This window comes from Arachis hypogaea, chromosome 9, assembly GCF_003086295.3.
Source record: "Arachis hypogaea cultivar Tifrunner chromosome 9, arahy.Tifrunner.gnm2.J5K5, whole genome shotgun sequence".
Classification (NCBI taxonomy): Eukaryota; Viridiplantae; Streptophyta; class Magnoliopsida; order Fabales; family Fabaceae; genus Arachis; species Arachis hypogaea.
The window spans coordinates 62,330,443-62,402,531 of NC_092044.1; the positions used below are offsets into that span (position 1 = coordinate 62,330,443).

The 72,089-nt window shown below is 39.2% G+C and overlaps 1 non-coding gene across 1 annotated transcript; it reads right to left on the reverse strand.

Moving 5' to 3' along the window:
* Window positions 1–20,235: 20,235 nt before the first annotated feature.
* On the reverse strand, window positions 20,236–20,343 carry LOC112713548 (small nucleolar RNA R71). The gene has a single exon (XR_003158519.1). It is a non-coding gene; the product is annotated as a small nucleolar RNA R71 (small nucleolar RNA).
* Between the last annotated feature and the right edge of the window lie 51,746 nt (window positions 20,344–72,089).

Consider the following 72,089-nt stretch of genomic DNA (forward strand, 5'->3'; position numbering starts at 1 on the left):
TTTACATTTCACTTGCTGTTTGATTTACTTCTCTTATGCTGATTATTTTCTACTTTGATCAAGGAAGGAATTGAGATCTAGACTTGTTTTCTAGTCTCTTTGATTTCCTGAGATCTTCATTTTGATTTTGCAATTGAGTTGAATTTAATTTCTATTTGCTTCTTCAAGTAATTCTGCTTTCTGTTTGAGATCGGTTGTAAGTTACTACATCTTTTACTTCTCTGTTTGATTGCCATTTACAATTTCTTGTTTGATTTCTTGAATCCCAGCTCCCAAAATCCTTTTATTCTTCCTGCAATTTAAATTTCTAGTTGCTTGATCTACTGCTTTCATTTAAATTCCCTGCTCCCACTCCCTTTACATTTAATGCAATTTACATTTCTTGTCATTTAAGTTCCTGCAATTTATATTGCTTGCTCTTTAAGATTCTGCCTATTTACATTCTGCAATTTTAATTTCCCTGCAATTTTACATTCTGTAGCATCAATTTCACCAAATCACTCAATGTTAGCTTGACTAAACTAATCACCCACTAAAGTTGCTTGATCCATCAATCCCTGTGGGATCGACCTCACTCTTGTGAGTTATTACTACTTGATGCGACCCGGTACACTTGCCGGTTCTATCTGTGTTTGGAAATTCATTTTTCCACAAAAACACCATCAAGGGATCCGAAGACCCACTCCCCTTGGAGTGTGCCAATTCACAGAAATTTGAATTGGTTTTCACTCTCTCCCATTCCTTCAATTTCCCCTTCTCTTTTTCTGAATGTTTTGAATGTAAAGACTAAGGCCTTTATATAGGCTCTCCTAAATTACAAAATTAAAAGCAAACTACAATTAAATGAAAATTCCTATTTTAGATGCTTCTTGTGGCCTTGATTGGTTGACAATTGTGGGCTTGCTTGCTTGAGCTTTGAAATGGACTTGAGAGAGAAGTGAATCAAGTTGAGGTCCAGGTGCAGCGTTAGTGCTGCCGTTAGCCGCACTAACGCTACAAGTGTGGCGTTAGTGCTAAAGTTATTGTGGCTAACGTTGCACTTGCTACCCAGTTGGTGTTTTTGGGGCTTAAAAGATGCCTCTTTTTTGTGCTTCAATTTCATGTCCACTATTCTATACATCGTTGGAAAGCTCTAAATGTCAGCTTTCTAACGCAACCAGAATCACCTCAATTGGACTTCTATAACTCAAGTTATACTCCTTTGAATTGGACATGGTCGCTGGCATAGTCGTTAGCGTTACTGGAAAAAGTGAGTCACAATAACGCCAGCGATTAGGGGCTAAATATTGCCAGGTTCTGGAGCTTAAACTTAATGTTCACCGCATACTATTATATATTGTTGGAAATCCCTGGATGTCTACTTTCCAACGCTTTTGGAAGCGCAACATTTAGAGCTCTACAGCTCGAGTTACACTTCTTGGAAGGTGAAGAGGTCAGCTGGCCTTACTACAGGTTGATACTATGTTCATCTTTGCACATTCAGAGCATGTTTTCTCCCTCAAATTTAGTGTTCACCATGTAGTGCCAAATATTCTTGGAAAGCTTTGGAATTCTACTTTCCAATGCTTTTGGAATCACCTCATTTGGAGCTTTGTGGCTCAAGTTATTCTTGTTTGAAGAAGGCATGGTCAGGCTACCAGGTGAGACTTTTGCCCATGTTAACCACCACATTAATGTAGTTAACGTGGCCATTAACGTGGGTCTTTTTGCTTCGCAAACGTTAGTAGAGATCACCTTTTCCAATAACATTGGCATCTCCCTTTCCTTCCATGTTAACTACCACGTTAATGTAGTTAACGTGACCATTAACGTGGGTCTTTTTGCTTCGCAAACGTTAGTGGCACTCACGTTTTCCACTAACGTTGGCGATTCCATTTCCTTCCATGTTAGTTCCCATGTTAGTGGCGTTCACTTTTACCACTAACGTTCCATGCTCTCCTTCTTCAAGTTAATGCCACTAACTTTCTCACTAACGTTGGGGCTTCTCTTTTCTTCCACGTTAATGGCGACGTTAGCGGTACTGACGTAGCCACTAACGTGGCTCTTCTCTGCTTCTTTTTACCTGAAATCAATCAAACAAAGTGCATCAAAGTCTTGCTCTTAATCATGGGATCATGTATCATCCAATTTATCATTCAATTCATGCATAATTCTCATGAAATCATTCAAAATTCACAATGTTTGCTTGAATCATGGTATGATTGCATTTTCAACCAAATACTTGCTTATTTCCTAAGAAAATGCATGAAACCAACATAAAGCATACAAAAAATGGCTAGTAAAACTAGCCAAGATGCCCTGGCATCACAACACCAAACTTAAATCTTGCTTGTCCCCAAGCAAGAAAAGAACTATGCACAAAGAATTCTCTTAATTGGAATGTATTGAAGAATTGCTTATGATGCCTTAGTGGGTGAAGTGAATAAGTGACAGTGGGGTGAACCCTAATTTGTATGCTTATGCAAGGATTCCAGTGCTCATTAGTCCTCACATTTTGGAAGTCTTAGCTCTTAGGACTTTAATTCAAATAATATTATGGAAGTCTCTTTATAGATTGTCACCTTGAAGCAGCACTTATTTTCTAGCATTTTTCTTTCTTTTTGGGATTTGGCCTCGACTCTAGGTGTCATGTATCAAAGCGGCTTTTTAAGATAAGCTTTCAATCAATACTCCCAAACCAGTTGGTCTAAGGTATTAGGTGTTGAAGCACCCCTTAGGATTTACTTGCTCAAGCCTCTTTCTTTGATACAAATCTACCACAAGCATTTAACTAGGACAATAACTCTTTGAATTCTTGTTTCTTTCTTTTTCTTCCTAGTAATTGATGCTCAGAGCCTTGGGCTTGTTCTTTGTTTTTCTTTTTCTTTTGTTTTCTTTTGTTATTTCTTCTTGGATCAATAGATTTTTGAGAAATTCCATAAAACTTCTCTAAATTTCATTTCCTGTCTATGAGCTCCCATGCAAGTTTTCACAAACATGCAACCTCAATACACAATCATACAATCAGAACCTCCACTCCTCTTAATCTTTTGCTTGCCCCATGATTTATAAAATTCTTCAACATTTTCCTTTCAAAAGAATGATTTCTTTGTTGCATTCTTAAAGATATTGGGTGCAAGTAAAATTCAAGATGACAATCATGATATCATAGTAACATGTTACAAATCAAATATCAAATTATGCTTATTTACAAGGAGTAATCACACATGCATACAAAGAAAATAGAAGACAATTATGCAATTTAAAGTTCTGGAAATAAGTAAGAGGCGAAAGGAACTTTACCACCTTGTAGTTTATCTTCATTGTTGTTGCCGTTTTCCTCCTATTCTTTCCCTTCCCACACCAAACTTAGAATGCTTGCTTATATTCAAGCAACAATTAAAACAGTGGTGATGGAGTCTATGATGGATCATGAATGTCTTAGAATGAAGTGTGAGTATGGACGTGTTTCAGCAAGCAAGATTAAGGATACAATAAAGGCACAAGAGACACAAACAGAGACATTTTGATTGCATTAATAACTGGTGTGCTTGGTACCTTGCATGAAAAATAAGTGGCAAGACCAAACTTAGTGTGAAACTCTCAATTTAGAATGTTGCAAGTACCCAGTGAAGATTGAAAATGAAATTCTTGTATGGCAACACCAAACTTAGAATGCAATCATATGCCAAATTATTGAAAGTAAACTAAGCAGGGAAAGAAAATGTTACCTACGGTTGGGTTGCCTCCCAACAAGCGCTCTTTTAATGTCATTAGCTTGACATGTTGTTCATGACTTTCTTCCTCTTCTTCCAGTTTGTTAAGAGGAATGACCTCAAGAGGAAAGAGGAGCCAGTTAATGCCCCTTGTTTAGAGTGCCTCTCCCCAGAAAGCTTTCTTTTGTTTTTAGCTTGAGTAAACTTGCTTGTTAGGGTTGGGGTGAGATGGCTTTTGGTTGACCTTTTCTTCTTCATGAATATTGTCCTTCTTTTCTTGGTCACCATCCTCTTTTTAGTGCTCATGTTGATTGCCTTCACCACCTTGATTTTAGGACTTGGGTGTTGTATGATGGTTGGAGCATCCTCTTCATCAAGTGCTTCTTGAATTAGTGGTTTAATAAACTCACCCTCTATGCAACTCTCTGTTTCATTGGAGTGTGGGCTTCCTTGATTGACTTCTTTTCTTTCTTCTACATGATGTTGCATTGAGTCTTTTGGGAGTGAGTTTGCATGTTTCTTTGTCACCACTAGTAACCTCTGTGGGTATGGAGCTTTGGGCTTATATACTCTCATAACCTCCTCCTTCATAATAGAAATCTCACTTGGTATGGGTGCCTCCTTTTTTTGTTCTTCTGATTCCTCCCTTGGGTTTGCCATGGTACCACTGAGAGAATTATGGGTATGGATTTGCTTTGATAGATATCTAACTTGTGCCTCAAGCTTCTTAATGGCAACCCCCCGGTTCTGCATAATGGATTTTACTTCCTCTTTGAAAGTCATCATTTCCTTAGATTCTTCCAAGAGAATTGCCAATAGATTCTCTATCCTTGATAGCTTATCCTCGAGGGGAGGGTGTGCAACTGGGTTGGAAGATGGTGGTTGAGGGTGGCTATTTTGTGAATGGAATTGTTATTTTATGGTTGTATATTCTGAGAGTGGTATGACTCTTGTGGGTAATGATATGGGTTTTGTGGATTGTGAGAAGAATTTTGTGTGTAATGGAATAAATTGTGTGAGTGGTGAGATGAATTATCTGGATGTAGGAAGGAATTTTATGTTGAGGCATATCCAAGTGGTGAGGGGTTTTGATGCGAAAGGCTAGGAGGTGAGGTTGAATAATTAAAGGATGATGGCTCTTGATGAATGGGGTATGAATAAGTGAAATTTCTTTGGTTTTGATCTTCCCATGTACAGCTTGAGTAGTGATCAAAGTCATCAAAATATGAACCATTTTGTCACCGTGGGAAGCACCCCATTTCAAGTTCTTGATACTCCCATCCACCATGAGCATAGTAAAGTGATTCATTCTGTGGTGGTGGAGAGTTTTCCATGAAATTTGATTGACCAAAGGATGATCTATACTCCATTTTTCTACAAAATACTCTGTATCAAACAACAATCACCAAGATAAAAGAGATTTGGAATTCCCCTTGTCACAGATGAGGAAATTCCGAGTGAGGCAATATCACAAACAGTTAGTTAGAAAAAGAGAATAAAGAAATAAAAGAAAACAAAGACAAAAGAAAAGTGTCTAATATAGTAAATCAATCAACCGGTAGTTTGTTAATCACAATTAATCCCCGACAACGGCACCATAAACTTGATGCACGGGAAACTTGTCTCTCAACAAATCTCCCTTCGGCAAGTATACCGAATTGTCGTCAAGTAATAACTCACAAAAGAGTGAGGTCGAATCCCACAGAGATTAACGGATTAAGCAATCAATGGTTAATTGATTATCTTAGTTAGACGAATCATATTGGAGTGATAAGTAACAAGGAAATGTAAATGGCATAAAAGTAAAGAAAGCAATAAAGTGCAGAAAAGTAAAATGGCAAGAAAAGTAAATGTAAGAACTAAAAATAAAATGAACATTGAGATCAAGAGATATTGCAATCCTTCGGATCAAGTTCATTTTTATCTCTTCCTCAATCAATGCATTCATTGATCTCCTTGGCAATCTTAAGTGATTGGATCCCAATTCCTTGGCAATCCAATCTCTCTAAGCTTGAACAATTTCCCAATTCCTTGATTTAATTGCTCATGGGAAGAGATGAAGTTTGGTCACTGATTATACCACACAAATTCATAGATCAAAGTATTGGTAGGATTAAATATCACAATATCCATCCAACCCCCAACCTAATCCAATGTGAGAGAGCATTTCTAGCATGATTTCCTCATTCCTCTTCCAAAGTTCAGAGGAAACCCAAGTATGAGCAATTTCTCTTCCGAGACAATTACCCAATTGGATGAAGATCGAAAGCTCTCTAGTAAAATCAAGAGAAAAGGAAGAAGAAGAAGAATAAAAACTACAATTGATCCATTAAATTACAATAGAGCTCTCTAACCCAATGAAAAGAGTTATTTGATCATTGCTCTACCCAAAATAGAAAAGAAAGAAAGTGCAGAAAAATAAAGATAAAAGTTAAAACTGAAAATGAAATTCAAAGTTCATAAATGAAAATTACAACTAAAATGAAACTACTCCTAAGGAAGAAAAGAAGAGAAAAGGAAGAAGAGTGGTTGAGGGGAGGGGTCCGAAGACTCACTCCCCTTGGAGTGTGCCAATTCACAGAAATTCGAATTGGTCTTCACTCTCTCCCATTCCTTCAATTTTCCCTTCTCCTTTTCTGAATGTTTTGAATGTAAAAACTAAGGCCTTTATATAGGCTCTCCTAAATTACAAAATTAAAAGCAAACTACAATTAAATGAAAATTCCTATTCTAGATGCTTCTTGTGGCCTTGATTGGTTGACAATTGTGGGCTTGCTTGCTTGAGCTTTGAAGTGGACTTGAGAGAGAAGTGAATCAAGTTTAGGTCCAGGTGCAGCGTTAGTGCTGCCGTTAGCCACACTAACACTACAAGTGTGGCGTTAGTGCTAAAGTTATTGTGGCTAACGTTGCACTTGCTACCCAGTTGGTGTTTTTGAGGCTTAAAAGATGCCTCTTTTTTGTGCTTCAATTTCATGTCCACTATAGACTATTATACATATTTGGAAAGCTCTAAATGTCAGATTTCTAACGAAACTAGAATCACCTCAATTGGACTTCTGTAACTCAGGTTATACTCCTTTGAATTGGACATGGTCGCTGGCATAGTCGCTAGAGTTACTGGAAAAAGTGAGTCACAATAACGCTAGCGATTAGGGGCTAAATATTGCCAGGTTCTGGAGCTCAAACTTAATGTTCACCTCATACTATTATATATTGTTGGAAAGCCCTGAATGTCTACTTTCTAACGCTTTTGGAAGCGCATCATTTGGAGCTTTACAGCTCGGGTTACACTTCATGGAAGGTGAAGAGGTCAGCTAGGCTTACTACAGGTTGATACTATGTTCATTTTGCACATTCATGGCAAGTTTTCTTCCTCATATTTAGTGTTCACCATGTAGTGCCATATATTCTTGGAAAGCTCTGGAATCCTACTTTCCAATGCTTTTGGAATCACCTCATTTGGAGCTTTGTGGCTCAATTTATTCTTGTTTGAAGAAGGCATGGTCAGGCTACCAGGTGAGACTTTTGCCCACGTTAACTACCATGTTAATTTAGTTAACGTGGCCATTAATGTGGGTCTTTTTGCTTCGCAAACGTTAGTAGAGATCACCTTTTCCAGTAACATTAGCATCTCCCTTTCCTTCCACGTTAACTACCACGTTAATGTAGTTAACGTGACCATTAACGTGGGTCTTTTTGCTTCACAAACGTTAGTGGCACTCACCTTTTCCACTAACGTTGGCGTTTCCCTTTCCTTCCACATAAGTTCCCACGTTAGTAGTGTTCACTTTTACCACTAACGTTCCATGCTCTCCTTCTTCAAGGTTAATGCCACTAACTTTCTCACTAACGTTGGGGCTTCTCTTTTCTTCCACGTTAATGCCGACGTTAGTGGTACTTACGTAGCCACTAACGTGGCTCTTCTCTGCTTCTTTTTACCTGAAATCAACCAAACAAAGTGCATCAAAGTCTTTCTCTTAATCATGGGATCATGTATCATCCAATTTATCATTCAATTCATGCATAATTCTCATGAAATCATTCAAAATTCACAATGTTTGCTTGAATCATGGTATGATTGCATTTTCAACCAAATACTTGCTTATTTCCTAAGAAAATGCATGAAACCAACATAAAGCATACAAAAAATGGCTAGTAAAACTAGCCAAGATGCCCTGGTATCACAACACCAAACTTAAATCTTGCTTGTCCCCAAGCAAGAAAAGAACTATGCACAAAGAATTCTCTTAATTGGAATGTATTGAAGAATTGCTTATGATGCCTTAGTGGGTGAAGTAAATAAGTGACAGTGGGGTGAACTCTAATTTGTATGCTTATGCAAGGATTCCAGTGCTCATTAGTCCTCACATTTTGGAAGTCTTAGCTCTTAGGACTTTAATTCAAATAATATTATGGAAGTCTCTTTATAGATTGTCACCTTGAAGCAGCACTTATTTTCTAGCATTTTTCTTTCTTTTTGGGATTTGGCCTCGACTCTAGGTGTCATGTATCAAAGCGGCTTTTTAAGATAAGCTTTCAATCAATACTCCCAAACCAGTTGGTCTAAGGTATTAGGTGTTGAAGCACCCCTTAGGATTTACTTGCTCAAGCCTCTTTCTTTGATACAAATCTACCACAAGCATTTAACTAGGACAATAACTCTTTGAATTCTTGTTTCTTTCTTTTTCTTCCTAGTAATTGATGCTCAGAGCCTTGGGCTTGTTCTTTGTTTTTCTTTTTCTTTTGTTTTCTTTTGTTATTGCTTCTTGGATCAATAGATGTTTGAGAAATTCCATAATACTTCTCTAAATTTCATTTCCTGTCTATGAGCTCCCATGCAAGTTTTCACAAAAACATGCAACCTCAATACACAATCATACAATCAGAACCTCCACTCCTCTTAATCTTTTGCTTGCCCCATGATTTATAAAATTCTTCAACATTTTCCTTTCAAAAGAATGATTTCTTTGTTGCATTCTTAAAGATATTGGGTACAAGTAAAATTCATGATGACAATCATGATATCATAGTATCATGTTACAAATCAAATATCAAATTATGCTTATTTACAAGGAGTAATCACACATGCATACAAAGAAAATAGAAGACAATTACGCAATTTAAATTGCTAGAAATAAGTAAGAGGCGAAAGGAACTTTACCACCTTGTAGTTTATCTTCATTGTTGTTGCCCTTTTCCTCCTATTCTTTCCCTTCCCACACCAAACTTAGAATGCTTGCGTATACTCAAGCAACAATTAAAACAGTGGTGATGGGGTCTATGATGGATCATGAATGTCTTAGAATGAAGTGTGAGTATGCATGTGTTTCAGCAAGCAAGATTAAGGATACAAGGCACAAGAGATACTAACAGAGACATTTTGATTGCATTAATAAGTGGTGTGCTTGGTACCTTGCATGAAAAATAAGTGGCAACACCAAACTTAGTGTGACACTCTCAATTTAGAATGTTGCAAGTTCCCAGTGAAGATTGAAAATGAAATTGTTGCATGGCAACACCAAACTTAGAATGCAATCATATGCCAAATTATTGAAAGTAAACTAAGCAAGGAAAGAAAATGTTACCTACGGTTGGGTTGCCTCCCAACAAGCGCTTTTTTAATGTCATTAGCTTGACATGTTGTTCATGACTTTTTCCTCTTCTTCCAGTTTGTTAAGAGGAATGACCTCAAGAGGAAAGAGGAGCCAGTTAATGCCCCTTGTTTAGAGTACCTCTCCCCAGAAAGCTTTCTTTTGTTGTTAGCTTGAGTAAACTTGCTTGTTGGGGTTGGGGTGGGATGGCTTTTGGTTGACCTTTTCTTCTTCATGGATATTGTCCTTCTTTTCTTGGTCACCATCATCTTTTTAGTGCTCATGTTGATTGCCTTCACCACCTTGATTTCAGGACTTGGGTGTTGTATGATGGTTGGAGCATCCTCTTCATCAAGTGCTTCTTGAATTAGTGGTTCAATAAACTCACCCTCTATGCAACTCTCTGTTTCATTGGAGTGTGGGCTCCCTTGATTGACTTCCTCCCTTTCTTCTACATGATGTTGCATTGAGTCTTTTGGGAGTGAGTTTGCATGTTCATTTATCACCACTAGTAACCTCTGTGGCTATGGAGCTTTGGGCTTATATACTCTCATAACCTCCTCCTTCATCATAGAAATCTCACTTGGTATGGGTGCCTCCTTTTCTTGTTCTTCTGATTCCTCCCTTGGGTTTGCCATGGTACCACTGAGAGAATTATGGGTATGGATTTGCTTTGATAGATATCCAACCTGTGCCTCAAGCTTCTTAATGGCAACCCTCTGGTTCGGCATAATGGATTTTACTTCCTCTTTGAAAGTCCTCATGTCCTTAGATTCTTCCAAGAGAATTGCCAATAGGTTCTCTATCCTTGATAGCTTATCCTCGAGGGGAGGGTGTGCAACTGGGTTGGAAGATGGAGGTTGAGGGTGGCTATTTTGTGAATGGAAATTTTATTTTATGGTTGTATATTCTGAGAGTGGTATGACTCTTGTGGGTAATGATATGGATTTTGTGGATTGTGAGAAGAATTTTGTGTGTAATGGAATCAATTGTGTGAGTGGTGAGATGAATTATCTGGATGTAGGAAGGAATTTTGTGTTGAGGCATATCCAAGTGGTGAGGGGTTTTGATGCGAAAGGCTAGGAGGTGACGTTGAATAATTAAAGGATGATGGCTCTTGATGAATGGGGTATGAATAAGTGAAATTTCTTTGTTTTTGATCTTCCCAGGTACAGCTTGAGTAGTGATCAAAGTCATCAAAATATGAACCATTTTGTGACCGTGGGAAGCACCCTATTTCATGTTCTTGATACTCCCATCCACCATGAGCATAGTAAAGTGAATCATTTTGTGGTGGTGGAGAGTTTCCCATGAAATTTGATTGACCAAAAGATGATCTATACTCTATTTTTCTACAAAATACTCTGTATCAAACAACAATCACCAAGATAAAAGAGATTTGGAATTCCCCTTGTCACAGATGAGGAAATTCCGAGTGAGGCAATATCACAAACAGTTAGTTAAAAAAAGAAAATAAAGAAACAAAAGAAAACAAAGACAAAAGAAAAGTGTCTAATCTAGTAAATCAATCAACCGGTAATTTGTTAATCATAATTAATCCCCAGCAACGGCGCCATAAACTTGATGCACGGGAAACTTGTCTCTCAACAAATCTCCCTTCGACAAGCATACCGAATTGTCGTCAAGTAATAACTCACAAAAGAGTGAGGTCGAATCCCATAGAGATTAATGGATTAAGCAATCAATGGTTAATTGATTATCCTAGTTAGACGAATCATATTGGAGTGATATGTAACAAGGAAATGTAAATGGCATAAAAGTAAAGAAAGCAATAAAGTGCAGAAAAGTAAAATGGCAAGAAAAGTAAATGTAAGAACTAAAAATAAAATGAACATTGGGATCAAGAGATATTGCAATCCTCCGGATCAAGTTCATTTTCATCTCTTCCTCAATCAATGCATTCATTGATCTCCTTGGCAATCTTAAGTGATTGGATCCCAATTCCTTGGCAAAACAATCTCTCTAAGCTTGAACAATTTTCCAATTCCTTGATTTAATTGCTCATGGGAAGAGATGAAGTTTGGTCACTGATTATACCACACACATTCATAGATCAAAGTATTGGTAGGATTAAATGTTACAATATCCATCCAACCCCCAACCTAATCCAATGTGAGAGAGCATTTCTAGCGTGATTTCCTCATTCCTCTTCCAAGGTTTAGAGGAAACCCAAGTATGAGAAATTTCTCTTCCGAGACAATTACCCAATTGGATGAAGATCGAAAGCTCTCTAGTAAAATCAAGAGAAAAGAAAGAAGAAGAAGAATAAAAACTACAATTGATCCATTAAATCACAATAGAGCTCTCTAACCCAATGAAAAGAGTTAGTTGATCATTGCTCTACCCAAAATAGAAAAGAAAGAAAGTGCAGAAAAATAAAGATGAAAGTTAAAACTGAAAATGAAATTCAAAGTTCATAAATGAAAATTACAACTAAAACGAAACTACTCCTAAGGAAGAAAAGAAGAGAAAAGGAAGAAGAGTGGTTGAGGGGAGGGGTCCGAAGACCCATTCCCCTTGGAGTGTGCCAATTCACAGAAATTCGAATTGGTCTTCACTCTCTCCCCTTCCTTCAATTTCCCCTTCTCCTTTTCTGAATGTTTTGAATGTAAAGACTAAGGCCTTTATATAGGCTCTCTTAAATTACAAAATTAAAATCAAATTACAATTAAATGAAAATTTCTATTCTAGATGCTTCTTGTGGCCTTGATTGGTTTACAATTGTGGGCTTGCTTGCTTGAGCTTTGAAGTGGACTTGAGAGAGAAGTGAATCAAGTTGAGGTCCAGGTGCAACGTTAGTGCTGCCGTTAGCCACACTAACGCTGCAAGTGTGGCGTTAGTGCTAAAGTTATTGTGGCTAACGTTGCACTTGTTACCCAGTTGGTGTTTTTGGGGCTTAAAAGATGCCTCTTTTTTGTGCTTCAATTTCATGCCCACTATAGACTATTACACATCTTTTGAAAGCTATGAATGTCAGCTTTCTAACGCAACTGAAATCACCTTAATTGGACATCTGTAACTCAAGTTATGCTCCTTTGAGGTGAACATGGTCGCTGGCATAGTTGCTAGCGTTACTGGAAAAAGTGAGTCACAATAATGCTAGCGATCAGGGGCTTAATATTGCTAGGTTTTGGAGCTCAAACTTAATGTGCACCCCATACTATTACATATTGATGGAAAGCCCTTGATGTCTACTTTCCAACACAATTAGAAGCGAATCATTTGGAGCTTTATAGCTCGAGTTACATTTCTTGGAAGGTGAAGAGGTCAGCTGGCCTTACTACAGGTTGATACTATGTTCATCTTTGCACTTTCGGGGCAGGTTTTCTCCCTCAAATTTAGTGTCCATCATGTAGTGCCATATATGCTTGGAAAGCTCTGGAATCCTACCTTCCAATGCTGTTGAAATCACCTCATTTGGAGCTTTGTGTCTCAAGTTATTCTTGTTTGAAGAAGTCATGGTCAGGCTGCTAGGTGAGACTTTTGCCCACATTAACTACCACGTTAATGTAGTTAATGTGGCCATTAACGTGGGTTTTTTTCCTTTGCAAATGTTAGTGGAGATCACCTTTTCCACTAACGTTGGCATCTCATTTTCCTTCCATGTTAACTACCACGTTAATGTATTTAACGTGGCAATTAACGTGGGTCTTTTTGCTTCGTAAACGTTAGTGGCACTCACTTTTTCCACTAACGTTAGACAAAGATGGTGATCTCAATTCCCATATCTTAGCCAAGAGTTCTTTTTCTTTATTTTATTAGTTAATTGTCATTTATTTCTTGTTATTTACTTTTTTTGCCAATTATAAATCAAACCCCCTTATTTCCTTCATATCGAATAATTGATTACTTCATTGCAATTCCTTGTGAGACGACCCCAGGTTTGAATACTTCGGTTAATTTTCATTAGGGTTTGTACTTGTGACAACCAACATATTAAAATTTGATTTGAGGAGCTATTGTCGGTTTGGACTATACTATCAACGAAATTAGTGTGTAAAATTCTGAACCAGTATAAAAATTCACTATCAAATTTTTGGCACTGTTGTCGGGGAATTGCAATGGTGTTATGTTATTGGATATTGTGAATATGTTAATATTGTGAATATCCTACTTTTTGGTTATTTCTTGGTTTTGCTAGTACTTAGGAGTTTACTTTTTCTTTACTTTTTGATATTCTTTGTTTTGATTTCCTCTTTTCCATATGAATTCTCACCCTTGTGGTTTTGGATATGGTCATGACTATGTTGTAGATAATGAAAACTTTAATGATGGCTCACATTATGGGAGGGAAGAATTCTTGAGAAGGGAGCCACATCCATATGAGCAATCTTCATGGCAACCTCCTCCACCAAGCTACCATGATTGCAACCCTTCCTATAATGCATATCATTCTCATGGATATGATGGTTCTTATCATGATTATGCCACTCAACCACCATCATTCCAAACACCATAGTCTCAACATAGTGCTCAACCACCATATTCTCAACCCACTTCCTATTACTACTAAACACCTCCATATGACCCCAACCCATATCCACCATACCAGCAACCTTGTGAACTATATGAACCATATGTAGAACCACCCCAATTCCACCACCAATACCCTCAAGAACCACCACCTCACTATTCTTACTAAGATGAATCACTTCCCATGTATGATAACTTTCAACCACAAAATGAATTTCCCTTTCCACCAGAACCCTCCATGGAAGAATACCCATATCCATTGGTCCAAGGTGAATATGATCCTACTTATGTTGGTCAAGTGGAACAAGAGCCAATGGATCACTTCAAGGAAGCAATGGACCGGCTTCAAGCAATCATCCGTCAAAAGGAGCAAGAGGAAGCCCAAAGGATGAACAAAGCTATCGAGGCTAACCTTGCAAAATTAAAGCCAACTTGGATGCATGGGATTCATACTGTAGACAAAGCATCTCCATGGATGAATGTGGAGAATCAACCGAAGAGCGAAGCATGGAGTGTGTCGTACAACAAATGGAAAGGATGGAGATTGTTGATGAAGAAGAAGTGGTTGAAAGCCTAGGCAAAGCTGAACAAGAAGTGGATTTCAAGCTTGAGAACACTTCGACACCAAGTAATGTTGTTGATGATTTTGTGGAGGTTATTGAACTTTCTTCCATTAAACTCGAAGATGATGTTGAGGAGGATAATGTGCAACCTCTAAGGCATAGTATGAATGATAAAAGATTGGAAGAGGTTGATCAAGAGTTAGATTCAATCATTGATGAGTTCCTATCTACAATTGAATCCTCTCCCATTGGGCTTGATATAGAGATTAAAGAAGAAGATACCTCACCCCTCATACCCTTGGTAAGAAATGAAGAAGAGATTGAATTGGAAGGAAGCTACCAAGAGGAAGTGGTTGAAATTGAAGGAGCTTACAAGGAGGTGGAAGTTGTCAAGAAAGAACACATGGGAGTATAGCTTGCAAGGACATTGGAGATACCTCTCCCCAAGCTATCACCATCCATTCTTTCATTCAAGTGGGTAAATCTTTCATCTCTATGCTTTATTATCTCACTTGAATATGGTTTGCTTGAGACGGATGGGCAACTTAGAGCTCTTCGTGGCTTTAAGAGCAAAAGGGAGATGGTTAGTAGTTGGAAAGATCACTCTAGGTTCATTATGGTTAGATGCTCAAGGTTTAGGAGCAATGGTTGGTGTAGAGCTAGATTGCTTGGGACTAGGAGAATGTTTGGGTGCTAAATTGAGAATTTGGATCGCCTACCACCCGGATGGAATAATGATGATCAACTTGAAGATGGGTGTAGAAACAAGATTTGGGATTCGGGTATATATGAAGATCAATTTTGGGAGCCCTTAGCTTGTGTAGAACTTCACCGAAGCTTGGTGCCATCAATTTTAAGATTTGGAGCTTACTTGAAATCCAAGCATTGGTGGAAGTTCAAGGATGAGCACAAGCATTAACCACCTTGACAAGGAGCCTCCCAATTGTCCAACTTAAGGACAATAAATAAAAGTGCTAGGTGGGAGATACCCCACCATGGTAAACTCTTTCCATTCTTTTGTATATATAATCAATGGATGAATTGACTTGTCATTGTTAAGTAGTTTTCTTCTTTGCATATTCTTGTTTTAGTGTTTTGGTTGTTAGTTTGTTTGATTAGATTTATGCCTTAAGTTGTAGAATAGTTGTTGTTGGATTGTGTTTTGCTTGAAGTGTAAGTTTTGTTTGTTTTGTATTAGAAAATTTTTCAAAAACCAAAAGATTTGTTGTTAAATTTAAATTTTAGTTAGTTTAGAATGATTATAGATTAGGAGAGTGCCCTATTTCTGTTTTCATATTCCAAAAAAAGGCGTGCCACGCGTGAGCGTCGCCGACGCGCACGCGTCATATGGCATTTTGGGTCTCTTGGTACAAAAACCAGAGAATTACGCTGGAGTGGTGCTGGTTTTGTGCGAATAGCACAATTTGGCCACACGCGTATACGTGGGTGACGCTTACGCGTCAACTGTACTTTCTGCGTCCTACGCGTACGCGTGGACGACGCCTCCACGTCGATTCACCCTCCTGCTTTTCGTGCGCACGCGTCACTGAAGCGCGCGCGTCGTGTCATGCCCTGTTTCTCTCCTACTTATTTTCCTTCCTCCTTCCCTTCTCTTATTCTTGTTTCCTTCTTCTTTATTTCTACCTTTCTTCTTCTTCTCTCTTCTTCCTTTCTTACTTTCTTCTTCTTCCTCTCTTCAAAATTCCATTTCTCAATTTTCTTATTTTTTCATTTTCTTTTGTATGTGCATTTGCTTATTTTCATTCATTATATTTTTATTTTTTTTATAACTTGTTCTTACTTTCTTTTCTAAGTTTCTTATTTTAATAATGGTGTTGATTTCTGGTGCACGAAATTGCAATCACACTTTTGCAATTCCGCACAACTAACCAGCAAATGCACTGGGTCATCCAAGTAATACCTTACGTGAGTAAGGTTCGATCCTACGGAGATTGTCGGCTTGAAGCAAGCTATGGTTATCTTGTAACTCTTAGTCAGGATATCAACAATTCTCAAATTTAATTGTGAAAAGTAAAAGAACGTGAAATGAATACTTATTTTGCAGTAATGGAGAACAGGTTGAGGTTTTGGAGATGCTCTATCTTCTGGATCTCTGCTTTCCTACTGTATTCTTCTTCATGCACGCAAGGCTCCTTCAATGGCAAGCTGTATGTAGGGTTTCACTGTTCTCAATGGCTACTGATGAGCGGATAATTTGTACGCTTTTTGGCATTGTTTTTAGTATGTTTTTAGTATGATCTAGTTAGTTTTTAGTATATTTTTATTAGTTTTTAGTTAAAATTCATTTTTCTGGACTTTACTATGAGTTTGTGTGTTTTTCTGTGATTTCAGGTATTTTCTGGCTGAAATTGAGGGACCTGAGCAAAAATTTGATTCAGAGACTAAAAAGGACTGCAGATGCTGTTGGATTCTGACCTCCCTGCACTCGAAGCGGATTTATTGGAGCTACAGAAGCCCAATTGGCGCGTTCTCAACGGCGTTCGAAAGTAGACATCATGGGCTTTCCAGCAATATATGATAGTCTATACTTTGCCCAAGATTTGATGGCCCAAACCGGCGTTCAAAGTCACCCTCAGAATTCCCAGCGTTAAACGCCGGAACTGGCACAAGAATGGGAGTTAAACGCCCAAACTGGCATAAAAGCTGGCGTTTAACTCCAAGAAGAGTCTCTACACGAAAATGCTTCAATGCTCAGCCCAAGCACACACCAAGTGGGCCCGGAAGTGGATTTTTATGTCATTTACTCATCTCTGTACACCCTAGGCTACTAGTTCTCTATATATAGGACCTTTTACTATTGTATTAGAGCTTTTGATCATGTTTTTATGATTGAACCCTCTTTGGGAGGGTGGCCATTTGGCCATGCCTAGACCTTGTTCTTATGTATTTTCAACGGTGGAGTTTCTACACACCATAGATTAAGGTGTGGAGCTCTGTTGTACCTCGAGTATTAATGCAATTACTATTGTTCTTCTATTCAATTCTGCTTGTTCTTGTTCCAAGATATCACTTGTTCTTCAACTTGATGAATGTGATGATCCGTGACACTAATCATCATTCTCACCTATGAACGTGTGCCTGACAACCACCTCCGTTCTACCTTAGATTGGGTGAATATCTCTTGGATTCCTGATACACGATGCATGGTTGATCGCCTGACAACCGAGTGCTCGCCTGACAACCGAGCCAGCCATTCCGTGAGATCAGAGTCTTCGTGGTATAGGCTAGAACTGATGGCGGCATTCAAGAGAATCCGGAAGGTCTAACCTTGTCTGTGGTATTCTGAGTAGGATTCAATGATTGAATGACTGTGACGAGCTTCAAACTCCTGAAGGCGGGGCGTTAGTGACAGACGCAAAAGAATCACTGGATTCTATTCCGGCCTGATTGAGAATCGACAGATGGATAGCCGTGCCGTGACAGGGTGCGTTGAACATTTCCACTGAGAGGATGGGAGGTAGCCACTGACAACGGTGAAACCCTTGCATAAGCTTGCCATGGAAAGGAGTAAGAAGGATTGGATGAAGACAGTAGGAAAGCAGAGAGACGGAAGGGACAAGCATCTTCATACGCTTATCTGAAATTCCTACCAATGAATTACATAAGTATCTCTATCTTTATCTCTATGTTTTATTCGTATATCATCATTCATATCCATTTGAGTCTGCCTGACTAAGATTTACAAGGTGACCATAGCTTGCTTCATACCAACAATCTCTGTGGGATCGACCCTTACTCGCGTAAGGTTTATTACTTGGACGACCCAGTACACTTGCTGGTTAGTTGTGCGAAGTTGTGTTTATGCCATGGTATTGAACACCAAGTTTTTGGATTCATCACCGGGGATTATTTGTGTTGTGAAAAGTATTGATCACAATTTCGTGCACCAAGTTTTTGGCGCCGTTGCCGGGGATTGTTGAGTTTGGACAACTGACGGTTCATCTTGTTGCTTAGATTAGGTATTTTTTTTTCAGAATTCTTAAGAATAAATTCTAGTGTTTCAAGGTGATGTTCTTATCATCACTAAAGCTGATTGATTTTCATCAATTTAGCTCTTGAATGCAATGTCCTGCTGAAGCTTGGCTAGCCATGTCTAATTCCTTTAGACTGAAGCTTTAGACTAACATTGCATGATTCCTGGAATTCTCATTAAGAATTTTGATATCTTTATTTTCTTTTCCACTTAATTTTCGAAAAAGCACAAAAAAAATTTAGAAAATCATAAAATCCAAAAAATTTCTTGTTTGAGTCTAGAGTCTCATTTTAAGTTTGGTGTCAATTGCATGTTTCTGTTTTTCTGGCATTCTCATTAGTGTTAGTAGTATACAAATTGCTAAGTTTGGTGTCTTGCATGCATTATTATTTGATTTTAGTTGCATTTTGATTATTCCTCACTATTAAAAATCCAAAAATATTTTTAATTTGTGTCTTTTCAAGTCAATAATACAGAGAATTGAAGATTCAGAACATACAGCAGAGGAATTATACAGAAAAAGCTGGGCGTTCAAAACGCCCAGTGAAGAAGGACAGACTGGCGTTTAAACGCCAGCCAGGGTGCCTGGTTGGGCGTTTAACGCCCAAAAGGGTAGAGTTTTGGGCGTTAAACGCCAGAATGTGCACCATTCTGGGCGTTTAACGCCAGGATGGCACAAGAGGCAAGATTTTTGTTTTCAATGCAAATTTTTTTTATGTTTTCAAAATCTTTTCAAAATCAAATCTTTTTCAAATCATATCTTTTCAATCAAATCTTTTTCAAATTCAATTTCTTTCTATTTTCAAAGATACTTGCTATCAATTAATGATTTGATTCAACATTTCAAGTATGTTGCCTTTTCTGTTGAGAAAGGTTTAATGTTTGAATCATATCTTTTCTTGATAGCCAAGTCATTAATTTTCAAAATCAAATTTTTTTTAAAAATGTTTTTCAAATCATATCTTCTCAATCACATCTTTTTAAAACCAATCATATCTTCTTAACCACATCTTTTTCAAAATAACTTTCAATCAAATCTTTTTGATTTCTAATTTCAAATTCTTTTTCAAAAATCACTTGATTTCTTTCCCACTTTTATTTTCGAAAATCAATTAGTGTTTTTCAAAATGTTTTCAAAATCTTTTACTTGATTTTCGAAAATTACTTCCCCACTTCTCACATCCTTCTATTTATGGACTAACACTATTCCTTAATGCAAAATTCGAACTCCATCTTCTTTGATAAGTTCGAATTTTCTACTTTTGCCTTCTATTTTTCTTTTCCTCTGACACCTCAAGGAATCTCTATACTGTGACATAGAGGATTCCACATTTTCTTGTTCTCTTCTCTTTCTTATGAGCAGGAGCAAGGACAAAAGCATTCTTGTTGAGGCTGATCCTGAACCTGAAAGGACCTTGAAGCGAAAGCTAAGAGAAGCCAAGGCACAACTCTCTGTAGAGGACCTAACAGAAATCTTCAAAGAAGAAGAACCCATGGCAGCCGAAAACAACAACAATGCTAACAATGCAAGGAAGGTGCTGGGTGACTTTACTGCACCTACTCCCGACTTCTATGGGAGAAGCATCTCTATCCCTGTCATTGGAGCAAACAACTTTGAGCTCAAGCCTCAATTAGTTTCTCTAATGCAACAGAATTGCAAGTTCCATGGACTTCCATTGGAAGATCCTCATCAGTTTTTAGCTGAGTTCTTGCAAATCTGTGACACTGTCAAGACTAATGGGGTTGACCCTGAGGTCTACAGACTTATGCTATTCCCTTTTGCTGTAAGAGACAGAGCTAGAATATGGTTGGACTCACAACCTAAAGAAAGCCTGAACTCTTGGGAAAAGCTAGTCAATGCCTTCTTGGCAAAGTTCTTTCCACCTCAAAAATTGAGTAAGCTTAGAGTGGAAGTCCAAACCTTCAGACAGAAGGAAGGAGAATCCCTCTATGAAGCTTGGGAAAGATACAAACAATTAATCAGAAAGTGTCCCACTGATATGCTTTCTGAATGGAGCATCATTGGAATTTTCTATGATGGTCTCTCTGAACTATCCAAGATGTCTTTGGATAGCTCTGCTGGAGGATCTCTTCATATGAAGAAGGCGCCTACAGAAGCTCAAGAGCTGATTGAAATGGTTGCAAATAACCAATTCATGTACACTTCTGAAAGGAATCCTGTGAACAATGGGACCAATCAGAAGAAAGGAGTTCTTGAGATTGACACTCTGAATGCCATACTGGCTCAGAATAAAATATTGACTCAACAAGTCAATATGATTTCTCAAAGTCTGTCTGGAATGCAAAATACACCAAGCAGTACTAAGGAAGCTTCATCTGAAGAAGAAGCTTATGATCCTGAGAACCCTTCAATAGAAGAGGTGAATTACATGGGAGAACCCTATGGAAACACCTATAATCCTTCATGGAGAAATCATCCAAATCTCTCATGGAAGGATCAACAGAGACCTCAACAAGGTTTCAACAACAATAATGGTGGAAGAAACAGGTTTAGCAATAGCAAGCCTTTTCCATCATCTTCTCAACAACAGACAGAGAGTTCTAAGCAGAATACCTCTGACTTAGCAACCATGGTCTCTGATCTAATCAAAACCACTCAAAGTTTCATGACTGAAACAAGGTCCTCCATTAGAAATTTGGAGGCACAAGTGGGTCAGCTGAGCAAGAAAATTACTGAACTCCCTCCTAGTACTCTTCCAAGCAATACAGAAGAAAATCCAAAAGGAGAGTGCAAAGCCATCAACATGGCCGAATTTGGAGAGGAGGAAGAGGCAGTGAACGCCACTGAGGAAGACCTCAATGGACGTCCACTGGCTTCCAATGAGTTCCCCAATGAGGAACCATGGGAATCTGAGGCTCAAAATAAGACCATAGAGGTTCCATTGGACTTACTTCTACCATTCATGAGCTCTGATGAGTATTCTTCCTCTGAAGAGGATGAGTATGTCACTGAAGAGCAAGTTGCTAAATACCTTGGAGCAATCATGAAGCTAAATGACAAGTTATTTGGGAATGAGACTTGGGAAGATGAACCCCCTTTGCTCACCAAGGAACTGGATGACTTGTCTAGGCAGAAACTGCCTCAAAAGAGACAGGATCCTGGGAAGTTTTCAATACCTTGTACCATAGGCACCATGACCTTCAAGAAGGCCTTGTGTGACTTAGGGTCAAGTGTAAACCTCATGCCTCTCTCTGTAATGGGGAAGTTAGGAATCTTTGAGGTGCAAGCTGCAAAAATCTCACTAGAGATGGCAGACAACTCAAGAAAACAAGCTTATGGACTTGTAGAGGATGTTCTGGTAAAAGTTGAAGACCATTACATCCCTGCTGATTTCATAGTCCTAGAGACTGGGAAGTGCCTGGATGAATCCATCATCCTTGGCAGACCCTTCCTAGCCACAGCAAGGGCTGTGATTGATGTGGACAGAGGAGAGTTGATCATTCAAGTGAATGAAGAATCCTTGGTGTTTAAGGCTCAAGGATATCCCTCTGTCACCATGGAGAGGAAGCATGAAGAGCCTCTCTCAAAACAGAGTCAAACAGAGCCCCCACATTCAAACTCTAAGTTTGGTGTTGGGAGGTTCCAACATTGCTCTGATCATCTCTGAGGCTCCATGAGAGCCCTCTGTCAAGCTACTGACATTAAAGAAGCGCTTGTTGGGAGGCAACCCAATGTTATATTTTACCTATTTTCCTTTGTTATTTTATGTTCTTTTGTAGGTTGATGATCATGAGAAGTCACAAAATCAATTGAAAAAGCAAAAACAGAATGAAAAACAGAAAGAAAGACAGCACACCCACCCTGGAGGAGAGCGTGCTGGCATTTAAACGCTAGTAAGGCTAGCTGTTGGGCGTTTAACGCCCAGTCTGGCACCATTCTGGGCGTTTAACGCCAGAAAGGGGCACCAGACTGGCGTTAAACGCCAGAAAAGGGCAAGCACTTGGCGTTAAACACCAGAAATGGGCACCAGCCCGGCGTTTAACGCCAGAATTGGCTCAAAACGCATTTTTGCATGCCATTTGGTGCAGGGATGACTTTTCCTTGACACCTCAGGATCTGTGGACCCCACAGGATCCCCACCTACCCCACCACTCTCTCTCTTATTCACCCATTCACCAATCACCTCAACACCTCTTCCCCAAAAACCCTTCACCTATCAAATCCCATCTTTCTCTTCACCACTCACATCCATCCTTCATAAAACCCCACCTACCTCACCCTTCAAATTCAAACCACTTTCCCTCCCAAACCCACCCATACATGACCGAACCATGAGCCCCCCCACTCCTATATAAACCCATCTTCACTCCTTCATTTTCACACAACCAAACCACCACTTCTCCCCCTTTTTGACCGAACACAAAGCCATTCCCTTCTTCTTCATTTCTTCTTCTTCTCCTCTCTTCTTTCTTCTTTTGCTCGAGGACGAGCAAACCTTTTAAGTTTGGTGTGGTAAAAGCATTGCTTTTTGTTTTTCCATAACCATTTATGGCATCCAAGGCCGGAGAAACCTCTAGAAAGAGGAAAGGGAAGGCAAAAGCTTCCACCTCCGAGTCATGGGAGATGGAAAGATTCATCTCAAGGGTGCATCAAGACCACTTCTATGAAGTTGTGGCCTTGAAGAAGGTGATCCCCGAGGTCCCTTTTTCACTCAAAAAGAGTGAATATCCGGAGATCCGACATGAGATCCGAAGAAGAGGTTGGGAAGTTCTTACCAACCCCATTCAACAAGTCGGAATCTTAATGGTTCAAGAGTTCTATGCCAATGCATGGATCACCAAGAACCATGACCAAAGTGTGAACCCGGATCCAAAGAATTCGCTTACTATGGTTCGGGGGAAATACTTGGATTTTAGTCCGGAAAATGTAAGGGTGGCATTCAACTTGCCCATGATGCAAGGAGATGAACATCCTTACACTAGAAGGGTCAACTTTAATCAAAGGTTGGACCAAGTCCTCACAGTCATATGTGAAGAGGGCGCCCAATGGAAGAGAGATTCAAGAGGGAAGCCGGTTCAACTGAGAAGGCATGACCTCAAACCCGTGGCTAGAGGATGGTTAGAGTTTATCCAACGCTCAATCATTCCCACTAGCAACCGGTCCGAAGTTACTATAGACCGGGCTATCATGATTCATAGCATCATGATTGGAGAAGAAATAGAAGTTCATGAGGTTATATCCCAAGAACTTTATAAGGTGGCGGACAAGTCCTCTACCTTGGCAAGGTTAGCCCTTCCTCATCTCATTTGTCACCTCTGTTATTCAGTTGGAGTTGACATAGAGGGAGACATCCCCATTGATGAGGACAAGCCCATCACTAAGAAGAGGATGGAGCAAACAAGAGACCACTCTCATCATCAAATCCCTGAGATGCCTCAAGGGATGCACTTTCCTCCACAAAACTATTGGGAGTAACTAAACACCTCCCTAGGAGAATTGAGTTCCAACATGGGACAACTAAGGGTGGAGCACCAAGAACACTCTGTTCTCCTCCATGAAATTAGAGAAGATCAAAGAATCATAAGAGAGGAGCAACAAAGACAAGGAAGAGACATTGAGGAGCTCAAGCACTCCATAAGATCTTCAAGAGGAAGAACAAGCCGCCATCACTAAGGTGGACCCGTTATTTAATTTCCTTGTTCTTTATTTTCCTGTTTTTCGAATTTTAGTGCTTATGTTTGTCTATGTTTGTGTCTTGTGATCATTAGTGTCTTAGTGTCTATGCCTTAAAGTTATGAATGTCCTATGAATCCATCACCTCTCTTAAATAAAAAATGTTCTTAATTGAAAAAGAGAAGAATTGCATGAATTTTGAATTTTAAACAGTTTAATTATCTTGATGTGGTGGCAATACTTTTATTTTCTGAATGTATGTTTAAACAGTGCATATGTCTTTTGAATTTGTGGTTCATGAATATTGGCTCTTGAAAGAATGATGAAAAAGGAGACATGTTACTGAGGATCTGAAAAATCATAAAAATGATTCTTGAAGCAAGAAAAAAGCAGTGAATACAAAAAAAAATTTCGAAAAAAAAAGAGAGAAGGAAAAAACGAAAAAAAAGGGAAAAAAAAGAAAAAGAAAGAAATAAAGTTGTGATCCAAGGCAAAAAGAGTGTGCTTAAGAACCCTGGACACCTCTAGTTGGGGACTCTAGCAAAGCTGAGTCACAATCTGAAAGGGTTCACCCAATTATGTGTCTGTGGCATGTATGTATCCGGTGGTAATACTGGAAGACAGAGTGCTTTGGGCCACGGCCAAGACTCAATAAGTAGTTGTGTTCAAGAATCATCATACTTAACTAGGAGAATCAATGACACTATCTGGATTCTGAGTTCCTAAAGAAGCCAATCATTCTGAATTTCAAAGGATAGAGTGAGATGCCAAAACTGTTCAGAGGCAAAAAGCTAAAAGCCCCGCTCATCTAATTAATACTGATCTTCATAGATATTTTTGGAATTCATTGCATATTCTCTTCTTTTTATCTTGTTTGATTCTCAGTTGCTTGAGGACAAGCAACAATTTAAGTTTGGTGTTGTGATGAGCGGATAATTTGTACGCTTTTTGGCATTGTTTTTAGTATGTTTTTAGTATGATCTAGTTAGTTTTTAGTATATTTTTATTAGTTTTTAGTTAAAATTCACTTTTCTGGACTTTACTATGAGTTTATGTGTTTTTCTGTGATTTCAGGTATTTTCTGGCTGAAATTGAGGGACCTGAGTAAAAATCTGATTCAGAGACTAAAAAGGACTGCAGATACTGTTGGATTCTGACCTCCCTGCACTCGAAGCGGATTTTCTGGAGCTACAGAAGCCCAATTGGCGCGCTCTCAACGGCGTTGGAAAGTAGACATCCTGGGCTTTCCAGCAATATATGATAGTCCATACTTTGCTCAAGATTTGATGGCCCAAACCGGCGTTTAAAGTCACCCTCAGAATTCCCAGCGTTAAACGCCGGAACTGGCACAAGAATGGGAGTTAAACGCCCAAACTGGCATAAAAGCTGGCATTTAACTCCAAGAAGAGTCTCTACACGAAAATGCTTCAATGCTCAGCCCAAGCACACACCATGTGGACCCGGAAGTGGATTTTTATGTCATTTACTCATCTCTGTACACCCTAGGCTACTAGTTCTCTATATATAGGACCTTTTACTATTGTATTAGAGCTTTTGATCATGTTTTTATGATTGAACCCTCTTTGGGAGGCTGGCCATTCGGCCATGCCTAGACCTTGTTCTTATGTATTTTCAACGGTGGAGTTTCTACACACCATAGATTAAGGTGTGGAGCTCTGCTGTACCTCGAGTATTAATGCAATTACTATTGTTCTTCTATTCAATTCCGCTTGTTCTTGTTCCAAGATATCACTTGTTCTTCAACTTGATGAATGTGATGATCCGTGACACTCATCATCATTCTCACCTATGAACGTGTGCCTGACAACCACCTCCGTTCTACCTTAGATTGGGTGAATATCTCTTGGATTCCTGATACATGATGCATGGTTGATCGCCTAACAACCGAGTGCTCGCCTGACAACCGACCCAGCCATTCCGTGAGATCAGAGTCTTCGTGGTATAGGCTAGAACTGATGGCGGCATTCAAGAGAATCCGGAAGGTCTAACCTTGTCTGTGGTATTCTGAGTAGGATTCAATGATTGAATGACTGTGACGAGCTTCAAACTCCTGAAGGCGGGGCGTTAGTGACAGACGCAAAAGAATCACTGGATTCTATTCCGGCCTGATTGAGAATCGACAGATGGATAGCCGTGCCGTGACAGGGTGCGTTGAACATTTCCAATGAGAGGATGGGAGGTAGCCACTGACAACGGTGAAACCCTTGCATAAGCTTGCCATGGAAAGGAGTAAGAAGGATTGGATGAAGACAGTAGGAAAGCAGAGAGACGGAAGGGACAAGCATCTTCATACGCTTATCTGAAATTCCTACCAATGAATTACATAAGTATCTCTATCTTTATCTCTATGTTTTATTCGTATATCATCATTCATATCCATTTGAGTCTGCCTGACTAAGATTTACAAGGTGACCATAGCTTGCTTCATACCAACAATCTCTGTGGGATCGACCCTTACTCGCGTAAGGTTTATTACTTGGACGACCCAGTACACTTGCTGGTTAGTTGTGCGAAGTTGTGTTTATGCCATGGTATTGAACACCAAGTTTTTGGATTCATCACCGGGGATTATTTGTGTTGTGAAAAGTATTGATCACAATTTCGTGCACCAGCTACCTCCCATCCTCTTAGTGAAAATGTTCAACGCGCTCTATCACAGCATGACTATTCATCTGTCAGTTCTCGATCATGTCGGAATAGAATCCAGTGATTCTTTTGCGTCTGTCACTAATGCCCCACAATCGCGAGTTTGAAGCTCGTCACAGTCATTCAATCTACTCAAAATACCACAGACAAGGTTTAGACCTTCCGGATTCTCAAGAATGGCCGCCAATACATTCTAGCTTATACCATGAAGATTCTGGTTAAAGAACCCAAGGGATATCCACTCAATCTAAAGTAGAACGGAGGTGGTTGTCAGGCACACGTTCATGGGTGAGAATGATTATGAGTGTCACGGATCATCACATTCATCAAATTGAGGAACAAGTGATATCTTAGAATGGAAGCAAGCGTGATTGAATGAAAAATAGTAGTAATTGCATTAATCCATCAAGACACAGCAGAGCTCCTCACCCCCAACCATGGGGTTTAGAGACTCATGCCGTACAAGGTACAGTATGAAACGTGTAAAGTGTCATGAGATCAAGATACAATGGCAAAAGGTTATATTTATAGTGATCTAATAACCTAGGGTATACAGAGATGAGTAAATGACGTAAAAATCCACTCTTCTAGGGTCCACTTGGTGTGTGCTTTGGCTGACCATTGAAACTTTCATGTGTAGAGACTTTTCTTGGAGTTAAATGCCAGCTTTTGTGCCAGGGCGTTTAACTCTAACTTTTGTGCCAGTTCCGGCGTTAAATGCCGGGAATTTTGAAGCTGATTTGCAATGCCGGTTTGGGCCATCAAATCTCAGGCAAAGTATAGACTATTATACATTGCTGGAAAGCCCAGGATGTATACTTTCCAACGCAATTGAGAGCGCGCCAATTGGACTTCTGTAGCTTCAGAAAATCCACTTCGAGTGCAGGGAGGTCAGAATCCAACAGCATCTGCAGTCCTTTTTCAGCCTCTGAATCAGATTTTTGCTCAGGTCCCTCAATTTCAGCCAGAAATTACCTGAAATCACAGAAAAACACACAAAATCATAGTAAAGCCCAGAAAAGTGAATTTTAAATAAAAACTAATAAAAATATACTAAAAACTAACTAAAATATACTAATTACATACTAAAAACAGTGCCAAAAAGCGTATAAATTATCCACTCATCAAAACACCAAACTTAAATTGTTGCTTATCCCCAAGCAACTGAAAATCAAATAGGATAAAAAGAAGAGAACATACTATAGATTCTAAAATATCAATGAAACTTAGCTCCAACTAGATGAGCGGGACTAGTAGCTTTTTGCCTCTGAACAGTTTTGGCATCTCACATTATCCTTTGAAGTTTAGAATGATTGGCATCTATAGGAACTCAGAATTCAGATAGTGTTATTGATTCTCCTTGTTAAGTATGATGATTCTTGAACACAGCTACTTTATGAGTCTTGGCTGTGACCCAAAGCACTCTGTCTTCCAGTATTACCACCGGATACAAACATGCCACAGACACAAAACTGGGTGAACCTTTTCAGGTTGTGACTCAGCTTTGCTAGAGTCCCCAATTAGAGGTGTCCAGGATTCTTAAGCACACTCTTTTTGCCTTGGATCACTTTTTATTATTTTTTTTTCACATATACTCTCCTTTTTTTCTTCTCTTTTTTTTGAATTCACTGCTTTTTCTTGCTTTAAGAATCAATTTGATGATTTTTCAGATCCTCAATAACATTTCTCTTTTTCCATCATTCTTTCAAGAGCCAACAAGTTTAACATTATTTAATCAACAAATTCAAAAGACATATGCACTGTTAAAGCATTCATTCAGAAAACAAAAAGTATTGTCACCACATCAAACTAATTCAACTAGTTTCAGAGATGAATTCGAAATCCTGTACTTCTTGTTCTTTTGTGATTAAAGCATTTTTCATTTAAGAGAGGTGATGGATTCATAGGACATTCATAGCTTTAAGACATGAACCTTAAATTTTATTAATCATGAATTAAGAACAAGACTCAAAAATAAATATAAGATAAGACTAATAGTAATAGAAAACAGAAATTTAAATGACTCTAAAATAGATTACTAATGATAGAGGTTATCATAGAGTTAGGACTCAATAACCTTGATTTTGAGAAGTGGATGCTCCCTCAACTTGTGGGGTATTTGACCCTTCAAGGGAGAGCTTCTGGCTCTTCAGCTCTTTTAGCTCACGCCCCTGCTTCTCTTGTTCTTTCAGCAATTTACAGAGCATGCAGTTTTGATTCTACTGTTCTTCCTTAATTTGTTCCATAGCTTCTTGCAGCTTGGCAATAGATGCTTCTAGGCTGGCCCAGTAGTCAATTTCAGGAAGTTCAGGGAGGAATTCCTGCGCCCTCCTTTTGATAGAGTTATCTTGCATTTGTCCTTCCATTGACTTCTTGGTGATTGGATGTTCAACTGGGATGAATTCATCTACTCCCATCCTCACCCCAGCATCTTTACATAGCAAAGAGATTAAGCTTGGGTAAGCCAGTTTGGCTTCAGTGGAGTTCTTGTTTGCAATTGTGTAAATCTCACAAACAATCAGATGATGAATCTCCACTTCTTTTCCCAGCATAATGCAATGAATCATCACTACTCTTTTGACCGTGACCTCAGAACGGTTGCTAGTGGGCAATATAGAATGCCCAATAAAGTCTAGCCAATCTCTTGCAATTGGTTTGAGATCTCCCCTCCTGAGTTGGTTTGGGACACCTTTTGAATTGGTTGTCCACTTAGTTCCAGGGAGGCATATGTCCTCTAGAACTTGATCCAACCCCTTATCTACTCTCACCATTCTCCTATTAAAGGATTCAGGATCATCTTGTAGTTGAGGTAACTTGAAGACCTCTCTTATTTTGTCCAGATGGAAGTAAATAATTCTCCCTCTGATCATGGTTTTGTAGGTATAAAAAGTAGTTCCAGTCATTCTCTGCTTATCTGTCAGCCACAGATTTGAGTAGAATTCCTAAACCATGTTTCTTCCAACCTTTGTCTTAGGGTTGGTTAGAACATCCCAGCCTCTGTTTCGAATTTGCTCTTGGATCTCTGGATATACATCTTCTTTCAGATCAAATCTGACTTCCGAGATCACTGACCTCAGACCCATTATTTTGTGGTAATGGTCTGCATGTTCCTTGTTTAAGAACTTCTCTTGATTCCAAAGATTATTTGGATTATTCTCTTTATTGCCTTTTGAATTGGTTTGTTTTCCCTTAGGAGCCATGATCTTGATGAATCTTGGCTTAGTGACCACGGAAAAGCACACCAAACTTAAAGGTTTGCTTGCCCTCAAGCAAAATAAAGGAAAGAGGAGAGCGAGGAGGAGAGAAAATTCGAATGGTGGGGAGAGGGGGATGGCCGAACGTGTATTTATAAGGGAGGGGGAGAGATTTCGAAAATTTTGAAGGAGATTAGAGAAGATATGGAAAGAATTTGAGAAGATATTTGAGTTTTTGAAGAAGATTTGGAAAGGATTTGAAAGAGATTTGAAGAATGATTTAGAAAATTGTTTAATTTTTGAAATTTGAAGGTGAATGATGAAAGTTTGTAATGTGTTTATGAAGAAAATTATGGATCAAAACAAGAAAGTTTGAAAAAATTTGAAGTGGAAAACAAAATCTCTGTCCCCTACCTTTCTGGCGTTAAACGCCCAGAATGGTATCCATTCTGGCGTTTAACGCCCAATTGTTGGCCATTATGGGTGTTTAACACCCAGCCAGGTACCTTGGCTGGCGTTAAACGCCAGAAACCCCTTCATCACTGGGCATTTTGCTGAATGCCCAGAACGCTGCAATTCTGGCGTTAAACGTCCAGAATGGGCCATTCTGGACGTTTAACGCCCAAAATGGTACCTTTACTGACGTTAAACGCACAGAATGGTATCCATTCTGGCGTTTAATGCCCAGAGTACCCCTTACTGGCATTTTCTTGCCAGCAAGCTCCTTTTCTCTGCTTTTTACACTGAATCCTTCTGTAACTCTGTGAATTCCTTTAATTTGTATGATCAACCTTGGAGAATGTATGTCAATATGCTATTAAGTAAAATAAATAACCTGCTAATGGCTGGGTTGCCTCCCAGCAAGCGCTTCTTTACTGTCTTTAGCTGGACCTTTACTGAGCTTCATTTAAGCCTCAGTTTTGAGCATTCTTGCTCAAAATTGCTTTCAAGATAATGTTTGATCCTCTGTCCATTAACAATGAACTTTTTATCAGAATCAATATCTTGAAGCTCAACATATCCATATGGTGACACTCCTGTAATCACATATGGACCCCTCCACCGGGATTTAAGTTTTCCTGGGAATAGTCTGAGCCTAGAGTTGAAGAGCAGAACTTTTTGTCCTGGCTCAAAGACTCTGGATGACAACTTCTTGTCATGCCACTTCTTTGCCTTTTCCTTATAAATTTTTTCATTTTCAAAGGCACTGAGTCAGAACTCCTCTAGCTCATTTAGCTGGAGCAATCTTTTTTCACCAGCTAACTTAGCATCCATGTTTAGGAATTTGGTTGCCCAGTAGGCTTTATGTTCCAGTTCCACGGGCAGATGACAGGCCTTCCCATACACAAGTTGGTATGGAGAGGTTCCTATAGGAGTCTTGAATGCTGTTCTGTATACCCACAGAGCATCATCCAAGCTCTTTGCCTAATCCTTTCTACAGGCAATTACAGTCCATTCCAGGATTCTTTTTAGCTCTCTATTAGAGACCTCAGCTTGCCCATTTGTCTGTGGATGATACAGAGTTGCTACTTTGTGGCTAATTCCACATCAGACCATAGCAGAGTACAGCTGTTTATTGCAGAAATGAGTGCCCCCGTCATTGATTAGTACTCTGGGAACACCAAACCTGCTGAAGATGTGTTTCTGGAGGAATTTCAGCACGGTCTTAGTATCATTATTGGGAGTGGAAATTGCTTCTACCCATTTAGATACATAGTCTACTGCCACCAAAATATAAGTGTTTGAGTATGATGGTGGAAAGGGACCCATGAAGTCAATACCCCATACATCAAACAACTCAATCTCTAAGAACCCTTGTTGAGGCATGGCGTAACCATGAGGCAAGTTACCAGCTCTTTGGCAACTGTCGTAGTTACGCACAAACTCTCGGGCATCCCTATAGAGAGTAGGGCAGTAGAAGCCACATTGGAGGACCTTAGTGGCTGTTCGCTCACTTTCGAAATGTCCCCCATACTGCAATCCATGACAATGCCATAGGATCCTTTGTGCTTCCTCTCTAGGTACACATCTGCGGATCATTTCATCTGCACATCTCTTAAAGAGATATGGCTCATCCCATAGGTAGTACTTGGCATCTGAAATTAATTTTTTTCTTTGCACCCTGCTGTACTCCTGGGGTATAAAACTCACAGCTTTATAGTTTGCAATGTCTGCAAACCATGGAGCTTCCTGAATGGCAAAGAGTTACTCATCTGGAAAGGTCTCAGAGATCCCAATAGAGGGGAGGGACGCCCCAGCTACTGGTTCTATCCGGGACAGATGATCAGCTACCTGGTTCTCTGTCCCTTTCCTGTCTCTTATTTCTATATCAAACTCTTGTAGAAGCAACACCCACCTTATGAGCCTGGGTTTTGAATCCTGCTTTGTGAGTAAGTATTTAAGAGTAGTATGGTCAGTGTACACAATCACTTTTGACCCTACTAAGTAGGACCTAAACTTGTCAATGGCATAAACCACTGCAAGTAACTCTTTTTCTGTGGTTGTGTAATTCTTCTGTGCATCATTTAGAACACGGCTAGCATAATAAATTACATGCAGAAGCTTAGTGTGCCTCTGTCCTAACACTGCACCAATGGCATGGTCACTGGCATCACACATTAGTTCCAATGGTAATGTCCAATCTGGTGCAGAGATGACTGGTGCTGTGACCAGCTTGGCTTTCAGGGTCTCAAACGCCTGCAGACACTCTGTGTCAAGCACAAATGGCGTGTCAGCAGCTAGCAGGTTGCTTAGAGGTTTTGCAATTTTTGAAAAATCCTTTATGAACCTTTTGTAAAATCCTGCATGTCCTAGAAAGCTTCTGATTGCCTTAACATTGGTAGGTGGTGGTAATTTTTCAATTACTTCTATCTTTGCTTGATCCACCTCTATTCCCTTGCCTGAAATTTTGTGCCCAAGGACAATTCCTTCAGTCACCATAAAGTGACATTTCTCCCAGTTTAAGACCAGGTTAGTCTCTTGGCACCTTTTTAGGACAAGTGCTAGATGATTAAGACAGGAGCTGAATGAGTCTCCATATACTGAGAAGTCATCCATGAAGACTTCCAGGAACTTCTCTACCATATCAGAGAAGATGGATAGCATGCATCTCTGAAATGTTGCAGGTGCATTACACAGACCAAAAGGCATTCTTCTGTAGGCAAACACGCCAGAATGGCATGTGAATGTTGTTTTCTCTTGGTCTTGAGGATCTACTGCAATTTGGTTGTAACCTGAATAGCCATCCAAAAAGCAGTAATAATCATGACCCGCTAGTCTTTCTAGCATTTGGTCTATGAATGTTAAAGGAAAATGATCCTTTCTGGTGGCTGTATTGAGCCTTCTGTAGTCAATACACATACGCTACCCTGTAACTGTTCTTGTGGGAACCATTTCATTCTTTTCATTATGAACCACTGTCATGCCTCCCTTCTTGGGGACAACTTGGACAGGGCTCACCCAGGGGCTATCAGAAATAGGATAAATAATCCTAGCCTCTAGTAACTTAGTGACCTCTTTCTGCACCACCTCCTTCATGGCTGGATTTAGCCGCCTTTGTGGTTGAACCGCTAGCTTGGCATTATCTTCCAATAGGATCTTGTGCATGCATCTTTCTGGGCTAATGCCCTTAAGATCACTTATGGACCACCCAAGAGCTGTCTTATGTGTCCTTAGCACTTGAATTAGTGCTTCCTCTTCCTGTGAATTAAAAGCAGAGCTTATGATCACTGGAAAAGTGTCACCTTCTCCCAGAAATGCATACTTCAGGGATGGTGGTAGTGGCTTGAGCTCGGGTTTAGGAGGCTTATCCTCTTCCAGAGGAATTTTCAGAGGTTCTTTTATTTCCTCTGGTTCCTCCAGGTTAGGCTAAACATCTTTAAAGATATCCTCAAGCTCAGATTTGAGACTCTCAGTTATATTGATCTCTTCCACTAAAGAGTCAATAATGTCAGTGCTCATGATGTCATTTGATGTGTCTGGATGCTGCATAGCTTTGACATGATTCAACTTGAACTCATCCTCATTGACTCTCAGGGTCACTTCCCCTTTTTGTACATCAATGAGAGTTCGTCCAGTTGCTAGGAAGGGTCTTCCTAGGATGAGAGTTGCACTCTTGTGCTCCTCCATTTCCAACACTACAAAGTCAGTTGGAAAGGCAAATGACCCAACCTTGACAATCATGTCCTCAATTAGGCCTAATGGATATTTAATGGTGCCATCAGCAAGTTGGAGACATATCCGGGTTGGTTTGACTTCTTCAGTCAACCCAAGCTTTCTGATAGTGGATGCAGGTATTAGGTTGATACTTGCTCCAAGGTCACATAGGGTTGTCTTGGTACAAGCACCTTCTAATGTGAAAGGTATCATAAAGCTTCCTGGATCTTGAAGCTTCTCTGGTAAGCTTTTCAGAATGACTGCACTGCATTCTTCAGTGAGAAACACTTTTTCAGTTTCTTCCCGATCCTTCTTATGACTTAAGATCTCTTTCATGAACTTAGCATAATAAGGTATTTGCTCAAATGCCTCTACAAATAGAATCTTCATTTCAAGAGTCCTTAGATAGTCTGCAAAGCAGACAAATTGTTTATCCAGTTCCGCTTGACGAACTTTCTGAGGATAAGACATCTTGGCTTTATATTCTTCAACCTTAGTTGCTGCAGGTTTATTCCCTACAGAGGTGGTTGGAGAAGCCTTCTTAGAGGGGTTACTATCAGCACTCTCAGGTGTCTGATTCCTCATTCGCGTTTGAACGCCAGAACTGGGTGCAGGATGGGCGTTTAATGCCAGCTTTCCACCCTTTTCTGGCGTTTGAACGCCAGAACTGGGCAAGGAATGGGCGTTTAACGCCAACTTTTCCCCCCTTTCTGGCGTTTGAACGCCAGGAGTATTCCTCTCTGGGCTCTTACTGTCCTCAGAGAGATTCTGGGCAGTGGTTTGGTTATCCTCTGTCAGTTGTTCCTTTCTTGGCTTTTTGCCACTTTCAGTAGTGTTATTCAATGTCTTCCCACTCCTCAGTTGAACTACTTGGCATTCTTCTGTTATCTATTTAGATAACTGTTGTTTTGTCTGATTCAACTGTGATTCTATGTTTTTGTTAGCAATTTTAGTTTCTTGGAGCATCTCTTTAAATTCTGCTAACTGTTTTGTCATCAGGCATAATTGTTGATTAAGCTCAACAATTTGTTCTTGAGGATTAGGATCAGTAGTTACTCCATAGCTTCTTCTTTTGTAGAGGGCTCATTGCTTGAGTATAGATGTTGATTTCTAGCAACCGTATCTATGATCTCTTGAGCCTCTTCAATCGTCTTCCTCATGTGTATAGATCCACCAGCTGAGTGGTCTAGGGACATCTGAGCTTTTTCTATAAGCCCATAGTAGAAGATGTCTAACTGTACCCACTCTGAAAACATTTCAGAGGGGCATTTTCTTAGCAAACCTCTGTACCTTTCCCAGGCATTATAAAGGGATTCATGATTCTCTTGTTTAAAGCCTTGGATGTCCAGCCTCAGCTGTGTCATCCTTTTTGGAGGGTAAAATTGATTCAGGAATTTGTCTGATAACTGTCTCCATGTTTTTATACTTGTTGTGGGTTGGTTATTCAACCACCTCTTAGCTTGATCTTTTACAGCAAATGGAAACAGTAATAATCTGTAGACATCCTGATCCACCTCTTTATCACGTACTGTGTCAGCAATTTGTAAGAACTGTGCCAGAAACTCAGTAGGTTCTTTATGTGGAAGATCGGAATACTGGCAATTTTGCTGCACCATGATAATGAGTTGAGGATTTAGCTCAAAGCTACTTGCTTTAATGGGAGGTATACAGATGCTACTCTGCTGTAATGGGGTTAGCATATGACCCCAGAGTCCTTCTGGACTGCTCAATTTCACTTAGGTCCATGATGGAGAAAGGGAGATGATATGGATTTCAAATAAATTATATATATATATATATATATATATATATATATATATTAAAAATGACCAAAAATAATAAAATAAAATAAATAGAAAAGAAAATAAAATAAAATTTTGAAAACTAAAAGAAAATAAAATCAAAGCAAATTGAAAACTAAGTTAATTAATTAATTAAAAAGATTTTGGAATTAGCAACTAAAAAGATAAGATTGAAAAAAATTAAAAAGATTTGATTTTTGAAAAGATCAATTTTTGAAATTAGAATTTTGACTTGACTAAAAAAAAGATATGATTTTGAAAATTAGTGCAAAATTTTGAAGATTTAAAGGACAACACAAAGAAGACACCAAACTTAGAAATTTTTAAAGATTAAGAAAGGACTAAGAACATGGAAATTCGAAAAATTAAAAGAAAACAAAAGCATGAAATTGACACCAAACTGAAAATATGAAACTAGACTCAAATAAAAGACTCTAAACCAACAAAAATAAAATATTCCTAATCTAAGCAACAAGTTTGAAGCTCGTCACAGTCATTCAATCCCTAAATCATACTCAGAATACCACAGACAAGGTTTAGACCTTCCGAATTCTCAAGAATGGCCGGCAATACATTCTAGCTTATACCACGAAGATTCTGGTTAAAGAACCCAAGAGATATCCACTCAATCTAAAGTAGAACGGAGGTGGTTGTCAGGCACACGTTCATGGCTGAAAATGATGATGAGTGTCACGGATCATCACATTAATCAAATTGAGGAACAAGTGATATCTTAGAACGGAAGCAAGCGTGATTGAAAGAAAAACAGTAGTAATTGCATTAATCCATCAAGACACAGCAGAGCTCCTCACCCCCAACCATGGGGTTTAGAGACTCATGCTGTAGAAGGTACAGTATGAAACGTGTAAAGTGTCATGAGATCAGATACAATGGCAAAAGGTTCTATTTATAGTGAACTAATAACCTAGGGTATACAGAGATGAGTAAATGACGTAAAAATCCACTTCCGGGGTCCACTTGGTGTGTGCTTGGGCTGAGCATTGAAGCTTTCATGTGTAGAGACTTTTCTTGGAGTTAAACGCCAGCTTTTGTGCCAGTTTGGGCGTTTAACTCCAACTTTTGTGCCAGTTCCGGCGTTAAACGCCGGGAATTCTGAAGCTGATTTGCAACGCCAGTTTGGGCCAACAAATCTCGGGCAAAGTATGGACTATTATACATTGCTTGAAAGCCCAAGATGTATACTTTCCAACGCAATTAAGAGCGCACCAATTGGGCTTTTGTAGCTCCAGAAAATCCACTTTGAGTGCAGGGAGGTCAGAATCCAACAGCATCTGCAGTCCTTTTTCAGCCTCTGAATCAGATTTTTGCTCAGGTCCCTCAATTTCAGCCAGAAATTACCTGAAATCGCAGAGAAACACACAAACTCATAGTAAAGCCCAGAAAAGTGAATTTTAAGTAAAAAATAATAAAAACATATTAAAAACTAACTAAAATATACTAAATACATACTAAAAACAGTAGCAAAAAGCGTATAAATTATCCGCTCATCAATTTCTCTTAGTTAATTGTTGAGAACTTCTTGGATTTTCTTGGTGCTTCTTAACTTGTTTGATATTGTTGGGTGATGAAACTTTTAAATCAATGCTTAATCTTTTATGACTCTTGTGCTCTTTGTGCATTGACATGAACTCCTATTGTCTTCCATGACCCACTTTTTCTTGTTCGAACTTGATGCTTTTGAGTGCTCCTCATGCTTTTACATTACTCTTGCATCAAGTATGAGTTGATATGCCTTATCTTGCTTTCTCACTTATAAGTTGTAGCTACCATGTAGTTGAGAACCTTACTCTTATTTGCCATTAGCCCCTGCCTATGTTCTATTTGCATTGATATCTTTGTTGTAGGCTTAATTATCTTTGTTTTTCTCTCCGCTTAGGCTGGCCACCAAGAAAGGAAATGGAAATGTGTCTAAATGGGGCAACAAAAAAGTTTATCCACACAATCTTTTGGAGAAACTCATCAGTTGTAGCAACCCATCCACCTTGCTCTTCTTTGCATGCACCGAGGACGATGCAATCTTCAAGTGTGGGGAGGTTTGGTCGGTGACCGACCTCCATGGGTAATCTCTTCCTTTTTCAACACCAATGTTAGCTAGTTATTGCATTGCATGTTAGGTTGCATGTTAGTTAGAATTCGTACATATTTTTTAACACTTCTTTTTTTTGTTAGGACTACTTGGTTAGGGTGATGACTTCTTTTTCCAAGAAACTGTTTTTAGGGCACCCTACCAATTTGAAAAAAAAATTGTTGAACTTGCTTGAAGAATTTATATTGCAACATGGCCTGATCTAAGAACACATAAGCATTTGAGTTTCGAGCCTAATTGTGTGGTTACATCTTATAACCACTTATTTCCATTGTTATGTGCATTGTTCTTCTTCTATGATTGTAATCTTTGATTTGTTTGATTCTATATGTCCATTATTCAATGTATACATGCACTTATATGATTGAGGCCATTGTTTCGTTTAGTTTACTTACCCAAATAGCCAACCTTTCATCAACCATTGTTAGCCAATTTTGAGCCTATTTAATCTCTTTTGTTCTTAATTTTAGCACATCACTACCCCTAAGTAAAAAAAATAAATGTTGATGCCAGGGCATCTAAGCCAGTTTCACTGACCTTTTCTTTACTGTTTTAGGGTAGTTTCATGCATTTTCTTAGTAAATAAGCAAGTTTTGGATGAAAATACACTTACACCTTGATTCAAGCAATTATTATGAATTTTACATGATTTCATGAGGATTAGGCAGGAATTGAATGATATAATTGATGATGCATAATCTCATGATTTGGAACAAAGCTTTGATGCACTTTAATTGCTTGAATTCAGGACAAAGGAAGCTAGAAGGAGCCACGTTAGCATCCACGTTAATCTAATTAACGTGACAATGATAAATCACTATTTTATGGTTTATATTGTATTTAATTGTGTGGTTTTATCATAATCCTTACCCACTTATTCATTAATTTAGTATGCATTTATATTTCCTTCCTGAAATTATTACATGATTGAAAACTGCTTCATAGAGACTTTTAATTATGCATTTTAATTCTCCTTTATTCCATTCGATGCCGTAATCTGTGTGTTGAGTGTTTCAGGCTTTATAGGGCATGAATGAGTTGGAGATTGGAAAGGAAGCTAGCAAAAATGGAAGGAACACGAGAAATTAAGGAGATAACCAGCGAGAAGTGACGCAGCCGCATGGCTCACGCGTTCGCGCGAAAGAGGAGAAATTGCAGTGACGCGGCCGCATGGCTCACGCGACCGCGCGGATTGGAAAAGCACAAGTGACGCGGAAGCGTGGACGACGCGACTGCGTGGAATGGAAAAACGCGAATGACGCGTCCGCATGGATGACGCGATCACGTGACGAGCGCGATCTGCATAATCTGCATAATTCGCTGGGGGCAATTCTGGGCCCTATTTTGACCCAGTTTTCGGCCCAGAACAGTAGACTAGAGCCAGAGAACATGCAGAAACCGGGGAGAATAATTCATTCTATACAGTTTTAGTTTGGAGATCTAGTTTTTACTCCTCCTCTAGGTTTTTCCTCTACACATTGATAGTTCTTAGGATTTTATTTTTCTACCACATTTTGCATTGGGATACTGAGAAGAGTTATTACCTCATCAAGACTTCGTCATTCCAGTTCATTTTCTTTACTTGGATTTACTCTTCCATATCCTTTGCTTTGTTGATTTTACCATTGGAATATTATTAGGATTATTTAATACAAGGATTACTTTTATTTTTAATTGATTATTCTGATTTTTATTTACAATGTCTTTCTTTAATTCCTTTTCATATGTTATGAATTTTACATTCACAATGAGCGAGTAGTTCCCTAACTTGATGGGGAGTTGATTGAAAGGAACCCTTGAGTTGGAAGGCTTAAAGGAAAGATTATAATTGGGTTTATTGTTGGCTTGTCCTCTATTCACTAATACCAATCCCTTTTTATTAAGTGGATTGCAACTTGTGAACGGACATAGCATTCTAATTTGTTTGACTTTTCCTTACCTGGTAAGAGATAACTAAAAGGATAACCTTTAATTATCAATTAATCTAGAGAGTTTCCCAACGTTAATGGGGCTTCCAACTAATCAACTCCCAGTCAAGGCTTTTATTTACATTATTCAAATTCTCCAATTTAATTCCCTGTTTGCTCAACTCAAACCTTTTTGAAAACATCTGATTAATAAAATAGCACACTTTTCTACAACTCATTGGGAGATGACCTGGGATTCATACTCCTAATATTTTAAATTTAAATTTCTGTGACACCTTTCTAAATTGATAAGTGGATTTCTGGTGATTTAAGAACTATGCATGCAACGTATATATATTTTAATAATTTTTAATTCACCAATTTTTGCCGCATCAATTTTTGGCGCCGTTGTCGGGGAGTTGCAATAGAGTGCTAAAGTTATTAATTAGAATTTATTTATTTGCATTTTATTTTATTTTTGTCACTATGAACTGTACATTTCTTTCGTTAAATGACGCGTTCACTTCCTGATCCAAGCTTGCCAGTATTTGACCTTGAGATTGAAAGAACTCTTTCACATATAAGGCAAGCTCGGCGTAGGCGACTCCTCTTTGAGGACGAACCTGAACCGTTATCTAAGGAAGAAACAAGCCCCCTCTCTACTAATCCAGTTCATTTACGTGCAGGTGACATGGCAGCGCCCAGAAGAGCCACTATCCAGGAGGAAGGAGCCCCTGATTTTACGCTCCAACCATTCCAGGCGCACCACCCAGCAGTAGCTGTAGATTTTGAAATAAAGTCTTCACTACTCAACTTGATGCCCAAATTTCATGGCTTAACTGCTCAAGAGCCTATCAAGCATCTTAGGGATTTCCAGACCGCTTGTTCTACCGTTAAGCGTGATGACACTGATGAAATCTCTATTCTATTAAAAGCCTTCTTATTTTCTCTGGAGGGAAAGGCACGAGAGTGGTACTACACTCAACCCAGAGCAATTGTTTCCAACTGGGATGCACTTAGGAGAGAGTTTCTGGATAAATTCTTTCCAGCTGAAGTTGCCGATAAACTGAGGAAAGACATGTCTATGATCGTTCAAGATGAATCTAAGACCCTCTTTGAATACTTGGAATGCTTCAATACTCTTCGAGACGCATGTCCCCATCATATGATTGACAAGATAGTTTTGCTCGGTTACTTTACACAGGGTTTGAAATCTCAAGATAGGACCACATTGGAAGGTGCTTGCAATGGTTCTATGAAAAAATACAAGACTACGGACGAAGCATGGCAATTGATCAGAGACTTAGCTGACTCTACTAGGAATCATAGGCAGAGACAAAGTCAGTCAAAAGCTGTTGCAGAGGTATCCACTAGTAAAGAGAATGCTTCTATAACTCAGAGCTTATGTGAAATAACTAACTTGCTGAAGCAGATGCAACTGAATCAACAATAACCTCAGCAAGTTCAGCCTTCTCCACCACAGCACATCCAGCAGTTAGTTCCACAAAGAGTGTGTGGAATCTGTGCAGATTACAATCACTATACCGATGAGTGCCCGCAACTCCAACCAGAAGACAACACTGTAGCAGCCACTCATAACTTTCATGACTGCCCCAATCAAGGATACAATCAAGGTGGCAACTATAACCAAGGATGGCAGGATAACTCTAACCAAGGCTGGAGAGACAATTCTAACCAGGGTTGGAGGGACAATTCTAACAGAGGAGGCAGAGATAACAGTGGAAATCAGAGGTGGAATAACAATAACAACTTCAGACAACAGAATCAGAATCAGGCCTACAGAGCACCTCATCTCAGACAGCCTCAAAATCCTCAGCAAACCTCTCAGATCACTTACCCCTCTTCATCTCCTAATGATGAATTACTGCAAGCCATTGATCGGAGGCAACAAGCCATGAAAAACAACTTTACTTTTACTATGAGTGTTTTGACTTCTACTTTACAAACCCTTGTCTCACAGATTGGATCAATGAACAACTCCAACAACCAATCCTCAAGCTCTGGTGGACTCCCCTCTCAACCATTACCCAACCTAAAGGGTGGTATTAATGCTATCACCCTAAGGTCTGGAACCACATTGCAGGAGAGGAATCAAGAGGAGCCAAGCCCACCAAAACACACCTCAGCTGAAGAGGTAGTAGAAATAGAAAATGTTGAAGAGGAAGAGGACATACAGGACATAGCTGAAGAAGAAGAAGCTCAACTACAGGAGAAAACACCAAAAGGCGCAGACACTACAGAGGACGCTGCTCCCATTCCATTTCCACAACTTGCAAGGAAGCCCAGGAAGCAGTTGGAACCTGATCCCAAAATGGTAGAAATCTTCAAAAAGGTTGAGGTAACTATTCCCTTTTTTGATGTTATTCAACAGGTACCTAAATATGCAAAGTTTCTAAAAGATTTATGTATACATAAAGACAAAATTAATGAATTAGAAACTATCCCTTTAGGTAGTTCCATCTGCTTTAATGGGAGGATTACCTAAAAAGTGTAGTGACCTAGGTCCCTGTATAGTTAGTTGTACTATTGGTGGTGCAGTAATTTATGATTGCATGTGTGATTTGGGAGCATGTGTTAGTATAATGCCTTTATCTGTATATGATGTTTTAAGGCTCCCTCCCTTACAAAGGTCGGCAGCTCGTTTTGTGTTGGCAGATAAAAGCATTATTACAGTAGCTGGAGTTGCTGAAGATGTTTTGGTGAACATTAAAGGGCTCACTTTTCCAACTGATTTCTATATCTTGGAGATGCCCAATAATGACTCAGATAAGCCATCATCAATCCTACTTGGAAGACCATTCCTGAAGACATCAAAATTCAAATTAGATGCTTTTTCAGGGACATATTCTTTTGAAATAGATGGCCGAATGGTAATCTTCAATTTGAATAGAGTCACAAACAACCCTTCAAAAGATCATTCTATCTTCTAGTGTGATATCATAGATGAAACTGTAGCTGAAATTTACCAGGAAGAGTTGGAAGAACAGTACACAGGACAAGGTCCAAGTGTGGGGACTCTATTAACTGACAATAAGGGCACTTCAGCATTTTCACAAGCTCCAGACACCCTAGAGTCTGCCCATGACCAGAAGATAGAGTTGAAACCTCTCCCTCTATATCTCAAATATGCTTATCTTGAAGATGGGCAGAAGTTTCCAGTTATTATTGCACAGGACCTCACTCCTGAACAGGAAGAGCAGTTACTTAGTGTGCTGAGGAAGCACAAGAAAGCAATTGGGTGGAGTTTGGCAGACATAGTAGGCATCAACCCTCAAGTATGTGAGCACAGAATATTTTTAGAGGAAGGAGCAAGACCTGTCCGCCAACCCCAAAGAAGACTGAATCCCACTATTTTGGAAGTTGTCAAAAAGGAAGTGACCAGACTATTGGAAGCAGGTATCATTTATCCCATTTCAGACAGTGAATGGGTTAGCCCAGTACAAGTGGTGCCCAAGAAGTCTGGAGTCACTACAGTAAAGAATGACCATGGAGAGCTCATAGCAACCAGAGTACAGAACGCTTGGAGAGTCTGCATTGATTACAGGCGTCTCAACCAAGCCACCCGTAAGGATCACTACCCACTTCCATTCATTGACCAAATGCTGGATCGCCTGTCAGGTAAATCACATTATTGCTTTCTAGATGGTTACACAGGTTACTTCCAGATTCATATAGCTCCTGAGGATCAGGAAAAAACTACTTTTACATGTCCTTTTGGGACTTATGCTTACAAGAGAATGCCATTTGGCTTGTGCAATGCACTAGCTACTTTCCAGAGGTGCATGATGAGTCTTTTCTCTAATCTTATTGAGGACTGTATGGAGGTTTTTATGGATGATTTTAGCGTTTATGGTGATTCTTTTAGCCTTTGCTTAGATGGATTATCTAGAGTATTAGATAGATGTGTCAATACAAACCTTGTCTTAAATTTTGAAAAATGTCATTTTATGGTTAAACAAGGAATTGTACTAGGACATGTTGTATCTAATACTGGCATTTTTGTAGACCCAGCAAAGGTGAATGTTATTTCTAGTTTACCTTATCCCTCCTCTGTGAGGGAAGTCCGTTCGTTCCTTGGCCATACAGGTTTTTACAGGAGATTTATTAAGGACTTTAGTAAGGTAGCACTTCCCTTATCCAGATTACTGCAGAAGGATATTGAGTTCGAGTTCAGTGAGGATTGCAAATAAGCGTTTGATAAGCTGAAGACCAACCTGACTCAAGCTCCAATTGTGAGAGGACCAGACTGGAGCCAGCCGTTTGAAATCATGTGCGATGCTTCCAACCATGCAGTAGGAGCAACGCTGGCTCAGCGTGAAGATAAGGATCCTTTTGTTATTGCTTATGCGTCTAAGACTTTAGACGCTGCCCAGTCCAATTATACTACTACTAAAAAAGAGCTTCTTGCTATTGTTTTTGCTTTGGATAAATTCTGAGCTTATTTACTTGATACTAGAGTAGTAGTGTATTTGGATCATGCAGCTTTAAAGTATCTATTAGCTAAAAAGGAGTCCAAACCAAGGCTCATACGTTGGATACTGCTATTACAAGAATTTGATTTAGAAATAAAGGATAGGAGTGGTAACCAGAATCTAGTGGCAGACCACTTGAGTCGCCTTGAGCACATTAAAGATGATTCTACTCCTATAGATGATAATTTTCCATTTGATAACCTACAAGCAGTATCTGAGGTAGCACCTTGGTACACACCTGTAGCTAATTATCTAGTTAGCCGCACATTTTCTCCACACTTTTCTAAGCATCAAAGAGACAAGCTGAAAAGCGAGTCTAAATATTATATATGGGATGACCCATATTTATGGAGATGTGGCGCTGATCAGGTAATTAGACGTTGTGTACCTCAATCAGAATTCCAGTCCATTTTAGAGGTCTGTCACTCATCTGAGAGTGGAGGACATTTTAGCCCTCAAAGAACAGCTAGAAAGATCTTAGACTGTGGATTCTGGTGGCCTACTCTTTTTAGAGACGCTGCTGAGCTTTGTAAATCTTGTCTCCCATGCCAAAAATTTGGTAATATATCCAGGAGGGATGAGATGCCTCAACAAATTATGCTTTTCTGTGAAATTTTTGATGTTTGGGGCATTGACTTCATGGGTCCGTTTCCAAATTCTAATGGTTATTTTCATATATTGTTAGCTATGGATTACGTTTCCAAATGGGTGGAAGCAATTCCTACCCGCACTGATGATGCTAACACCGTTGTTTCCTTTGTGAGAAACTGTATTACTTGCCGCTTTGGATCACCACGAGCAATCGTGAGTGATCAAGGCACCCATTTTTGTAACAGGAGACTAATAGGATTAATGAAGAAGCATGGGATTATTCATAAGGTTGCAACAGCATACCATCCTCAGACCAATGGGCAAGCCAAGGTGTAAAACAGAGAGATAAAGCCTATATTGCAAAAGATAGTCAAACCTCATAGAAAAGACTGGAGCACCAGGCTACAAGATGCACTATGGGCGTACAGGACAGCTTATAAAACACCCATTGGGATGAGTCCTTTCCGCTTAGTTTATGGAAAAGCTTGTCATCTCCCAGTTGAAGTAGAGCACAGAGCCTTTTGGGCAGTCAAGGAGTGCAACATGGGATTTGAAGAAGCCGGAGCTGAAAGGAAGTTGCAACTGCAAGAACTGAAGAGCCTTCGCCTAGAAGCTTTGAGAACTCAAGAATATACAAGGAGAAGATGAAGGTTGTACATGATTAGCACATCAAGAGAAAAGAGTTCCAACCTGAGGATTTAGTCCTCCTTTATAAATCTCAACTGAGGCTCATGCCAGGCAAGTTGAGATCAAGATGGGAAGGTCCATACAGAGTAGAGAAGGCCAAACCATACGGAGTTTATCACCTAAGCCATCCTTCACACTCTGAACTTATCAAAGTTAATGGACAACGTCTGAAGCTGTACCATGGCAAGAAGATGCAGAAAAATAAAGAGCTTGAGATCTTCCTGGTGCATGAAATTGTGATCATCAATGGCGCCATCAACATGGTATGCTCAATTGCAATCTCAACTCTTTATCACAACTTCGCACAACTAACCAGCAAGTGCACTGGGTCGTCCAAGTAATAAACCTTACGCGAGTAAGGGTCGATCCCACGAAGATTGTTGGTATGAAGAAAGCTATTGTCATCTTGTAAATCTCAGTCAGGAAGATTCAAATGGTTATGGATGATTTATGAATAAAGCATAAAATAAAGATAGAGATACTTATGTAATTCATTGGTGAGAATTTCAGATAAGTGTATGGAGATGCTCTGTCCCTTTCGTCTTTCTGCTTTCCTACTGTCTTTATCCAATCCTTCTTACTCCATTCCATGGAAAGCTATATGTTGGGCATCACCATTGTCAGTGGCTACAATCCCGTCCTCTCAGTGAAAATGTTCAACGCGCTCTGTCACAGCACGGCTAATCATCTGTCGGTTCTCAATCAGGTTGGAATATAATCTAGTGATTCTTTTGCGTCTATCACTAACGCCCAGCCTTCAGGAGTTTGAAGCTCATCACAGTCATTCAATCCTTGAATCCTACTCAGAATAGCACAAACAAGGTTTAGACCTTCCGGATTCTCTTGAATGCCGCCATCAATTCTAGCTTATACCACGAAGATTCTGATTAAGGAATCCAAGAGATAAACATTCAAGCCTTGTTTGCTTGTAGAACGGAAGTGGTTGTCAGGCACGCGTTCATAAGTGAGAATGATGATGAGCATCACATAATTATCACATTCATCATGTTCTTTGGTGCGAATGAATATCTTAGAACAAGAATGAGCTGAATTGAATAGAAGAACAATAGTAATTGCATTAATACTCAAGGTACAGCAGAGCTCCACACCTTAATCTATGGTGTGTAGAAACTCCACCGTTGAAAATACATAAGTGATAATAGTGATCATTGGCTTCGGCCCCAGAGAGGGAACCAGAAGAACCAAGATAAAAATACAATAGTAAAAGGTCCTATTTATAGAGAACTAGTAGCATAGGGTTTACAGAAATGCGTAAATGACGTATAAATCCACTTCTGGGCCCACTTGGTGTGTGCTTGGGCCAGTTTGGGCGTTTAACTCCCATTCTTGTGCCAGTTCAGGCGTTTTACGCCAAAATTCTTGAGCTGACTTGGAATGCCTATTTGGGCCATCAAATCTCGGGCAAAGTATGGACTATTATAAATTGCTGGAAAGCCCAGGATGTCTACATTCCAACACAATTGAAATCGTGCCAATTAGGCTTCTGTAGCTCAAGAAAATCTACTTCGAGTGTAGGAAGGTCAGAATCCAACAGCATCTGCAGTCCTTTTCAGCCTCTGAATCAGATTTTTGCTCAGGTCCCTCAATTTCTGCCAAAAAATATCTGAAATCACAGAAAAACACACAAACTCATAGTGAAGTCCAGAAAAGTGAATTTTAAGTGAAAACTAATAAAAACATAATAAAAACTAACTAAAACTTACTAAAAACATACTAAAAACAATGCCAAAAAGCTTATAAATTATCCGCTCATCACTTCCTCTTGGAAGATCCCCACATGGCAGAAGATTGAGCTAGTGGAGCGTCCAACTTACAGACGTTAAAGCAAAGTGCTAGGTGGGAGACAACCCACCATGGTATGATCGTTCTTTTCTTTATTTTTCATTTTTCTACTTAATAACTCTTCTCTTTATCAGCATATTTCGTGCATCTGCATTTGCATACTTTATCAGTTAAAAAAAGAAAAAAAGAGAAGCCACGCCACGTGACTGCATCAGTGATGCGTCCGCGTCGCAAGGAGATGGGAGAAAATAAAAACGAATAGAGAGTCACGCTGGAGCGTGACTGGAGGCGTGCCAGTGGCACAAATCATCTCACGCGACCGCGTCGATGACGCGTCCGCGTCACATGGGAATAATGGCCTCCCACGCGATCGTGTGCCCCACGCGGCCGTGTGCCCTGATTTTCAACGTAAAATGGGGTGCACAACGAAATATTGTGCGAGAGTGGTGCTGGAATGGTGCCAGACGCACCAACCCTATCACGCGATCGCGTCGCTGACGCGCCCGCGTCATCCCTTCTGAAGCCCACTGACGCGATCGCATGCCCCACGCAATCGCGTCACCCCAAATTTGGCAAATATATCAATTCAAACAGAGAGTTGTGCAGGCGCGAGGCTGCACTCGTTCCAGAAGCACAATATGGGTCACGCGACCGCGTGACCGATGCGACCGCGTAAACTGAACTAAAGCGCAATCACGCGAACGCGTGCCCCACGCGGCCACGTCGCTTGCGCCGTACAGCTTAACCTGAATTGCCAAAATATCTTATCTTTCTCTTCTCCAACTCCTAATTTTTCTTTTCCCTCCTTCTTTCTTCCTTCTCCCTTCTTCCTTCTATCTCAGCTTTCACTCTCTCTTTCTCACCTCCATTAACAAGGTTTTATTTTCTTCTTCCCTCCTTCCTTTTCTATCATTCTTCTTATTTTATATCTTATTTTCTTTTTTTTTTCTTTTTATTTTCATTATCCATATTTTCTTTCTTCTTCTTTCCTTTTTACATGGTGTTAGATATTTGTTTGAGTCATTATTTCTCATTATATGCTAGTGGATTGTTGCATATTATTTGGCAATTATATATTATTTTCTTTAAAGGGTTGCTTGCATGTTTGCTTTAATACTTTCTATACCTTATTTACCATGCATACTATGTGTTTGTGAAAAAGCCCATATGGCATTATGCACTTCTCTACTATACTTCCTACTATCCAAAGCATGTTTTTTCACAAATTCCCTTTACTATTTTTTTAACTGAATTTAATTGCCAATACAAACATAATAGTTTGTTACGAAGTGATGCTTGATCTATGCTACTCATGCCCTTGCCGGCATGCCAATAAACATATTTCATCTACTTCCCTATCGTGCACTTATTCTATTCCCTTTCTTGATCTTTTCACATGTTGTCATGACCATGTGTTTATTTCATTCCTCTTTACCGTGCACTGATTTTCACTCACTCTATCCCCTTCCTTGCTTTAATTTTTTGGATTTAACTTCTTTTCTCTTCCCTTTTTCAGAATGGCCACCAAGAAAGGCAAAGAGAAAGCTACCCCTAAACCCACAGCAAGGAAAGGAATGAAGAGAGCATTAGTGGCAAGTCAAGTCCTCAACAAAAAGAATTAAAAGGATTATCAAGGTTGATGAAAAGGAGAGAGCCTTCCCAGCCAAGGACACTGCACGATTCCCAAATCGCTACTGTGAGCAGATGTTTCCTATTCTGGCAGCTCGAAATTACAACAATGAACACCTTCTTATCCTTCTGCCTCGTATCGCTGAATTTGTTGAGCCACAAATTGCACAAAGACATTGGGATTCTTACAGAGACAGCCACGACAGGTTAATCTTTCTTGGGTTGTTGAGTTCTACTCCAACTTCCACCTGCCGACTCTGCAGTCCGTCTATTTATGGTAGAAGCAAGTCCCCATTACAGAAGAGGCCATACAGCAAGCCTTAGATCTCCACCTGCTCCAGAAGGGTCGGACGCTTTTAAGAAAGCTACAATCAAGCGTCAGGCATACACCTTTGACTGGGACGCTGTTCTTAGAGTTATCGCTCGACCTGGCAGCAAATGGATCTTCGGATACCATCGTTCCTGTCCTAAGGGAATCTCGGCTTCCGTACTTACCTTAGAGGCTCACGTATGGGCATAAATTATGTCCCATTACGTCTTTCCGAGTACTCATGAGTCCTCCTTCACCGCAGACATGGCCGTTCTACTATGGTGCATCATCACAGACCAGCCTCTCAATTTACCAAGACATATCCGGAATGCTATGGATACATGTGCAGATCGTGGGCAACCTACCTTTCCCCGCGTTGGTTTCTGATCTTATCTCAGCAGCCAGAGTATCCTTCAGAGCTGGGGACACCAATGCCATTCTTCCACGGGATGATCAGTATGTCCCTAACGGGAGATATCTCAGGCCACAGCTTGCCACTACCAGCCAGTCCACAGAGGATGCTGCAGTTCCTCCACCATCTACTAGTCAACTGCTGCATCAAATACTGAAGCGGTTGGACCAACATGAAAAGAAAGCAAAGCTCTGAGAGCGCCGCAACCAATGCCGATTCAAACACCTCAGGGAGCTGCTTAGAGGAGATTGCAGATACTTAGACACCTCGGACTCCACTTCCTTCACCAGCACAGGGAGCCATGACGGCCCCGACTGTGGAGACACTGCCACCAGCCCACCATTATTCCTGACAGATGGCACCGAGGACGGCGCAAAGCCTTAAGTGTGGGGAGGTCGGTCGATACCTGACTTCCAGAGGTAATTTCTCTTCCCTAGCACCAATAAATTAGGATATTTTAGTTAGATTTTCTTTCTTTTATAGAATAGGATAAATTGCATAGTAATAGGTTAGTTGCATGCATGTTCTACTTGATTGAAAGGACAATAAGTTTCTTCTAAAAAGATATCTTTGGAACAAAATTTCACTAATTTTAATCAAAACCTTTATGATAAATTTGCTTGAAGCTGTATTTGGAACATGATTTTTGAGCTAAAGAACACACAACCTGTGAAGATTTGAGCCTTTATGCATGGTTACATTATTTAACCATAATTATTTTATTCTTGTGTATTTACTTCTCTATGATTGTAATCTATATTTTGTTTCATCCTATATGTCCAATATTTATTATGTTTATATGCTTGCATGTGATTGAGGCCATTATTTATTTAAACTCCCTTATCCAAATTAAGCCTACCCTTTTTAATTACCTTTGTTAACCACTTTGAGCCTTTAAATCCCATTTGTTCTATATTTTACCACATTACTATCCTTAAGCGGAAAAACAATTGTATATCCCAAATTGAATCTTTGGTTAGCTTAAGATAGAATTGTGTATATTAGTTAAGCATGGGAATTTGTGGGAACAAAAGTTATTAAGGGAATGTGTCATGATAATACAATGGGAATTTGGATACCTACTCATGTGAAACTATAAGAATTAAAAATCTATGTGCATTGATAAGCTATGTTTATTTAAAAAAAATTCAATAAATAAATAAGGGGACAAAATTACCCCAATGCTGAATTAAAAATTCAAAGATCAATGCACATATGATAAAATTAATACATGAGTATGGAATGTAAAAGGGAATTCTGGGTAGCTAGGTATGAATTCTAAAGTTATATAAAATATATAGGTTGGGTTAAAACTGGGTTAATTAAAGATTCAATTTATAAGCTCACTTGACCATATATGTATCCCTATCCTTACCTTGGCCCCATTACGACCCTGAAAAGACCTCATGATGTTTGCATTGGCATATTAACTGTTGTTGATTGGTTAGGAGAAAAACAAAAGTTAGAGAGCATGATTAGAGAAGGATAGAGTGATTACCCTATACACTAGAGAGATTAGAGCGTACATACATCATCAGTGAGGGTTCAATGCTTGAATTTCCATGTTCCTTGCTTTCATGAGCTATCTTTTTGCACTTTTATCTGTCTTACTGTATAATGATAGAATTAGTTGAATTTGATTTGTAATTGTTTTGAAGAGCTTATTTGCTTTTATATATATATATATATATATATATATATATATATATATATATATATATATATATATATATATATATATATATATATAGGTTGCATTACATTGCATGAGTTTCTACATGTTCATACTTATTTATCTTATCTCCTTCAGTTAAGCATGAGGACATGCTAATGTTTAAGTGTGGGGAGGTTGATAAACCACTATTTTATGGTTTATATTGTATTTAATTGTGTGGTTTTATCATGATCCTTACCCACTTATTCATTAATTTAGCATGCATTTATATTTCCTTCCTGAAATTATTACATGATTGAAAACTGCTTCCTAGAGACTTTTAATTATGCATTTTAATTCTCATTTATTCCATTCGATGCCGTAATCTGTGTGTTGAGTGTTTCAGGCTTTATAGAGCATGAATGAGTTGGAGATTGGAAAGGAAGCTAGCAAAAATGGAAGGAACACGAGAAATTGAGGAGATAACCAGCGAGAAGTGACGCGGCCGCATGACTCACGCGTTCATGCAAAAGAGGAGAAATCGCAGTGACGCGGCCGCATGGCTCACGCGACCGCGCGGATTGGAAAAGCACAAGTGACGTGGAAGCGTGGACGATGCGACCGCGTGGAATGGAAAAATGCGAATGACGCGTCCGCATGGATGACGCGATCGCGTGACGAGCGCGATCTGCATAATATGCAGAATTCCCTGGGGGCAATTCCAGGCCCTATTTTGACCCAGTTTTCGGCCCAGAACAGCAGACTATAGCCACAGAACATGCAGAAACCGGGGAGAACAATTCATTCTATACAGTTTTTGTTTGGAGATCTAATTTTTACTCCTCCTCTAGGTTTTCCCTCTACACATTGATAGTTCTTAGGATTTTATTTTTCTACCACTTTTTGCATTGGAATACTGAGAAGAGTTATTACCTCATCAAGACTTCGTCATTCCAGTTTGTTTTCTTTACTTGGCTTTACTCTTCCATATCCTTTGCTTTGTTGATTTTACCATTGGAATATTATTAGGATTATTTAATACAAGGATTACTTTTATTTTTAATTGATTATTCTGATTTTTATTTACAATGTCTTTCTTTAATTCCTTTTCATATGTTATGAATTTTACATTCACAATGAGCGAGTAGTTCCCTAACATGATGGGGAGTTGATTGAAAGGAACCCTTGAGTTGGAAGGCTTAAAAGAAAGATTATAATTGGGTTTATTGTTGGCTTGTCCTCTATTCACTAATACCAATCCCTTTTTATTAAGTGGATTGCAACTTGTGAACGGACATAGCATTCTAATTTGTTTGACTTTCCCTTACCTGGTAAGAGATAATTAAACAGGATAACCTTTAATTAGCAATTAATCTAGAGAGTTTCCCAACGTTAATGGGGATTCCAACTAATCAACTCCCAGTCAAGGCTTTTATTTACATTATTCAAATTCTCCAATTTAATTCCCTGTTTACTCAACTCAAACCTTTTTGAAAACATCTAATTAATAAAATAGCACACTTTTCTGCAACTCGTTGGGAGACGACCTGGGATTCATACTCCCAGTATTTTAAATTTAAATTTTTGTGACACCTTTCTAAATTGATAAGTGGATTTCTGGTGAGTTAAGAACTATACATGCAACGTATATATATTTTAATAATTTTTAATTCACCAATTTCTGTCGCATCTGACCACTAACGTGGAATAGGGATAAGCTTATAGCTTTAATGGAAAAGGTGATCACCAATAACGCCTTCGAAGCCATCATAGCCCACGTTAGTTGCCACGTTAATTACATTAACATGGTAGCTAACATGGAGAAAAAGAGGAAGCTCCAACGTTAGTGGTAAAAGTGAATGCCACTAACGTCCCACAAAGGTACAAATTAAACCACGTTAAGAGTAACGTTAATCTAATTAACGTGAACTCTAACGTGGGATGAGGAATCAATTACCAACGTTAGTGACATTCACCTTTGTCACTAAGGTTGGACTAACCCAAGAGTGCCTATGTTAGTGGTCACGTTAAGACCACTAACGTGAGAAGTAACGTGGAGCTAAACGTGATTAGCCAATGTTAGTGACACTCACCTTTCTTCACTAACGTTGGAGATGGAAATCACTACCACGTTAGTGGCCACGTTAATCCAATTAACGTGAAATCTAACGTGGGAAGGAGGGGCGTTTGGAGCATTAGTGACAAAGGTAAGTGTCACTAACACTCTCGAAGCTTAGGCATGCCCACATTAAGAGTCACATTAGTTATACTAACATGAACTCTAACGTAGGGAAAGGGGGCAAAAGGCAACGTTATTAGAAAAGGTGAGTGCCAATAACGTTTGCAAAGGACCAAGAGGCAATGTTAGTGGTCACGTTAGTGCCACTAACGTTGAAGTTAACGTGTATCATTTTGGGTTTGAACGTTAATGAAAAAGGTGATCGTCACTAACGTTCTCGAACCCACATTTTCACTTAACGTTAACACCACTAATGTCCTAACTAACGTCCATGCCTAACTCACACCTTTCTACAAACAAAGCTGAGCCCACTGAAGATTGTAACTATTTCAACCCAAGATCAAAGTCCCATATCCAAGACTTGAAGAACTAACTAGAAGATCAAGACGAGTAGTATATATGGGATTAGTTTTGAACTAGAGAGAAGCTTGGTACTTTTGGAGAACTACACTCTGTATATTTACTTTCTGCATTTTCTAGTCTTTAGAAGAATGTATTCTTCTCTACCACTTTCCATTTCCAGAGCTATGAACAACTAAACCCCCTTTCATTGGGTTAGGGAGCTCTGTTGTAATTTGATGGATCACTTATAGTTTTCATTCTTCTTCCTCTTTCTTTTCTCTTGATTTACTAGAAAGCTTTCGATCTTAATTCAATTAGTTAGTTGTATTGGAAAAGAAACTCTCCATAATTGGATCTCCTCTGAGCCTTGGAAAAGGGATGAGGAAATCATGCTAGAAATGCTTTCTCATGTTGGACCAAATTGGGGTTTGGGCGGATATAGTGACATGTAGTCCTCCCAACATTTTGATTTGGAAATACATGTGGTATAATCAGTGACCAGACTTCATCTCTTCCCATGAGCAATTAAATCAAGGAATTGGGCAATTGTTCAAGCTTAGAGAGATTAGGTTGCCAAGGAATTAGGATCCAATCATCTAAGATTGCCAAAGAGATCAATGAATGCATTGATTGAGGAAGAGATGAGAATGAACTTGATCCAGAGAATGCAACATCTCCTAAGCCCAATGAATCCCCCATTTTTTATCTTACCCATTCTCTTTACTTTCTGCCATTTATCTTTATGCTCATCTCCCCAAACCCTCATTTAAGATTCTACAATTTATTTTCTGCAATTTTCTTTCCTGCCATTTAATTTTCTGTAAATCTCAACTAAATTTCTGTTTAGCTCAACTAGCACACTATTCCAACTAAAGTTGCTTGACCAATCAATCCCTGTGGGATTCGATCTCACTCTATTGTGAGTTTTTACTTGACGACAATTTGGTATACTTACCGAAGGGAAATTTGTTGAGAGACAAGTTTTCATCCATCAAGTTTATGGTGCCGTTGCCGGGGATTGAATTTGCACGACAGTGATTAAGTTGGAAGTTCACTAGATTGAGCATTTTCTTTTGATTATTTATTTTACCTGATCAATTACCTTTAGTTTCAATTATTGTCTTCCTCATCCCCTATCCCCTCTTTGTTTTCTTTTTCTTTGTTATTATTTACAATTCTGCTCACTAACCCACTAATTGTTTGATAATTTGCACCACTCACACTAACAGCCACTCTAACAAGAATAATCACTTTATTTTATTTCTTGCTGTGTGCTCTGTTAGTTGTATGACAGAGAGAAGAAGCGAGGCTTCAACTTCCTTTGATTCTGAACCCGAGAGGACCTTCCTTAGATTAAGGAGGAAAGCAAGAGAGAAAAGAGTTATTGGTGCTGAGAAAGAGGAAGAGTACTTTGAAACAAACATGAAGGAGAACATGGAAAACAACCATGAAGGAGAAGCTCACAACCATGCCAGAGAAGGCCCTGGGAATCATGCTGGGCAAGAGAGGAGAGTTCTAGGCTCTTACATCAACCCAAACCCAGAAAATTGTGGAAGTAGTATCCAAAAGCCAACCATACATGCCAACAACTTTGAATTAAAATCCCAGCTCATCATCCTTGTTCAGAACAATTGTTCATTCGAAGGAAGTGCCCAAGAAGACCCCAATCAATATTTAACCACCTTTCTAAGAATATGTGACACTGTAAAGTCTAATGGTGTTCATTCGGATGTCTATAGACTGCTTTTGTTCCCTTTTTCAGTCAGGGAAAAACCATCTAAATGGCTGGAATATTTCCCGAAGGAGAGTTTGACAAATTGGGAAGATGTGGTAAACAAATTTTTAGCAAGATTCTACCCTCCTCAAAGAATCAACAGGCTGAGAGCTGAGGTACAAACCTTCAGGCAACAAGATGGTGAAACTCTCTATGAGGCATAAGGGAGATTTATGGACTTAACAAAAAGGTGCCCACCAGACATGTTCAATGAATCGGTTCAACTGCACATTTTCTATGAAGGTCTTTCCTACGAGTCAAAGAAGGCCGTAGACCATTCATCAGGGGGCTCTTTAAACAAGAAGAAAACCATTGAAGAAGCCATAGATGTTATAGAGACTGTGGCTGAGAATGACTACTTCTATGCTTCTGAAAGAAGCAACACTCGAGGAGTGATGGAGCTGGCTCAAAACAAGATGATCACCAACCAGTTAGCGGATCTCACCAAGAAGGTGGAAGAAAACCAAGTTGTAGCAGTCATCACTTCATTACCAGCTCAAGAAGGAGTGAATGCAGGAGAAGAAGGTGACTGGGAACAAGCCAATTATGTTGGAAATTCACCCAGACAGACCCATGATCCATACTCCAAAACTTATAATTCTGGTTGGAGACACCCTAATTTTGGGTGGGGAAACCAACAAGATCAAGGCCAAGACCAGAGACACCACAACCACAACCCCAACAACAATGCAACTCACTAACATCCCTCACAGAGATCCTATCAACACCCACCTAATCACCCTTCTCAACCATCTAACCTCAACTCACCATCACCAACCAAAGATAGACTTTCCAGAATTGAGACTCTACTTGAAGACATATGTAAAGAAGTCCAAGACAACAGAGTGTTCAAGGATGAAGTGCGAGCCAATATCAAAAACTAGGGAGACACCATCAAGAGGCTGGAGTCCCAAGTGGGGTATCTATCTCAACAGTTTCCCAAACCTACCAATAGTTTCCCAAGTGACACAGAAAAGAACCCAAGAGGAGAAACAAAGAAAGTAAGGTGGGAATAATGCAAGATGATCACTTTAAGTGATGAGAGGAGTATGGAAGAAGTGCACACACAAATAGAACACTTCCAAGACAATCCAAAGGAAAAGCATGAAGGGAGAAATCAAGCACCCCATCCCATACACAGGGAGGAGCTAAAGAAAGGGGAGATCCTGAACCCATATACACCCTTTCCCCAAAGGCTCAAAGGTGGTGTAGCAAGGAGAATGTATTCAAGGTTCCTCGACATGTTTGCATCTCTTGATGTAAATATACCATTCATTAAGGCCCTCCAGCAAATGCCCTCCTATATCAAGTACATAAAGGAGCTGTTGGCCAAAAAGAGTTCACTAAGGGGTCGACAAACAATAATGATGAACAGGGAGTGCAATGCTCTCATTCAACCAGAGCCACCTACAAAGAAGAAGGACCCAGGGAGTTTTCACATCCCTTGTGCTATAGGAGAGACAATGATTGATAAGGGACTCTGTGACCTGGGAGCAAGCATAAACTTAATGCCCCTATCCCTCATGAAAAGGCTTCAAATCAATGAGCTAACACCTACGGACGTAATCATCAATTGGCTGACAAAACTCAAAAACAAGCAATAGGAGTGGTTGAAAATATGTTAGTGAAGGTTGGGAACTACTTCCTACCCACAGACTTTGTTATCTTGGAGATGAAAGAGAATCACATCCATCCCATCATCTTGAGGAGGCCATTCTTAGCCACAGCCATGACGCTTATAGATGTGGAGCGATGAGAGCTAGTATTGAAAATACACGATGAACAGCTCACCTTCACATATTCAAACCCTCACAAGAAGCAGATCATGATAACAAAGAGTCAAAGGAAGAGCACAATAAGGAGCTGATGGAAGAGACAAGCACAGGAACTCAAGCACCACACATGAGAACCCCTATGGTTGACAAGCAATGTGGTCAGAAGGAGCAACAGCCAAGTATAATCCAAGAGGAGCTAGACCCACCAGAGTCATATGAGACAAGCAACAAAATCCTCCTGATAGAAGAAACCACAAGGAGCAAAGCAACATCGAGGAACACAAGGAAAAATGCCCCAAGGAGATGGAGGAACAAGAAGATCCCTACAGAGGATTTCTCTCCAGGAGATAAGGTGGTCTCTGCCTATTTTCCACTTATCCCACCTCATCTCCCCACAATCCCATATCAGCTGCCTCAAGTGTACACCATCAGCAAAATTTTGTCCTTAGAACATGTGGAGCTTCTTAACAAAGCCAATGGAGACATATGCACTACAAGAGGAGAAGATTTGAAGCACTACCAACCACCCTAACAAAGGCCAAATGTCAAGCTAATGACGCTAAAGAAGCGCTTCATGGGAGGCAACCCATGTTTTATACCCTTTCCTTTTAATCTTTAATAGTAGTTAATAAAGCAGGGTTCATGAATTCTAAACCAACTTTGACAAGCAGTTATAAGAACCTCTACATTCAGCATATAGTGAATGACAAGTTTGCTGTTCAAGGCACACTAAGAGGGCTTGAACACAATTCATATTACATCAATCATAGAGCCTTAATCAAATCTTCTTTTACACCACATAATCACAAAATAAGTTTGGTGTCACCAACGTTGCATGCATGAACACTTAATTGCTCGGTTGGTTTGCATTCATGAATAACCCTTAGTTAATCAAAAGCAAAAAAAAAAAGGGAAAAGAAGGGGGGTGGCTAGCCTCCAAAATTTCTTTTACCGCCACAATTCAAACTCATTTCGCTTTTCTTTTGTCTTGCAAGGAATTTGAAGGGAATGTTGGAGGAACTTGATGGGACAACCAATTGAAGGGGGGTTCGGCTACTTCACCCATGGAACTACACACTTGTCTTCAAGGGGAGTACCTTGGGAAGTGTTGCCATACAACATTGGGTGTAGGACAGCCTTGGAGACCGAACCAAGACCCTCATAAAAGAAGTGATCCTTGTGCTCATCCAATGCAAAACCCCAACCGTCCACCATTGGGTTCTTCTATCAATCCACACCCTTCAATCTCATCATTCTCCTATATAACCCCCACCCTAACCCACTTTATATGCAATCATCCTCTCAATACATCTCTCTTCTTTCTTCTGAACACACACACACTCAACATCTTCACACACCAATTCTCACTCATGGCATCATCAAGCTCCAAGAGACAAAAGGAGAAGAAACCGGTGGAGAACATCCCTTTCGATGGAGGGAAATTCAAGACCGCCTTCTATGAGCTCCAATTTGAACGGATAAAACATAAGAAAATACTGTCAGAGTTGACATTCCAGTTCAATGAGGATGAGTGCCCACAGATTAGAGAGAAGATTAAACAGAGGGATTGGCAAAAGCTCACGAACCCAGAAGCAAAGATAAATGCAAACCTCATCAAGGAGTTCTATGCCAATGTGGCAAGAGAAGACAATACCAGGGCTCCCACCTTCAAAAGTCATGTGAGAGGAACAGAAGTGGACTTCAGCCCTAATGCTATAACAAGGACTCTTCAGCTGAGATCGCCACACTTTGATGAGCTCAATTATCAAGTAAGAATAAGTAATGGCCCCGATAATGATGAACTTGAAGAAATTGTGAACGATATGTGTGTTATAGGATCTTATTGGGAAAGGTACTCAGATAGAAGACCACGGTTTATTAGGAGAGGAGATCTCATCCCGGAAGCCAAGGGATGGTTTGAGCTCGTAAGGAGATCTATCCTCCTAGCCACAAACAATTATGAGGTCAACATTGCTCGAGCTACCATGGTACATTTCTTAATAAAGGGTGGAAGCATCAATGTGCATGAAATTATAGCTGAGGGAATCCAAGATTCAGCCGAGAAGAATGATCCAGGTGCTAGACTTTGGTACCCCAACACCATCTTTAGACTATGTATGAAAGCCATAGTGGTATTCAAAGATAACAATCCAAAGTGGATAAATCCTGGGAGATTAGTTACGCTCCAGCGTATAACTTATGTGGCACCCGCTCAACAACAAAGAAGTTCTCAAATAAGGAAGAGAGCATCACAAGAAGAGCCTCACTAAGAAGAACCTCATCAAGAAGAATACCAGCAAGAAGAGTACTACGATCCAAGTAACATAAACTTGAATCACATTCAGGGAGCCATTAAGGATCTAGCAAGGAGTTATATGGAGGGACAAGAACAACAACTACACGTTCAATCCCAAAGGATGGATTGTCAAGAAGAAATGCTCTCTAATTGGATGAATCAACAAAGGGAGTGGCAGAAACAACAAATGGAGCAGCAATAGGAGCATTACTCCCAGCTCACCCAAGCCATCAATCAAGTAACTGAAAGGCAAGAGCATCAGGACAAGCGCCTTCAAGAACTCAACCAACGTCAGTTGTCTCAGATGAAAGCATTCAACGAGTTCAGTGTGCTCAATGAAGGACCGTAGCTACATCGGGAAGAGTTTAACATAAACACTCAAGCCAAGTTAACTTATGTAGCTGGGCATATGCATAATTTTGCACCCTGCCATCCCAAGATATGATGCAGTTCGCAAGGACCTAACAGAAGAAGAGGAAGGGAAGGTAAAACAATAGAAGGAAGCATTGAAAAAGAAGATGGAGGATGCTGGTTTCTGGAAAAAGCTAATCGAAAAGCGCAAGGGAAATGGGGAATCGAGCAATCAAGAAGGATCCCAAGACAAAGGAAACAAAGGGACATGAGCATTCCAATAAGTAAAAGGTGGTGAAGCTCCTTCTTAGTTCTATCTTTTTCAAGCTTTAAATAAGGTGGATCATTTTGGGTCGGAACGTTAATGAAAAAGGTGATCGTCACTAACGTTCTCGAACCCACATTTTCACTTAACGTTAACATCACTAACGTCCTAACTAACGTCCATGCCTAACTCACACCTTTCTGCAAACAAAGCTGAGCCCACTGAAGATTGTAACTGCTTCAACACAAGATCAAAGGCCTATATCCAAGACATGAAGAACTAACTAGAAGATCAAGAAGAGTAGTATATATAGGAGTAGTTTTGAACTAGAGAAAAGCTTGGCACTTTTGGAGAACTACACTCTGTATATTTACTTTCTTGATTTTCTAGTTTTGAGAATAATGTACTATTCTCTACCACTTTTCATTTCCAGAGCTATGAACAACTAAACCCCCTTTTATTGCATTAGGGAGCTTTGTTGTAATTTGATGGATCACTTATAGTTTTCATTCTTCTTCCTCTTTCTTTTTTCTTGATTTACTAGAAAGCTTTCGATCTTAATTCAATTGGTTAGTTGTCTTGGAAAAGAAACTCTCCATAATTGGATCTCCTCTGAGCCTTAGAAAAGGGACGAGGAGATCATGCTAGAAATGCTTTCTCATGTTGGACCAAATTAGGGTTTGGGCAGATATAGTGACATGTAATCCTCCAAACATTTTGATTTGGAAATACATATGGTATAATCAGTGACCATACTTCATCTCTTCCCACGAGCAATTAAATCAAGGAATTGGGCAATTGTTCAAGCTTAGAGAGATTGGGATGCCAAGGAATTGGGATCCAATCCTCTAAGATTGCCATGGAGATCAATGAATGCATTGATTGAGGAAGAGATGAGATTGAACTTAATCCGAAGAATGCAACATCTCCTAAGCCCAATGAATCCCCCATTTCTGATCTTACCCATTCTCTTTACTTTCTGCCATTTATCTTTATGCTTATCTCCCCAAACCCCCATTTAAGATTCTGCAATTTATTTTCTGCAATTTACTTTCCCGCCATTTAATTTTCTGCAAATCTCAACTAATTTACTTGACCAATCAATCCCTGTGGGATTCGACCTCACTTTATTGGGAGTTTTTTCTTGACGACAATTCGGTATACTTGCCGAAGGGAAATTTGTTGAGAGACAAGTTTCCGTGCATCAAATGTCCCTTAATTAGGATCTTTGATTAGCTTAGGCTAGTGAGGGTGTATATCATTTGGGTATGGAGAACTTGGGAACATTGGTTGAGGTAAAAGTGTATTATGTATTTTTATTGAAAATATTGGGAATTTGGTACATACTCTTGTATTAATTAAATGTTTAAACCATATGCATTGGTGCCTTTGTATATAATTTGTCAAAAGAAAAAGTGAAAAAAAAGAAAAATAAAATAAAAAAATATAGAAAAATAAAAGAAAGAAAAATATATTGAAAAAGAAAGTAATAAAAAGAGGACAAAATGCCCCAAAGCAAAGTAGTAACAACAATGCATATGGAATATGAATTAAAGAGAATGCATGAGTATGTGAAAAAAAACAAAGGTGACAATCATGGGTAGCTAGGTTGTGTATTAGAATTGTATAAGTTGTTATATGTGTTAGGTTACAGCTTAGGTTAATCAATGATTCAAATTTCAAGCTCACTTGACCATATGCATCCTTACCTTTTCCCTAGCCCCATTACAACATATGAATAAGTTTTCATGATAAATGTATACATGCATTGAATAATTGTTGATTGTTAGATGAACAAAAATTCTTGGAAAGCATGATTAAAAGAGAATTGAGTGATTCAACCCTACACACTTGAGAGGATAAAGCGGATACACTTCCTGAGAGGGTTCGATACTCAATTCCTTGTTCCCGGTGATGAGATGTCATCATGTCATGTTTTTCTATGCCTTTTTCATACAAGAAATTGATGATTATTGCTTAAATATTGCATTCTTTTGTGCTCAAATGGTATATTTCTTTAATCTTTTGATTTTATAAATTTTGTAGGAAATACGTGAAAAAAGAAGCAAAAAAGCACAAAATAAGCTAAAAAGAAGAAAAAAGGAATTTTGGGCACACTTTGAAGTTGAGCACGCTTTGGAACCTTAGGCCACGCTTTTAAAAAGTGTGGCCCATGACCATGAAGCCATGGCATGCATTAATGCCTTATACATGCATTTAATTATTAACGCCATCATGATGCATTATTAAAGCATTAGGCATGGAAAATGAATGCTACATTAAAGCAGTTGGCATTATTAGTTAATGAATCCATGCATGAAAACTTTAATCATTAATGCCAAGTGAGAATGAATTGAATGAATACAGCATTGATGAGCGGATAATTTATACGCTTTTTGGCATTGTTTTTAAGTAGTTTTTAGTAGGTTCTAGCTACTTTTTAGTATATTTTTATTAGTTTTTAGGCAAAATTCATATTTCTGGACTTTACTATGAATTTGTGTATTTTTCTGTGATTTCAAGTATTTTCTGGATGAAATTGAGGGAGCTGAGCAAAAATCTGATTCAGGCTAAAAAAGGACTACGAATGCTGTTGGATTCTGACCTCCTTGCACTCGGAATGGATTTTTTGGAACTACAGAAATCCAGTTGGCGCGCTCTTAACTGGGTTGGAAAGTAGACATCCAGGGCTTTTCAGCAATATATAATAGTTCATACTTTGGGCGAAGATAGATGACGTAAACTGGCATTCAACGCCAGTTCTATGTTGCAGTCTGGCGTTCAGCGCCAGAAACAAGTTGCAAGTTGGAGTTCAACGCCAGAAACAGGTTAGAACCTGGCTTTCGACCCCAGAAACAGCCCAAGCATGTGAGAAGCTTATGTCTCAGTCCCAGCACACACCAAGTGGGACCCAGAAGTAGATTTCTGCACTATCCATCTTAGTTTACTCATTTTCTGTAAACCTAGGGTACTAGTTTACTATTTAAACAACTTTTAGAGACTTATTTTGTATCTCATGACATTTTTAGATCTGAACTTTATACTTTTTGATGGCATGAGTCTTTAAACTCCATTGTTGGGGTGAGGAGCTCTGCAGCCTCTCGATGAATTAATGCAATTATTTCTGTTTTCCATTCAAATACGTTGGCTCCCATCTAAGATGCTCATTCGTGCTTCACTATGAAGAAGGTGATGATCCGTGACACTCATCACCTTCCTCAATCCATGAACGTGTGCCTGACAACCACCGCCGTTCTACATCAGATTGAATGAGTATCTATTAGATTCCTTAATCAGAATCTTCGTGGTATAAGCTAGAATTGATGGTGGCATTCATGAGAATCCGGAAAGTCTAAACCTTGTCTGTGGTATTCCGAGTAGGATTCAAGGATTGGATGACTGTGACGAGATTTAAACTCGCGAGTGTTGGGCGTAGTGATAGACGCAAAAGGATCAATGGATCTTATTCCGACATGATCGAGAACCAACAGATGATTAGCCGTGCTGTGACAAAGCATTTGGACCAATTTCACTGAGAGGATGGGAAGTAGCCATTGACAACGGTGACACCCTACATACAGCTCGCCATGGAAGGAGCCTTGCATGATTGAAAGTGAGGAAGCATTATGTTACAGGAATTTAGAAGACAAAGCATCTCCAAAACTCCAACATATTCTCCATTACTGCATAATAAGTATTTATTTTATGCCCTTTCACTTTTTACAATTGAACTTAAAAAAAACAATGTTGTTGGTATCCTGACTAAGAATAATAAGATAACCATAGCTTGCTTCAAACCAACAATCTATGTGGGATTCGACCCTTACTCACGTAAGGTATTACTTGGACGACCCAGTAGACTTGCTGGTTAGTTGTGCGAAGCTGTGAGAAATAGTCCATTAATATTGGCATATACAATTTTGTGCACCAAGTTTTTGGCGCCGTCGCCGGAGATTGTTTGAGTTTGAACAACTGACGCTGAATCTTGTTGCCTAGATTAGGAAAAATTTATCTTTTTTACTAGAATTGCATCTCTTATTATCCCTTCAAAAAAAACTTTTTCAAAAATATTATTTTTCTTTATTAATTTTAATTTTTTTGTGAGTTTAGTGTCTTGTTTTAAGTTTGGTGTCAATTGCATGTTCTTTATTTTTCCTTGATCTTCAAATTGTCTTGTCAATTTTTCTTGTTTGATCTTTGGTTTTTCCTATTTTGTGTATTTTTCGTGTTTTCCTTATGCAATTTTAAAATATTAGTTTTCAAAAAAAATTATTTTATTTATTAAAAATCTCTTTAAAACACGTTACATTTATAGCTCAATTGGCTAGAGCGTTGGTTTATGTTCTAGGTAATTGGGTATCTTTTTTTTAAAATCTTTTTCAAAAATAATTTTTCATTGATTGAATCTTGTGCCAAACTTTAAGTTTGGTGTTCTCTTGTTAATTTTCTTTAATTTTTAAAATTTATTTTGGTTTTCTAAAAATTTTAAGTTTGGTGTTTTTTCTTTTGTTCTTGTTGTTCTTGTGATTCTTCAAGGTGTTCTTGAGTCTTCCTTGTGTTTTGATCTTAAAATTTTTAAGTTTGGTGTTCCTTGGTGTTTTCCCTCCAAAATTTTCGAAAACAAGGAGCATTAGATCTAAAAATTTTTAAGTCTTGTGTCTTTTGTGTGTTTTTCTCTTTCATCATAAAATTCAAAATTCAAAAAAATATATTTTCTAACTATTTTAAGCCATATTTTCGAATTTTTTTATATAAAAATTCAGATTTCAATTTCAAAATTTTTCAAATCTTATCCTTTTAAGATTTTAAAAAAAATTATATCTTTTTCGAAAATATCCTAACCACTTTCTCTCTCCTCACTTTTTCGAAAATCTTCATAAAATATTTTTCAATTGTTTTTTATTTTATTTTTATTTTTATTTATTTTTAATTTTATTGTCGTCTTTATTTTATTTTATTTTATTATTATTATTTTGAAATTTTATATATAATAAAATAAATAAAATAAATTCACATCATCTCTCTTTCTCCATTATGGACTTAAGTGGAAATGAACAGTCCAGAAGGACTATGGGGTCATATGTTAACCCCACTACTGCTTCATATGGGAGTAGTATACGTATACCCTCCATTGGAGTTAGTAGTTTTGAGTTGAACCCTCATCTCATTATCATGGTGCAGCAAAGTTGCCAGTATTCTGGTCTTCCACAGGAAGAACCTACAGAGTTTCTGACACAGTTTTTACAAATTGCTGACACAGTACATGATAAGGAAGTAGATCAGGATGTCTACAGATTGTTACTGTTTCCATTTGCTGTAAAAGACCAAGCTAAGAGGTGGTTAAATAACCAACCTAAGGATAGCATAAAGACATGAAAACAGTTGTCTGAAAATTTTCTGAATCACTATTTTCCTCCAAAACGGATGACACAGCTAAGGCTGAGCATCCAAGGCTTTAAACAAGGAGATAATGAATCCCTTTATGATGCCTGGGAGAGATACAGAGAGATGCTGAGAAAATGCCCCTCTGAAATGTTTTCAGAGTGGGTGCAGTTAGACATCTTCTATTATGGGCTTACAGAGAGAGCTCTGATTTTTCTAGAGCACTCAGCTGGTGGATCTATACACATGAGAAAAACAATAGAAGAAGCTCAAGAGCTTATTGATACAGTTGCTAGAAATCACCATCTATACCTAAGCAGTGAACTTTCTATCAATGAAGAGGCTAAAACAGTAACTGCTAAACTCAGTCCTGCAAATCAAGCTACTGAATTCAATCAGCAATTAGATTTTCTAACAAAACAGTTAGACGAATTCAAGGAAATATTACAAGAAATAAGAATGGCTAATATGAATATGGAAGTGCAGTTGAAGCAAACAGAACAGCAATTATCAAAACAAATAACAAAAGAGTGCCAAGCAGTTTAATTAACGAGTGAGAAAACATTAAATACCTCACTTCAAGGCAGTAGGATGCCAAGAAATGAACAAAGTGCTACCCAAAATCCCTCTGAGGACAGTCAGAGCCCAGAGAGGAATAATTCTGGCGCTCAAACGCCAGAAAATGGGTGGGAAGCTGGCGTTGAACGCCCAACCCATGCTCAGTCCTGGCGTTCAACGCCAAAAACAAGCAAGGAATTGGCATTGAACGCCCAAAGGAAGCACAGTTCAGGCATTCAGAAGCCAGAAACAGGTAAGAAGTTGGCATCTAACGCCACTCCAGCTTCCACCCCTGGCATTCAAACGCCAGTGGGAGATCAGACACATACAAGTGCTAATAGCAACCCCTCTAAAAAGGCTTCTCAACCCACATCTGTAGGTAATAAACCTGCATCAACTAAGGTTGAAGAATACAAAGCCAAAATGCCTTATCCTCAGAAACTCTGCCAAGCGAAACAGGAAAAGCAATTTGCCCGCTTTGCAGACTATCTCAGGACTCTTGAAATAAAGATTTCGTTTGCAGAGGAACTTGAGCAAATACCCTCTCATGCTAAGTTCATGAAAGAAATCTTAAGTCATAAGAAGGACTGAAGAGAAACTGAAAAAGTTTTCCTCACTGAAGAATGCAGTGTAGTCATTCTGAAAAGCTTCACAGAAAAGCTGAAAGATCCTGGAAGCTTTATGATACCATGCACATTAGAGGGTACTTGTACCAAGCAAGCTCTATGTGACCTTGGGGCAAGTATCAACCTAATACCTGCATCTACTATCAGAAAGCTTGGTTTGACTGAAGAAGTCAAACCAACCCGGATATGTCTCCAACTTGCTGAGGGCTCCATTAAATACCCATCAGGCATGATTGAAGACAAGATTGTCAAGGTTGGGCCATTTGCCTTTCCCACTGACTTTGTGGTGCTGGAAATGGAGGAGCACAAAAGTGCAACTCTCATTCTAGGAAGACCTTTCCTAGCAACTGGACGAACCCTCATTGACGTCCAAAAAGGGGAATTAACCCTAAGAGTCAATGAGGATGAGTTTAAGTTGAATGTTGTCAAAGTTATGCAGCATCCAGACACCCCAGACGACTGCATGAGCATTGATATTATTGACTCTCTGGTAAAAGAGGTCAATATAACTGAGAGCCTCGAATCAGAGCTAGAGGATATCTTTAAAGATGCTCAGCCTGATCTGGAGGAACCAGAGAGAATAATAGAACCTCTAAAAATCCCTCAGGAAGAGAAAAACCCTCCCAAACCCAAGCTCAAACCATTACCACCATCCCTGAAATATGCATTTCTGGGAGAAGGTGATACCTTCCCTGTAATCATAAGCTCTACCTTAGAGCCACAGGAAGAGGAAGCACTAATTCAAGTGCTAATGACACACAAGACAGCTCTTGGGTGGTCTATCAGTGATCTTAAGGGCATTAGCCCAACCAGATGCATGCACAAGATCCTATTGGAGGGTGATGCTAAGCCAGTGGTTCAACCACAGAGGTAGCTGAATCCAGCCATGAAGGAGGTGGTGCAGAAGGAGGTCACTAAATTACTAGAGGCTGGGATTATTTATTCTATTTCTGATAGCCCTTGGGTAAGCTCTGTCCAAGTCGTCCCCAAAAAGGGAGGCATGACAGTGGTTCATAATGAAAAGAATGAACTGGTTCCTACAAGAACAGTTACATGTTGGCGTATGTGTATTAACTACAGAAGACTCAATACAGCCACCAGAAAGGATCATTTTTCTTTACCATTCATAGACCAGATACTAGAAAGACTAGCAGGTTATGATTACTACTGCTTTTTGGATGGCTATTCAGGTTACAACCAGATTGCAGTAGATCCCCAAGATCAAGAGAAAACAACATTTACATGTCCATCTGGAGTATTTGCATACAGAAGGATGCCATTTGGCCTGTGCAATGCACCTGCAACCTTTCAAAGGTGCATGCTCTCCATTTTCTTTGATATAGTGGAAAAATTTCTGGAAGTCTTCATGGATGACTTTTCAGTATTTTGAGACTCATTCAGCTCCTGTCTTGACCATCTAGCACTTGTTCTAAAGAGGTACCAAGAGACTAAACTGGTTTTAAACTGGGAGAAATGTCACTTTATGGTAACTGACGGAATTGTCCTTGGGCACAAAATTTCGAATAAGGGAATAGAGGTGGATCAAGCCAAGGTAGAGGTAATTGAAAAATTACCATCACCTGCCAATGTTAAGGCAATCAGAAGCTTTCTGGGGCATGTAGGATTTTGTAGGAGGTTTATAAAAGATTTTTCAAAAATTGCAAAACCTTTGAGTAATCTGCTAGCTGCTGACATGCCATTTATCATTGATAAGGAGTGTCTGCAGGCGTTTGAGACTTTGAAAGCTAAGCTGGTCACAGCACCAGTCATCTCTGCACCGGACTGGACATTACCATTTGAATTAATGTGTGATGCCGGTGATCATGCCATTGGTGCAGTGTTGGGACAGAGGCATGACAAGCTTCTGCACTTCATTTATTATGCCAGTCATGTTCTAAATGATGTGCAGAAGAACTACACAACCACAGAAAAGGAATTGCTTGCAGTGGTTTACGCCATTGACAAGTTCAGATCCTATTTAGTAGGATCAAAAGTGATTGTGTACACAACCATGCTGCTCTTAAATATCTACTCACAAAGCAGGATTCAAAACCCAGGCTCATAAGATAAGTGTTGCTTCTGCAAGAGTTTGATATAGAAATAAGAGATAGAAAAGGGACAGAGAACCAAGTAGCAGATCACTTGTCCCGAATAGAACCAGTAGAAGGGACGTCCCTCCCTCTTACTGAGATCTCTGAAACACTTCCGGATGAGCAACCTTTTGCCATTCAGGAAGCACCTTGGTTTGCAGAGCTTCATGATAGTGACTCTGACAAAAAGTTCATTGTTAATGGGCAAAAGTGTCAAGCATTATCTTGAAGGCAATTTTGAGCAAGAATGCTCAAAATTGAGACGTAAATAAAGCTCAGTAATAGTCCAGCTAAAGACAATAAAGAAGCGCTTATTAGGAGGCAACCCAATTCTTATTTATCTAATTCTATTTTTATTTCTATTGTTCTTTTATATTTTATTAGGTTCATCATCATGTGGAGTTACAAAACAAATACAAAAATTAAAAACAGAATAAAAAATAGCAGAAGAAACAGCACACCCTGAAGGAAGAGCTTACTGGCATTTAAGCACCAGCAAGGAGCATCTGGCTGGTGTTCAACGCCAGAATAGAGCATGGATCTGGCGTTGAACGCCAGAAACATGCAGCAATCTGGCGTTTAAACGCCAGGATTGCACCCTGAGGAAAGCTGGTGTTCAACGCTAGAAACATGCTGCAGACTGGCGTTAAACGCTCAAAACAAGCATAGTGCTGGTGTTTAACGCCAGAAATAAGCATCAATCTGGCGTTAAACGCCAGGATTGCATACAGAGGGTGTTTTACACGCCTCATTGGTGCAGGGATGTAAATCCTTGACACCTCAGGATCTGTGGACCCCACAGGATCATCTCAGAATCTGTGGACCCAACAGGATCCCCACCTACCTTCAAATTCAAGATCTCTTCCCCACCCAAACCCGCCCTAAATAGCCGAATACACATCCCTCTCCCTCTCCTCCATATCTTATTCTTCATCTATTCTTCTTCTTTTGCTCGAGGGCGACAAATATTCTAAGTTTGGTGTGGCAAAAGCATAGCTTTTTTTGTTTTTGCATAACCATTTATGGCACCTAAGGCTGGAGAAACCTCCAGAAAGAGGAAAGGGAAGACAGAAGCTTCCACTTCCGAGTCATGGGAGATGGAGAGATTCATCTCAAGGGTCCATAGCTCAGTAATAGAGCATTTGACTGCACATCAAGAGAGCTCACTCATGGACCTCAACAAGAGCATGAGGAATTCCCTCATCAAGAAATCGTTGAGATACCTCAAGGGATATATTTTCCTCCACACAACTATTGGAAGCAACTAAGGATAGGAGCACCAAAATCACTAGGGACCAAGCAACAGAGGCAAGGAAGAGACATAAGAGGAGCTCAAAGAGCACCATTGGTTCTTCAAGAGGAAGACGCCACCCTCACTAAGGTGGACTCATTCCTTAATCTCCTTGCTCTTATTTTTCTATTTTTCGGTCTTTGAGCTTCATGTTTGTCTATGTTTGTGTCTTTATTACATGATCATTAGTGTTTAGTAACTATGTCTTAAGGCTATAAATAATTCCATGAATCCTTCACCTCTTTTAAATGAAAAATGTTTTAATGCAAAAGAACAAAAAGTATATGAGTTTCAAATTCATCCTTGAAATTAGTTTAATTATATTGATGTGGTGACAATACTTTTTGTTTTCTGAATGAATGCTTGAACAGTGCATAATTTTGATCTTGTTGTTTATGAATGTTAAAATTGTTGGCTCTTGAAAGAATGATGAAAAAGAGAAATGTTATTGATGATCTGAAAAATCAAAAAATTGATTCTTGAAGCAAGAAAAAGCAGTAAAGAACAAAGCTTGCAAAAAAAATATGGCAAAAAAATAGAAAATAGAGAAAGAAAATGAAAAAGCAAGCAGAAAAAGCCAATAGCCCTTAAAACCAAAAGGCAAGGGTAAAAAGGATCAAGGCATTGAGCATCAATGCATAGGAGGGCCCAAGGAAATAAAATCCAGGCCTAAGCGGCTAAATCAAGATGTCCCTAATCATGTGCTTGTGGCATGCAGGTCCAAGTGAAAAGCTTGAGACTGAGTGGTTAAAGTTGTGATCCAAAGAAAAAAGAGTGTGCTTAAGAGCTCTAGACACCTCTAACTAAGGACTTTAGCAAAGTTGAGTTACAATCTGAAAAGGTTCACCCAGTCATGTGTCTGTGGCATTTATGTATCCAGTGGTAATACTGGAAAACAAAGTGCTTAGGGCCACGGCCAAGACTCATAAAAGTAGCTGTGTTCAAGAATTAACATACTTAACTAGGAGAATCAATAACACTATCTGAACTCTGAGTTCCTATACATGCCAATCATTCTAAACTTCAAGGGATAAAGTGAGATGCCAAAACTGTTCAGAAGTAAAAAGCTACAAGTCCCGCTCATCTAATTAGAACTAATATTCATTGATATTTTGGAATTTATAGTATATTCTATTCTTTTTATCCTATTTGATTCTCAGTTGCTTGGGGACAAGCAACAATTTAAGTTTGGTGTTGTGATGAGCGGATAATTTATACGCTTTTTGGCATTATTTTTAGGTAGTTTTTAGTAGGTTCTAGCTACTTTTTAGTATATTTTTATTAGTTTTTAGGCAAAATTTATATTTCTGGACTTTACTATGAATTTGTGTGTTTTTCTGTGATTTCAGATATTTTCTGGCTGAAATTGAGGGAGCTGAGCAAAAATCCGATTCAGGCTGAAAAAGGACTACGAATGTTGTTGGATTCTGACCTCCCTGCACTCGGAATGGATTTTTTGGAGCTACAGAAGTCCAATTTGGGTGCTCTGAATTGGGTTGGAAAGTAGACATCCAGGGATTTCCAGCATATATAATAGTTCATACTTTGGGCGACGATAAATGACGTAAACTAGCATTCAACGCCAGTTCTATGTTGTAATCTGGCGTTCAGCGCCAGAAACAGGTTGCAAGTTGGAGTTCAACGCCAGAAATAGGTTACAACCTGGCGTTCGACTCCAGAAACAGCCCAGGCACGTGAGAAGCTTAAGTCTCAGCCC